The 72,089-nt window shown below is 39.5% G+C and overlaps 1 protein-coding gene and 1 long non-coding RNA gene across 5 annotated transcripts; one reads left to right on the top strand and one right to left on the bottom strand.

Moving 5' to 3' along the window:
- Positions 1–13,224: 13,224 nt before the first annotated feature.
- LOC109199464 (uncharacterized) lies at positions 13,225–48,667 on the top strand. The gene is made up of 3 exons (XR_003221786.1): positions 13,225–13,313; positions 45,404–45,508; positions 48,182–48,667. It is a non-coding gene; the product is annotated as an uncharacterized LOC109199464 (long non-coding RNA).
- On the bottom strand, positions 29,135–34,635 carry LOC112847940 (uncharacterized). Of its 4 annotated transcripts, none has more exons than XM_025910579.1 (5): positions 34,610–34,635; positions 32,621–32,854; positions 31,637–31,706; positions 29,492–29,666; positions 29,135–29,370 (listed from the first exon to the last, which is right to left on the bottom strand). In XM_025910579.1, exons 2-5 carry the CDS (start codon positions 32,828–32,830, stop codon positions 29,283–29,285), a joined length of 543 nt encoding a protein of 180 aa, XP_025766364.1. In that variant the 5' UTR covers positions 32,831–32,854; positions 34,610–34,635; the 3' UTR covers positions 29,135–29,282. The 4 variants fall into 4 exon arrangements, with proteins under 4 accessions (XP_025766364.1, XP_025766363.1, XP_025766362.1 ...); XM_025910578.1 differs by lacking the exon at positions 34,610–34,635 and adding an exon at positions 33,355–33,402; XM_025910577.1 differs by lacking the exon at positions 34,610–34,635 and adding an exon at positions 33,352–33,401.
- Positions 48,668–72,089: the final 23,422 nt, after the last annotated feature.

Raw genomic sequence — 72,089 nt, 5'->3', positions numbered from 1 at the left:
TTTGATGATTATTGTTGAGATTGTTCTAGCCAAGACTAGTGCTTCATAGTTTTGCTTACATTCACAGCATCTCATAGTGTTACTTTTGTATAGTATCTAGTGATTTTGTAGTTCTTGCCAGTCACAGTGTGTGTTACAGGTTCTTAGTCCCCTAGTGTGAAGCTTTACGTTAGTATTGTAGTTTGAGCAAACTCAGAGGTTAGTGTTCTCCCTCTCGTTCATGTTTAGTATTTTTGTTTGCATTCACCTCTTTCCCTGTGTGCCATTTTCACATGCCAAAATAAATCTGTTTTTTTTTTTCACTATACCTCTAAGCCTCTGCATTTGAGTCCTCCTCCCTGTGTTTGACCCCCCCGGTTGTGACACACCTCCACTTCCTGGCAGCTTGTTGCTTTTATTCCACAGTAAAGGATGCCAAAGTGTCTCATGTAGAAACACAAATGTACATGAACACAACTACAAACAGGATTATATGACACTTTCTTTTATTTATTAGAATTCGATTGATGACTATAATGTCTCACTGGTTATATGACACCCAGGCTGAAGTCCAAATGTTCAACTTTTATAGTGGATTCCTAAAATCAGAGAGACAACCACTCACAGAGAAGTGTTGCATCAGTGAGGGGCAGATTTGATGGCTGATGTGCCGGGTGGCACCCCCAGGTTTGTGTGTGCAGTCTGGGGTAAGACAGAGCCATGTTTGGACTCAGTGTGAGAGATATCACAGACAAACATTGAACTATCAGCAGGTCCTGACTGAGTCTTTGTGTTGCTGTTTATGTGCACAGCAAAGCTTCTTGGTGTGTGTCTTTGGTGTGAGCAGAGAAGTTGAAGGTGTCAGTCCACACTGATCCACAGATGTTAATGTGATGTTGTTGCTGTCATCAGGAACAGCCTCCACAGACACTGAGTGCTCTGACTGCAGCAGTGGGACATTTCCATCCTGTCAGCACAGTAAGTGAAGCTTCACGGACACGTGCAACATCTGTCCTCTAACAGTGTCCCTCTGTCCTTCCAGATGCCACTCACTGAAGCTTCAGCTGATAATAGCAAGAAAATCTGCAGCTGACACAGCTCAGTGTGGAGAACACAGTGATCATGTGACCCTGACTGTTCTCCTGTTAATGCTTCTCATTATTGCAGCAGTATCAGGATTATTGGACTTCAAAAAGAGGGATTTATGTTTCAAATCAGGTAAGGACGATGCAGTGATGAAGATATTTAGTGGAAAACATTTTCTGCCAAGTCCTGACTCTGATTTGATTTCATGGTTTTAGGTTTTCTAGAGTGGCATTTCCAGAGCGAAGCCCCTCCCACAGAGACTTCACCTCCAGAGTAGGAAACAGCCTGTTTACCTTCAGCCTGGCCGAGCCTCCAGACAGAGCACCTCCTTCTGTTGAAGCTTTCTGTGCTGAGTCAGATGAAGCCAACGCTCCGTAGTATTCAGATCACTCCTCCATACTTCAACTTGTGATGAAGCTCCTTTAAGATGAGGACAGGCTGTAATAAAGGAGTCCAGTCCTGATGCTGTTTAGTCTCTGATAGAGGAGGAGGACTGTGGCTGAATATTCAGATGATGTTAGTGGAGGAAATTGTCTGAACAGACAGGAAACGATGGCCTCTCTGCGGATTACAGCTGTCCTAGAATGAGGACCCTGACACGTTGTGTTTGCAGTGGACACAAATAAAGAAGCTGAGTTTCCTGCTTCACTCCAGTCTGGATTACGATGATTTATAGTTCAGTTCAGTTCCCTCTGAAAATCATCAAGTACAAGGACTGCAGTGAAAACAAGTGAGAAGGCAGCCTGTGAGAAACTGCGAGAAACTGTGACAGACTGTCAGAAGGCCTGGAGAACTGCTGCTGATTAAAGCGTTACAGGAAACTCAGGATCAGGATGCAGTTTGTGACAGGGGAGACTGCCAAGTGCTGCTTACATCATCTTTATATCTCGGCTTTCAAATATTTTGGATCATTTTTGAACAAAAACAGGTAAATGATCCACTAGCACCGACACTATGAAGGAAACATGGGTGCATCCTTTCACATCCCGGTAAAGGAAGCATTTGGCACTCTTCACTTTGATTTAGCGGCTGTAATTACCTTTGGCTGCTCGTTACATTTTTCTAAAGCGAAGTAATGATGAAGACTTGTCTGGGACAAGTTCAACCAGCTCCTAAACCTTCAACCCCTCAACCCCCCCCCCCATCTTGTGCCGTCCCCCACGCTGTTGTTTTTTGTAGCCGTTTCCTTCGTTCCCCAGTTTCTAAAATGGTGGTTTTGATTATGGCGAAGGAGAGGCTCTCGGCATGCAGTCTGCTGATGTCACAATTTTGGATCTCCTTGGATCGCTAAGCCGGGTCGAGTAGGTACCAAAACAGTAGCTGGTACCAGAAACTAGCACCTAAAAAGTAAAAAAAGTGCTTGGGGAAAAGGTCATGGAAAAGAAGAAAGAAGAAAAACGCTTCCGCTTCTTCTGGAGGAGGGACACTCCTGTTTTTTCTACTTTTTCTACTTTTTCTCCTGCTGATGTCACCTCGTCTTCCTCCACCTCTGTTCCATCTTAATTTTCACTGAACAGCAGAAATTAGGCTTTCTTGTCCGAGGTCATTTAAGTGAAAAAAGAAAAAGACAGCGCTGTAAACAGCGGTAGACTGGTGGGTAATAAGCGAATGAATAATGTAGAAAACAGAGATTTGAGACGGAAAACTGTTCTTGAAGTACACACAGAGAGCTGTGCATAAAGTGTGATTTTTATCGTGGTGGAAGCAAAACAGCAAAACTCAGAGGGAATTCATGACGACATTGATCAAATGTGAAGCGTAGTTTGCTGCTTCTTTTGCTGCTGGCTCGGCGAATTTTGGTTGGAGAGACAAAACCTGCAGCTCAGAATCAGCGCAAAAAAGACAGAAACACAGCGCGGACCCGACGCACCAGAATCGTCAAGCTCCGACAGCGTGTCCGTATTCGGGCCGTGGGGTGAGAAAGCTGAGAAAGACAAAGCTGATTCTGATGCGTCGGGTCGCTCTGTGTTTACGTCTTTGCGTGAAATCCGTTAATGTATCGATATCGCTTTATTCAAGCTACTCACCTCTCTCTTCCACCTGCACTTTCAACTGGACCACTGCCAATCAGAGAGGTCCCGCCCCTGACTATCTTTGATTGTTTAGTCCACGATAGGGGCATAATGTGTGTCTGTTGTTGACCACACGGAGAGTTGCAGAGATTTTTTTTTTTGTTACCCGAAAATATTTGGACCAAATATTTTTTTTTAGTCGCACCACTGAAAAATTTGGTCACACTCTAGAGCCCTGACATCCATTTAAAAATACTACTTAACTAAAACAAGAGAACAATCAGGTGTCACAATAAGGTGCCCCACAAATTATTTGTGATAGTAAGGAAAAAAAAAACTGTCTACCACAAGACAGAGAAGAACATCACAGGGAGAAACCCTGCAGGCCTGACAGCAGGAGGTGTATCACTCCTGTTTTCCACCCGGAGACAGTGTTCACACTGCATTCTGCCTGTGTGACATTCATTAGCGCCCTCACTGACACACAAAACAAAACAACGACTACACAACACAGCACACTAACTACACAAGTTAACACAACACACCAACTCTCACTCGATCGCTCGCTCTGTCTCACTGCCGTTTACATCAGCCGGGCTGAGGCAGTCCAAAAAACCCACTTTGTTCAATCAAGTGTTTGTTGGATGTTCTGCCATCCCAACCTTTTGATATAAAGGAAACTCTCCCTAGTGTGACACCATTTGAATGTTTCATTGTATAACAATATTTGTAATCGCAGTATGTTTCTGACCTCGCTTTCTGGTCTTTAGGTTTTCAATGAAAAATTCAAAGCAGTCAATAATACAGGCACATCTACAAAGAACATCTCAATAATTTGATCATTTTTTCCAAATAATTTGAATAGAACAAAAATATGACCTGACTAATACATTATGTTAAATAAAAAAGTTAGAAATCTTTACAGTAAGGAAGCATAAATGAAAACATTTGTTTAGGAAAGACAAGCACTTGTGACAATGCCAGTGCTCATGCACTTGTATGTGAGGGGAGAAACCATTGTTTACACACGTTATTAATAAGGATGACACATTTTGTTGGATGTGGGGGCCGACGCCATTTCCTCTCTTTGAGATTAGCCCTGTGTCACAGGGTACTGATGAAGCAGAAGTATATAAACATTTTAAAGGAACTTTGTGGAGATATGGATATGTGATGTTGAAGACCCATGTTCACCCACCACAGTTCAGATTATTCTATTTGTACTGTTTTCTACAATAATGGTAATACAACAAATCACATTTTATGTAAACATTAAAATTAACTACTGATCTCACATCAGATTAGTTTCCTTATGTCACGTGTATAATCTGATACATATTTGGATTTTCAGCCTTCAGCAAATCCTTAATTTGTCAAAGTGAATTTTAACAATCAAATCTTATGAATGTGGCCACAACTTGTATATTTAACACAGACATAATACTTCTCACAAGAAGACAACAAAAAACGATGTTTGGGCCAAAAGCAGAGAGGTGAGGATCCACCAGTGAGTTTTCCCCCACAGAGAATGATTGTTTCCTTTGGCAAAAACAACAACAACAAAACCTCACAGTGGTGCTGCAGTTCATATGAAGTAATAACAGAAATTCAGTATGATAATTACAATTATGTACTTACAAAGAAGATTTATTTATATAAAAGGTGAATTAAAACTGGTAATAGCAGGTGGTTAGTTTGTGATATTACTCATTAGTCTGACCTCATTTCACTGCTTATTTATTCAGTTTCTGTCCCAGTGGCAGGTGGGTAACATTGGCCTTAACCCTTTGCATATGAGTGGGGAGCATTAGCATTTTCTAGCAATTAGCCAGTTTCGTATAGCTGTTGAATTAAAATTTAGTTGCATTGCAAGCTCAAAGTCACAGAAAAAAATAGTGAAGGCTTGTGAGTCATGTTGGATGAAGCGATCGCACGAAATACACAAATGGTGCAAAAAAAGGAGCAGCAGGACGCAATGCACCAACAGTTGGAGTGCAAGCTTGAAGATATGGAGAAAACCCATGAAGGGCTGTGATAGGTCTGTCTAGGCACAAACCTATTGCTGGAACAATCAGAGACAACCTACTGCAGCTAGCAAAGCATGGGACACCAGGCAGAACTCATTGCGTGATCTCGTGCACGAGGGAAATGACTGAGACGAGCGCTGTTCCTGCCGCTCGAACCCCAGTCACTCTCAGTCAGTACCTTGTCTGTGTGTGTGTGAATGTGGGTCAAGACGTGACCCTGTGAACGCCTCCTTAAAGAGCTTAACCAGACACAGAGTAGGTGTCCTCCTATACTTTAAATCAGAAAGAGAAGGTACGACCTCTCTCATGACCTTAGGATGTGTGTGTATGCCAGAGCACTCTGGAATGCACACAGAGTCTTTGCAGACTACTAAGGATCAGACATTCTACCATTATACAATCGATTATATACCTCTAAGCATATATGATTATATGTTTCTAAGCATAAATAACAGTCCACCAATATAACTCTGACAGGCTGAAAGTAATGTTTGATGAAGCACTCAGGAGAAACACACAAATGTTGGAAGAGAAGGAACAACTGGAAGAGACACAAAGAGAGATGCAGGATGTTCTCCACGACTTCAAGAAGAAAAATGCAAACCTGCAAGTGTTTTATAGCAAAGTAAAGGACAAAAATATTGAACTCAAGGAAGAGAAACAACAGCTGGAGAAAAAATGCACAGAAATGCAGCTCAGAAAGCAAGAAATGGTGAACAAAAATACACATTTGCAAGGAATGTATAACAAAGTCCAATACACAAATGGTGAAATGCAAGAAGAGAAGAAGAAAAGAAGAACAAACACAAAAAGACGTATTTGAAGAAATGCAGAGGAGACATCAGGAATTAGAAGCCATGCAAGACAACTTACAACTAAGAAATGAGACCATGCTTAGACACAGAAAGTGCAGAGAGAGAAATATAAACACCTGAAAGAAAAGGACCAAGAGAAGCAAGAAGCATTAGAAGAACTGGAGAAAGGCTGCCAGAAAATGGAGATGCAGCATGAAGAACGTTTCATTGAGATGACAAACCTCATAATACAAAACAAACAGCTGCAGAACTGAGCCTGAAAAAGAAGAGAAAGTATTTTGGCTTTTCTGGAAGGATTCTGGTGCTTCTTCAGTTCAGCCTGGACAAGATTAGCCTCATCTTTCACCTACAGGGGCAAATGATTCAATAAATGATTCAATAAATGATGCAAATAAATCCAGCATGTTTCAGGTTCTTATTCAGCTTTAGTGTTGTTTAGAAAGATTACTGATGGAAATGAGCATTTAGCAATACTTCAGAAAAGTTGAATTTAATAACTCAAAGTAACTTTTACTTTACATTTTTCAAGTGTTAAGATGAGTTGACAGGTTTGAGTTAGATAACAGGAACCAGTTCAAGAATAATTCACCTTAACTGAATAATTGATTGAAAATAAATGTTAAGTACAGTCTCGCTTTAATAACTTCCCTTAATTTCATGGAGAAATATATGTATATGTATGAGTATTAGTATATTAGTGTATGCATTAGTGTACGGGGAACAACCAACAAACTCTGAGTCTGTGAGCGGAGACAACGAGCAGCAGTGTAATTTGTAAAAAACTTGGATAAATAATCTGGGGCCTGGCCATTTAATGCTAGAAAACAAGAATTTTAAAATGAGTTCGAAAATCTATTGGGAGCCAATTTAAACAATACAAAACTAAAGTAATGTGAACTCACTAGAACGTGTTAGTAGTCTGGCCGCTGCATTTTGTATAGCTTGGAGGCAAAAAAGAGATGGTTTGTCCAAGTATGTAAAATCAGTATTCATGCAGAAAAACAGAAATGAAAAACATCCTGGATGTTGTGCACTAAGTTGGCCTTGTCTCCTCTTTGGTGATCCAATGGAGACCTATGCAAATTTACCGATTTTGCACTGCACTAAAACTCAACTGCTTGCAGGTTTTCTCCATCGCTTTGGTTCATTTCTCTTTGGGCGATATATCAAATATACTCAGTGTATCACGAGTTTTTCCACATACAATGGTTAAAATAGCTTTATCGTAACCATCGAGTATAAATTGTCATGGAAATATTAAGCTGCCTGCATAAATTCACTGTGAGCTTTTTTTTTCTCTCACACACTGCGAATGCATCATTATTTCAGTTCAGTTCAATTTTATTTATACAGCACCAAATCACAACAACAGTCGCCTCAAGGCACTTTACATTGTAAGGCAGACCCTACAATTATACATACAGAGAAGAACTCAACAATTATATGACCCCCTATGAGCAAGCACTTTGGCGACAGTGAGAAGGAAAAACTCCCTTTTAACAGAAAGAAACCTCCAGCAGAACCAGGGTCAGAGAGGGGCGGGGCCATCTGGCGCGATCGGTTGGGTGAGAGAAGGAAGAGAGGACAAAAGACATGCTGTGGAAGAGAGCTTTATTAAGTATTCAGGTGTGTATCAAAAAGTAAATAAGTAATAAGTAGCTAATTACTTTTGAAATTAAGTAATCAGTAATGTAACGGTATAACTTTTTTTGAGACATAATCAATAATAAGTAACTAATTACTTTTTTCCAAGTAACTTGAACAACACTGATCCACACACAAACAGAGAACAATCAGCCACTGCTTCTATCTATTCTTACAAACGTCACAATTTGCAAAAACACACAAAAATAACAGTTTGAATGTCTTTATTCACATGAAAGTGTTTCTACATATGAATCATTAACAACTGTCAGATTTAATGTGATTTCTAAACAGAGAAAATCTCAGTTTAGTGTTTTGTGTTCGCATTAGACCTGATATATCAAAGAAAAGAAAGAAAGAAAGAAAGAAAGAAAGAAAGAAAGAAAGAAAGAAAGAAAATATGACAACATTTTTTCTCATCAAAGTTTAAAAATCAAGTGTACAGTTAGCTTTGATTTAGAAGCAGCACAGTATGAAAGAGATGTTTTACAAACATTTACCAGAGACAGACGCTGACTAATATGCTACAGTTCATCTTCATCTTATTCTTTTCTAGTTGTGTTAGTGTTGCCATAACTCTGCGTAGTTTCTCTTCATTGTCATTGATTTCTGCAGCTGTTGTCTCAAAGTACTTATTCATGTACTCCTTGCCGGCTCCCACGAAAGTCTTTAGGTCATCCATTAAATCCAGCACTGGTGTAAGCAGTGATGTAAAAAGTTTCACTGACTTCAAAAGTTTGGACAAATGATCCATGAGACATTTAACATCATCAAGGATAGTTGGAACATAGGCTTTGTCTAAATTATTTTCAGCCTGGAGGACAAAAATAAACCAAATTAATGTAACAAAATATACAAAAGTATGTAGTGTTAACAGTGCAAACAGACTTTTGTATGATGGGAAATAGTGTTTTGTTTTAGTTGTCATAGCAAAGCATGTTTTTCTGTTTAGAGTCTGTCAACATCCATGTCCACAACATGGTCATTGACAGACTCACCTTCCTTCTTGCTGTTTTCTTGGGTAATTTTTCAACGTTTCCCTTCAGCTCCTCCTGCAAAACCAGAAAGAACATCAACAAATATGCGTGTGAAACATGTAACTGGGACAAAATGAGCATTTTAAAAGTAAAGAGAAAAGCTCAACCATTAAGCGGTCAATCGGACTGTCAGCAGCAACAAAAAGAAAGTTAACAGTCAGTTTACCAGTTCGCCCTTGTATATCAGTGAACTCGAAAGATGGAGCAGACACAGCAGAGTCAAAATCATAACTAAGCCTTTGGTAGTTGTGACACCACTCATGGTCAACTGTGCTGCTGCCATCAAAGATTTTGAAACACATGAGAAAGTATCAATAAGGATTTAAGGAAATAAAGATTTGTAAAGAAATGTACAAAGAGAACTTTCTAAGATGTTGCATGAAAATCTGCCTGCAATATTTTTTCATGGTACAACGTTGCTGTTCTTACCTGCCAGTGACAAAAGTACTGATAAATGCTCACATGAAGGACTGACACACTCACACGCAGAGTGGCCCCCCCTCTATGACACAGCCCTACGGTGACCTTGAAAGACCTTCCACAGTGAACAAAACGAAACAGAGACTATGTTCAGAATATGGATGTGGGTTCATGGATTTATACTAGCTGTCTGTGTATCCTAAATACACAGACACTGTGGGTACATCAGGGAGTGCATCAGAGAGTATCAGACATAAGGATAAGAATAACTCATTATTGTCATTGCACATTCATAATTAGTACAACAGTACAACAAAATTGGAAATTGTCCCACATCGGCACTAAGCACAACTAAACACAACAGAGTAGAGTATGTAATGGATTTTTTAAAAGTGAAAATCAGGCATAAGCAAAAAAATATGACTTGCCCCCCCCCCAGCAGCCGGTGTCCTGGGTGTGTGCAATCCTGTAGGATGCTGCGGGTCCTCTTCTTCTCTTGCTTTCGGCGAAGGCGGTCGCACTTTTTTTCCTCCTCCTCTCCTCTCCCTTAGCTTCCCTGCTTAGCCTCTTGTGTCCTTGTCTAGTCTCGTGTTTTTTGTATTACTTTTGGACTGAATGGTAAATGGACTGATTCTTATATAGCGCTTTTCTACTCTCCCGGAGTACTCAAAGCGCTCTATACAACATATCGCATTCACCCAATCACACCCATTCATACAAGCACTTTATCTGTACTTAGTGCTTTTTTCTAACTACATTCACACACATTCATACTCCGATGGATGCATCGGAGAGCAACTTGGGGTTAGTATCTTGCCCAAGGATACTTGACATGCAGACTGGAGGAGCCAAGGATCGAACCACCAACCTTCCGATTAATAGGTGACCTGCTCTACCTCCTGAGCTACAGCCACCCCTGGAACACTCTCTCACAGTCTGTTCTCTAAAACCTAAAAGAGGAATTATGGATTTGATCAACTGGTCCCTGAATGCAGTTGACACCCCTTTCTCAATGAGAAGAAGCTTGAAAAAAAAGAAAAGCTTTTGTTGAATTCTAAGCTACCATTTGCTTTCTTTCCGCTAGATCTCCAGCGTCTGACGTCACCTACAGCATGAGTCACTTACCTTCCCTCATTCTCTCACGTTTTTTTAGTGTACCCTCTGAACACCTAGATTGCACACTTGTTCTTGGGGGCGACCTCAACTTGGGACTAAATGGAGAAATGGATATTCTCAGCACAGCAGGAACTCAGCGCAATTGCCAGTCCACAAATATAATCAACCAGTATATGAGCGACTTTGGGCTTTGCGATGCATGCTGCTCCCTTCACCCCAACCGTAAGGACGATACTTTCTTCTCACATGTCCATCACTCCCACTCTCCTCTGGATTAATTCCTAATCAGCAGCTCACTGTTGAGTGACATTTCAGACACTGAGATTCACCCTATAACTGTCAGCGATCATGCTCCTGTATCTCTGATACTAATACATAAGAAGAACACTCTGCCAAATAAAAACTGGAGATTTAATACATCACTACTCAAAGATAAAGACTTTATTAAATATTTTTAAAAAGAGTGGACTTTATATTTGGACTATAATGACCCTCCTGGAACATCAGCATCTGTTCTCTGGGAAGCAGGGAAAGCTGTGATGAGAGGTAGAATCATTTCTTTCTCATCACATAAAAAGAAAGAAGAAAATAAAAATATTCAGGAACTAGAAAAAACCATCAAATCCTTAGAAGAAGCCTACGTGTCCCACCAATATCAGGAAATACTGAACAAAATACGCAAAACAAAACTAGAATCAAATGCTATCATTAATAAAAAACACAGTTTTTAGTACAAAAACTTTGCTTGCAAAATTTTGAACACGGTAACAAATCTGGTCGATTCTTAGCTGACCAGTTAAAAATAAAAAAAGAAAAAACAACTATATGTGCTGTTGAAGATTTATCTGGGAACATAATATATGACCCTGAAAGAATAAACAACATCTTTTGGGATTTCTATGAAACTTTATACTCACCACAAATAAACCCATTTAAAAATGAAATTGATCTGTTTTTGGACTACGTAACTCTTCCAAAATTACTAGACAGTCAAGCAATGGCACTGGATTTGCCACTGACACCAGGTGAACTCCAGGAAGCCCTGATAAGAATGCCCAATAATAAGGCTCCAGGTCCAGACAGATTTCCAGCAGAATTCTACAGAGTGAACTTTGACAGAGTGAACTGGAAATTTTTATTTGCAACCAAATTTGGTTTTAGAAACTCTTTCATAAACTGGTTAAAAATATTATATAATTCCCCAACAGCTTGAGTCAGAATAAATGACCAAACATCCTCCAGCTTTTGTCTCTTGAGGGGCACCAGGCAGGGATGCCCACTCTCCCCTTCACTGTTTGCAATTTTTATCGAACCACTAGCAGCAGCAATTACAGTAATTAGGGGCATAAAATGCAAGAATGTAGAACATAAGTTCAGTCTTTATGCAGACGATGTGTTGCTTTTTCTCCAAAACTCACAAACCAATCTCTCTGGGGTAATTACATTGATAAACTCTTTTTCAAGAGTTTCAGATTATTCAATAAACTGGTCAAAATCTACAGTCCTTCCATTTAATTGCTCTCTGCGTAATTCCGTTATCTCTTCTGTTTTTTCTTTTCTCAACAGGTGATCCAGGTGATTGTTTTTAGGTGCCCTTTCTCACTGTCCCTCTTCCCCTCTGTTTTTCTTTCTCTCCCTCTCTTTCTTTCTATGTTTCTTTCTTTCTCCCTTTAATGTCCCCCAGTCATGTCTGTCCCATCTGTAACAACTGAAAATAAAATAAAATAAATACATAATAATAATAAAGGTCAGTCAAATGGACCAATATGGCAAGGCCATAATGATCCACTTGGTAAAGTAAATCCGTTGGGCATCTTTCTTGGCCTTTAAACGAAAAAAAAAAAAGAGAGAGAAATCTGTCTCAAAAGTGTTACAAATGCATACAGTATGATACTCAATTGTATATAGCATTTGTATTCTATTTTATTGTACTGTATATAGTATTTTATTTTATTCTATTCTATTGTGTACAGTTGCATACAGTATCTTATTCTTATCTTATTCCAGTGTTTTTCTAATTTTTCTATGTAACTTTGCACTGTCCACTTCTGCTGTAACAAAACTAATTTCCCACGTGTGGGACTAATAAAAGTTATCTTATCTTATCTTAAACTAAAATTTTAAAAAAGTGTTCAGTGATTGATGAGTAACTTTTGAGGACTCACAAGTGTGTGCTTCAATCCACAAACAAAAACAAAACAATGTGACCACACATAAAACTGTTTGACAAATTCTATGAAACATTCACACTCCAGTGGATGCATCAGAAAGCAACTTGGAATTACTATCTTAGTGAAGGATATTTGACTTGCAGACTGGAACAGCCAGGGATCAAACCACAAACCTGATCAGAAGGTGACATGTGCTAAGTCTTGTGCAGCAGCCACACTAGGTTGAGCTATTTTTACAGTTTGGGATTGTTACATGGAAGACAAAAGAAATGTTCTTGTTTCATGTTTGTTTGTTATTCAGAGATTTCATGGCTTCATGGTGTAGGTAAATGACTTTTTGCACCAACCAGGCCGAGTTTATCTGCAAAGCAACACAAGTTATTGTGAGGTTCATCAATCAACCAGTAAAAGATCTAACCTTATTCAGTGGGACCAAGTATCTATCTATACTTTTCCTATGAAAAAACCTTCTAAAGCTGTCTATAGTTTTACTTCCAAAGTTCATCAGCAAACAGTTTGAATGCCTGTAATTATCAGGCTGTACTGAAGCCCATTAATTAAGTCTGAAAACTGTGCTGTGACTCCAAACCCAAATACCCTCCTGGGAAATTATGGATAATGTCACACTTGGATCTGCTGATAGAGAAGTGAGTCAGTGTAACCTTTATTAAATCAGGCAAAACAACACATACTTATTTACTGTGGCGACCTGCAGAAAGCAAAGCAATAAATAAATGGGGGTTAGGGTAAGCTGAAGCCATCTGATGTTTATGTTAATGAATATAAGACACTGACACATTTTGTCTTTGTTTTTATTGTTTATTAAAATACTTTTAAATCTCTAGTTTTAGTTTAAGAACCATCTAGTCCAGCAGGTGGCGGTAATGCACCTTAAAGCTCTAACCGCCAAAGAAAAACCCAAAAGAAGAAGAAGCCGCAGAGTTCCCGCTTCATTGCGTTTGTGTTTAAGTTTATTTTTCTTCCTCATCTAAAGTGAAGCACTAAGGTAACTTTGATCTGAGTTTAGTCAATCTTGAGTTTAGCTCCTGAGTGAAGTTTTCTGTTGCTCTCCTCGGTCTCTGTTGTCAGTTATTTGTTAACCTGTTGAAAGAAAAAGCCTCTACATCAAGTCAAGCTGCTATAAACTAATTTACAAGAAGATATCAACAAATGCTAATGAAACACTGAGAAGAAAACAGTGTTATTATTAGAAGAAAGCTTTTATATTAACTAAGTGTAATCAGAGTTTCTATTATTTTATTAGTCTGTTACTAAGCGCTAGTTAGCATCTCTGTGTCACTGTGTGGCACCTGCACAGTTTTTGAATTCAGCATGTTATCCAAGCTAGCTAGCTAGCGCCACCCTTCATCCATATAAGGTCACTTCCGGCTACAAAAACATCCCAACATGTTGGCGGTAAAAGTGCTATAATGAAATCCATTTATGAGAAAGGTAAAAATAAATGTATTCCAGGCTAAAACACAGCTGCCTTCATCAGTGCAAAGTTGTGTCGGCCCACAGGGCATGTGATTGTAAAAACTGGCTTCACTCTGAGAGGCCCATCATTAGAATCATTTCAAAGATGATTTGATAAATTCTGATCAGTATTCAGTAAATGAGCCTGATTAACTGTTAGCAAAATAATAATGATAGGCCAGAGATACCAGAGATGCATTTTTAAAACAAATACAGCCTCGAACCCTAAGAGGGGATCTGTGTTCTAATTTTATCAGATTTAAATGTACTGCAGATTTTTTAAAGCTCCAAACAAAACTGAAATGGAGGAACAAAGACATATAGAATAGAATAGAATAGTCTTTTATTGTCTTTGTACGTATTCAACTAAATTGTGGTCGCGCCACACCAACTGTGCATGGAAAACAATATAAATAGTAAGACAGTAAGAATAAATAACATATAAGAGGAGTATCTACAAAGAGGAGGAAGGCACACATTAGAGGACAGGTGGACAGAATGCTTGAAAGTAGTGCAATGGACTTGATACAAACAAATACAGCCTCGAACCCTAAGAGGGGATCTGTGTTCTAGTTTTATCAGATTTAAATGAGAGGACAGGTTGCAGAATGCTTGAAAGTAGTGCAATGGACTTGATGCAAGTATAGAATCGGAGTGTGACTGAGTGATGAGGGTTACTCAGATCATGGCTCAGATTTCTACACCCACTCAGATAGGATAATCTTCCACGGCACACCTCATCATTTCTCACGGCACACGTATGTGCCGCAGCACAGTGGTTGGGAAACACTGTACTTGTTTATGCAGCTCCATCGATTGTTCTGTTTTCATTCTTGGCCAGGGCCTTTTTTAAGGATGAATTGCTCTCCTGGTACTGGTGTGCCATACTGCTGAATTTGGTATCAGTGCTCAAACCTTTTGTGTTTGTTTTAAACAAGTTGCCCACCCAAGGAAGCTAAAATTTGTTTTTGTGCTCTCAGATGAACATATGAGACACTTTTATTCTTCGGTGCAGTGTGGAGCCTAACAAAGTTCTGTTTTGTGTCCCAGCTGATCAGCAGGAGGAGAAGAGTCTGACGGAGCAGCAGAGGAACATTTAAGCTACTTGGACTCAGCTCAGCCACTGCAGAGAAAACAATGAGTTCGACACAGAAGGTGACAGATACTATTGTTAAGAAGTACTCCTATGGGCAGAAATCTGTGCCATCAGAAACTGAATTTGAATAAGTTAAATTTGAATTTGAATTACTCGGATTGAATCTGAATTGTAACTTGAATGAAAGCTTTTGAAAACTGAATTTGAATTAGTCTAATTTGAAATTGAATTTATGGTTTGAAAATGAATTGATTTGCTTTGAAACTGCATTTTATCCTTTAAAAATTCAGCTCTCGAATAATTTCAGGTTCACTTCTCACCATTCAGTTTCAGTTCTACAATTCAATTTCAGTTCCAAAATTCAGTTTTTTGGGACTTACATCCGGTTCCGGTTCAAGCGCAGATTAATAGAACTACAGACTGATAGCGTTACTGACGGGAATCTACAGCGTCTTGAGCTGAATTAAGACTTCAGAAGTCATTCGTCATGTCGAATGACCAGCGGATAAACTCTCAGGTTGGTAATAAATGTATTACATGTATAAGAACAAGCGTCATGTTAACAAATGATAGCCGTACAGTAACCTTTATGCTTATTGTAGCTGCTAGCTAAAAACGCTAATTTAGCGTAGTTTGCCCTGGATTCAGCTTTGACAAACAAATATGATCGACTGTTTCTAGTAGAATTCCAAAGTTGTCATCTTGTACCCTGTCAGAGCCCTGTATGCTTGCAGAGACCCCTACAGTAGGGAAACATGCAAAACGCTGTCCAAACCTTTGTATTTGAGCTTTATTTATGTCTTACACAGCATCCCAACTCTTTAGCTAACTTAATAACTTTAGCTAAAGTGAATAGTTAGTCTAATTCATTAGTGCAGCGTTACTGGATCACCTCTGTTTGAAGTGATATAATATGATATACAACTATCACTGTGTTTAACTATCATAATAATTCTTAGGGTACTGAGTGCATGCTTATTAGTTGTTTTTTTTAAACATACTGCTCCATTGCTATGTTTGACAGGCTGAAGTTGTCGGGTCTCCTCCTAAATCGACCATCTTTTACAGGTGTTTTGTGCCAGAAATGGAGTGTCCACTGAAGACTGAAGATACTGAATCTCTACGCCATGCCATTGATCCCTCCTGTGCCTTCATCTAGACAAAAGACATTAACTTAACCACTCTCACATGCTCTGTACCTACATCACCTTCCCTGACAGTCGTAGCTTGGCTCATCTGAGGGTGAAATTATAAGAATGTGTTATTTTGCAAAGTGCTCTCTAGGGTTCCTAAATAAAATATGGCATTGAGGTCATTTTTTTTTTTTTATTAATCCCTTCTTCTGAAATATAAGAACCTCTCCTGGTTTAAATGGCACTTTCTGTTCCTTACTTCCTGTTCCACTCCCAACCCCAAATAGATACTGACACAGTAACATGGAAGAGGGAAAGAAGTTGGAAAGGACTACTACAAATAAACCCAATGCCTAACAATGAAAAATGTAAAATAAGAACAATAATAATAATAAAGATAAAAGATGAAGTAACAAGTTTTTAGTTTTTTCGTTTATTCCAAATGATCATCCAGATGTCTGTGACATGTGATGACAAACACCGTAATGGAAGGCCTTAGTCATCACATGCTTAAACTCATCATATATTTTTGCATATGCTGAACAGGCAGTCAGACATGCTGTAACTGTGGGGTAGAAAACTGCATGAACACCATACAGCAGGGGTCTCAAACTCCAGTCCTCGAGGGCATGGAAAAGTTGCAGGACACCGGCCCTCGAGGACTGGAGTTTGAGACCCCCTGTCATATTCCATATGACAGGTTTTGGTTGAACTTCATGAAGACTCTGAAGTTTCTCTTCTCTTCTGGCAGGACAGGAATGTGGCCTTGTCCTGTGAGCCACCGTAAGGATGTACTTAGAGTAGAACTGGAGTGTCACCGGCCTCAGGCTCTTCGCCTTTTCAAAGACAAAGCAGTCATTTAGATAAAATATTAGATATTGTTTACCTGTAAATGCACAAAGAGAATTTAGAAATGTAATTATTGTCAAGAGTGAACAAGCACTGATAGTGTAATCTACAGCTGTGGCCAAACGTTTAGAGAATGAGAAGTGTTGTTTGTTTATTTATAAAGTTTGCTGTTTCAGTGATAGTTGTATATCATATTATATCACTTCAAACAGAGGTGATCCAGTAACGCTGCACTAATGAATAAGACTAACTATTCACTTTAGCTAAAGTTATTAAGTTAGCTAAAGAGTTGGGATGCTGTGTAAGACATAAATAAAGCTCAAATACAAAGGTTTGGACAGCGTTTTGCATGTTTCCTTACTGTAGGGGTCTCTGCAAGCATACAGGGCTCTGACAGGGTACAAGATGACAACTTTGGAATTCTACTAGAAACAGTCGATCATATTTGTTTGTCAAAGCTGAATTTAGGGCAAACTAGGCTAAATTAGCGTTTTTAGCTAGCAGCTACAATAAGCATAAAGGTTACTGTACGGCTATCAATTGTTAACATGACGCTTGTTCTTCTACATGTAATACATTTATTACCAACCTGAGAGTTTATCCGCTGGTCATTCGACATGACGAATGACTTCTGAAGTCTTAATTCAGCTCAAGACGCTATAGATTCCCGTCAGTAACGCTATCAGTCTGTAGTTCTATTAATCTGCGCTTGAACCGGAACCGGATGTAAGTCCCAAAAAACTGAATTTTGGAACTGAAATTGAATTGTAGAACTGAAACTGAATGGTGAGAAGTGAATCTGAAATTATTCGAGAGCTGAATTTTTAAAGGATAAAATGCAGTTTCAAAGCAAATCAATTCATTTTCAAACCATAAATTCAATTTCAAATTAGACTAATTCAAATTCAGTTTTCAAAAGCTTTCATTCAAGTTACAATTCAGATTCAATCCAAGTAATTCAAATTCAAATTTAACTTATTCAAATTCAGTTTCTGATGGCACAGATTTCTGCCCATATACTCCATTAACCCTTTAAGGCCTATTGGAGCAGGAACGCTCTGTTTTGCGTAACAATTTTAAAATCCCGGTAGAACTGCACTTAAGCTAGCGCAATTATTTTATTTAGGAGGAGTTGTACTTACTTCTTATGCCATCAGCTTGCCCTAGGTCACAGTTTCCTTCCACATATGTATTTGCAAAAATTGCATAAAAAGCACTTGCAGCAAAAAAAACATAACATTCCAGAAACACGCTTTGCCGATCCGATCAGCTGTTCATAACACTTACTACGTTGGAATAGATGTCAGCGTGAACTATCGCATGTCCAACTTTACCTGCCAAAACCTGCCTTCAGGGATACCTATACTGGTGTTTTTAAAAGTCATGTTTGACTTTATTCTTTTCTGTATTGTTTCTGGGATGCTTAGAACTTAAATTGCACTGTTGGTAATAGTTTATGTTGATGCACATGCTGTTTGTTTTGCAAATTTGCATTATAATATTTATTTATTTTTTTCCTGCAGTATATAAAAATCTCAAAAATACTCAAAACAAATTTCCTGTGGTTGGAAACAAGGTGCAACTTTTTTCCATTTACAGTTTTGAGGGATAAACCTCTGAAATTTCTCTAACTAGAAATATGTGTAAAAACAAAACAAACAAAAACGATTTAAATTTTTTTGTATTTTATTGCAATTTTTTTGCACTTTATGTCGTTACTATGGACTTAATGCATAGATATTATTAAAATTTGGGATATAATGGTCATATTGATGTATAGCAACTTGAAATGCTCCCAAAAATGGCATTAAGGGCAGGTAAAAATATAAAGATAAGCTTTGGCAAACTTGGTTCTATGGTAGGTCTTAAAGGGTTAAAAGCTGAAGTAATGATATATATTTTATGCAAAACTAACTGAACCTTGTGCTATATTAATGTAATGTAATAATCATGTAATAATACAATGCCTACATTGTAGAGGGTGACTTTGCCTCTAAAGAGGAAAATGGGCAGGGAAGAGGTTAAAGTGGGATTCAGCAGGTGGGGAACCCTAAAATCAGCTGTAGTCGCTCAGTGTGGGGAAAAGAGTCACAGCTCACAATCATTTCTATTGAGAGCTCCAGTCGATTTTCTTAATGTACAGGCTGTGATCAGCTGACCTGCTGCTCTCTGTGGATGTACACAAATGAATTCAACCAGATGTCTGCAGATGTTTGATGAGTTGTCCTGGCTGATTTCCATCCTCTACACCAGGGGTGTCAAACTCAATTGCACAGGGGGCCAAAACTCAAGGCACACTTTAGGTCGTGGGCCAAACAAGATAAACATTTATTGAACACACTAAAACCATGTTTTAAAACATAAATATGAATAAAAACAGACAGGAATATTATTCCAGAATAAATAAACTTAGAAAAATCAACTTTAACTTTAAATATTTTGCTCTTCATAAAAATATATCCTGTCAAAATTATGCAAGTTAGAAATATGAACATGCTGCCAAAAACCCCAGAAAAAATAAATGAAAACATACACAAGGTTCGAGCTGCATGTAGACGGAGCTGGGGCATTGCTGCAGGAATGGAACTAATAAACTGTGCGGGCCATTCAGTGTCGTACTTTGCCTTGAGTGTACCATTAAACTGCAGCTCCATCTGAATCTGCACAGGTGCAGTTTTCACGTAAATGGGTTGAGAAGCAGCTGGAAATTCTCTTTTTGTGCTTCCCAGTCACCAAAGCGCCGTGCGAACTCAGTGCGCTCAGTTTATCAGCAAAGTGCACCGAATTGGTTCAACATTACTTTAAATCACATTGTGAGACAAACTGCACACAAACAGTTTGTGTGTTTGGTGATGTTTGTTGGGCTGATAGAATCGCTGCATGTGAAATTAACTGCCACATAAAAAATATTACTCCATCTATTCTCGCTCTTCTTCTGTATTGCTAGCTAGATGTTGAAATACCGTAACCGTAACTTATCAGCACCTGCAGTCGTTCAGGTGCTAACCTCCCCCCCCCCCTCAAAAAAAAGAACAAAACAAGACAAAGGCCCACTTTAACCCCTGACTAAGGTGATGAAATAACTCCCCTCAAATGCCTTAAACCAGAAGTAACAAGCCTGTTTTGAAAATGTAAGGAGTAGAAAATACAGATATATTTTTTTAATGTAACAAGTAAAAGTAAAAACAACCCTCAGGGTACAGTCAGACTCTGACATCATCCTTCACTGAACCAAGCTAGTAACTGTTACATTTGATTTATTATTATTGAATATATTAGAAAGTTATAGAAATATATAATAGGAAACAGCAACAGGAAATATTTAAAAAAAATACACACCTGGTAAACATTCATTACTATTCTGAGTGTGTTAGCATTAATATTTGTGTACAAGCAGGAGGGATGGGCATGATTTTAGAGTGTTTGAACAATGATTAATTATTTTTAACACCAGGTTGGATGTAATGTGTTACTACTACCAGTAGGTGGGGATAAGAGACCTTTAAGGTGTTTCGTGCCACACTCCAACTTCAGGTTTAAAACTAGTGTTAATGGAGGGAGTTTGAAGCTTCAGTTTGTTTAATGAATGCATTTCACTCACTGCCTCTGTTTGTATCTCTGTCACTGCAGGACCAACATGGACCGAGAAGTCAGCGCTCTCAGGAGGCCCACAAACCTCACAGAAGAAAGAGAGAGAAAAAATACACCTGTGACGAGTGTGGGAAGGATTTTACTTTGAAGTCTAAACTAAAACAACATCAGCTCATCCACACTGGAGAGAGACCGTTCAGCTGTGACTTGTGTGGAAAGTCGTTTTCCTGGAAGAATGTCCTAAAAACACACCAAGTCGTCCACAGTGGAGTTAAAGCTTACAGCTGTGATCAGTGTGGCAGAGCTTTTACTCACAGTAGCCACTTACAGAGACATTTAGTTACCCACTCTGGAATTAAGGCATACAGCTGTGACATCTGTGGAAAATCTTTCAGCCGGCTATGGAGCCGAAATACACACCTACGCATTCACTCCGGAGAAGATGTGTACTGGTGTGATCAGTGTGGCAAATACTTTACAACAGACGCACAGTTACAAAGCCACATGTTTACCCACACTGAGGAGAGACCTTATCAATGTGACCTGTGTGAGAAGACTTTTAAAACTCCGAGTCACCTGAGACAACACCAACAGATCCACACCAGAAAGAGACTCTACAAGTGCAGTTACTGTGAGGTATGTATTTATATTTTTTTCTTGTAAGTTCAGGCTGACTGTTTGGAACAAGTCTGCTCATTAAATTGTGTTAGCATGTTAGCACTTCTACTGCTCCGAAGAGTAGCTCTGAGCCATTATTCAGAGTTTCATTTCATTTAAGTGTAAGTCAGATGTTACTGTAATATTAAATAAGTATTACTGTAGTATTATGGTGGTAGTATTGTAGTTATTGTTGCCCAGTAAACTGAGTGTGTTAATCAAAACAGTAAAATATAATTGGATGTCTGCAGAGATGCTCTTTATTTCAGGCGATGTTCAGGATAAAAGTGTTGAAGGACTGACTTACACTGTCTTTGTGTCTTTGTTTAGAAGCAGAGCGACACAGATGGATCCACTTCTCAACCCTGTCATCGCTGTGGTGGTGGGAAAGACTTTCGTTGTGACATCTGTGGAAAAACTTTCAGTCAGCAAGCCGGCCTAAAAGTACATCAACGTAAACACACTGGAGACAAACTGAAATACTGCAAAGAATGTGGGAGAAGCTTCCCCACGTCAAGTGAGTTAAAACGACATGAACTCTCTCACAGTGGGGTCAAAAAGCACCTCTGTGATCAGTGTGGGTCATCGTTCACCACTGCAGGTCACCTTAAAAGACACAAACGAGTCCACACAGGAGAGAAACCATACAAGTGCAGACACTGTGACAAAAGCTTCTCATGTTCAAGTAGTCGTAACAAGCATGAACGTACACACATGGAAGGAAACTACAGCTGTGAGCAGTGTGACAAGAGCTTCAGTAATCTCAGTTCATACTCCGCACACAAACGATCCCACGTTACTAATAAACTGTTTCACTGTTACCAATGTGCCAAAACATTCACTTCATTATCTGCTCTGTGCAAACATCAGCGCGATCACGCAGGGCTGAAATCGTTCCCATCACAGGACGACAGCGATTCTGAAGAGAGAGAAACATTTTCTTCTGGTTTCAGAGTCCAACTTAAAACCCTGGAGATCAGGCTCCACAGAGTTCAGATCGGGTCTCCTTAAAGATCTAATGAGGCTATGAATCAAAATGTTCCTGTAGTTCCATTTTAATCTTTATAAATTGTTCTTCTATAGTGTTTGTGTTCAGTGGTTACCTTTTTTTTTCCAGTGGTTGGATGAAAAATCAGTTTCCTGTTCTCAAGTTTTTATTGAATGTATTTTATAAAAGTTCTTTTTGAGTTCTTTTTGTTTAAGTTCTTAAATAAAGTTAAAAAAAAATGTTAAATAAAGAATTGGTTGAACGACAAAGATTTTGAGCCATGATGTCATTTCCTGTATTTCAGAGTAAAGACGGAAGTGACAAATGGAAACATGTTTACAGTCATGGAATAAACACCGATGGGTCACATGTAGGAAGTACTATTGCTGACCTGATAGACTCGACCTTGTTTACAAAGAAAGAAAGGAACTGATTACATGTGTCAGCAGAGGCTTCAGGGTTGTTTAGAGTAGAGCTGATAGTCTTAAAGAGAACACGGGGATTATGACAATTTAACACAATGATCTGAGAAAAATATCTGTTTCTTTCATTTTCACTGTATTCTGATCAAATTTCCAACATTCTTTTAACATTTCAAAAGAAACCTGCAATTTGTCTTTCTTCCGCTTTCACTCTGCTCTCCTGCACTGACACCTGACTGCTCGGGTGGATTTATTTAACCAGGGCTGTGGAATACGTTTTGGGCGCCTGGTTTTTAATGGGTTCACAGTGTTTAGGGTCTGAGTACAGGTTTCCTGGAACTGCAAAAGCAGCTCATCTGGGTGGGCCCAATAAGTAATCTCAGAGTCGGTAAAGATTTTCTTTATAAAAGTGGAGGAGAAGAGAGCAGCGGCGGGGTGGAGCGCGAGCTTTAAACTCATGCACAAGAGAAACAGGTTTGTGATGAGAGAACACTGAATCCCCAATTTCCAAATTAAAAACAGATAAACCATATGATAACACCAGGTCAAGAGTGTGCTCCTGCTGGTGTGTAGGGCCTTCTACAGACTGTACAAGGTCAAAACACTGAATAAGATTTAAAAAGTTGAGCAAGCAGTCCATCAGGGCAACAAACATGAATATTAAAATCACCAACTATTATAATCTGATCCTGTTTAGGCACAATTTCAGCCAAAAAACATGAAAAGTCATTTAAAAAATCTTTGTTAAACTTAGGCGCCGATAGATTACTGCACACACAGCCGGTTGAGAGCGTCCCAGTTCAAATATGAGAAGTTCAAAGCCGGAGGGGAAACCAGTACATGGAGTTGTTTGTAGTGAAAGTTTTTTCTTAAAAACAGTCAGTATTCCTCCTCTTCTACCTGATCTCCTTGGAGCATTAAGAAATGAGCAGTCACAGGGTAACAGTTCAGAAATAATGCTAGGCTCACCAACTCTCATCTGTGTCTCAGTCACAAACAGGAGATCCAATCCACTGGAAGAAAAAAAACTTGTTTATAATGAACGTTTTATTTGGTAAGGACCACACATTTATCAGAGTCATCCTTGTTGGAGGTGGAGCCTGGGTAGAAGTTGTCTGTGTAGCTCACCTTAATGGGCGCAAATTCAAAAAGTTTATTCCACGACACCCAAGATGCAAAATACAGTGGCTAGCAGGGTTATAGACACCTCAGCCCACAACAGGAACCAGACAGGAGAAAACAGGATCCAGGAGACGCCTTGGGATGCGACAGAACGGACCATAACCATCTGGAGCGGCCATTGAAGAAAAGGTAAGACAGCTTTAAGCTTCATGTTTGTGTTTATGCCTGTGTCTTTCAGAGGAGGCTGGAGGCACTGAAAGGCTTTTCTAACAGTTCCTGTTGAATCAAAGAAGAACCATAAAGGTTGCTGGACTGCTTGACGGCCTTACCCCCGAGAAGCCTTCCTGTTAAAGGAGGAACCAGTTAGGCTACGTTCACACTGCAGGCGAAAGCGCATCAAATCCGATTTTTTGACCCTATGCGACCCATATCCAATCATGGTATGACAGTGTGAACGGCACAAATCCGATATTTTCAAATCCGATCTGGGTCACTTTCGTATGTGGTCCTGAATCCGATACATATCCAATGTTTTAGAAAGCGACTGCTGTTTGAACGGTCATGTCGCATTAAATCCGTCTTTTACGTCAGTGACACAAGACAGACGCCAATTATCAGCGCCGGAGAAGCGCCCGAGAAGACATTGCGAACGCTTCCTGGGCATCCAGTGTAGATGTCAGTGAAACTGTTGGGAAGACAACGTGAACATTTTATTTGTACTGTATAATCTGCAGATTCTGACAGAAATCTGAAACTATCCTTTGAAGCACCGCTCCTCTCTAAAACTGCAATAAGGATCATTATTAGGTTATTTACATTATTATGTAAATAACAAAATAACTTAAAGCAAAAAATGGGAAACGTAAAGTCCGAAGTCTTTATATTAAGGGCCATCAGTCAAACAATATTGTTTGCTCTGGGTCTAAACAGAGCGCGTTGTTTGTGACATCTTCTTTTGCGCATGCGGGCCGCTTTGAGCGTTCACACTAGAGCGCGTTTGCTGTCACATTTTATTTGTAGTGTGAACAAGCAGACAAAAAATATTGGATAGGACCAATTCTGTTTACATTTTACATGCTTCCCTTAGGCAGTATCATTAGAAGACATAGCATACATTTTCACTGCTATGCAGATGACACCCAGCTCTATCTATCCATGAAGCCAGATAACACACACCAATTAGTTAAACTGCAGGAATGTCTTAAAGACATAAAGACCTGGATGGCCACTAACTTTCTGCTTCTTAATTCAGATAAAACTGAGGTTATTTTACTCGGCCCTGAAAATCTTAGAAATATGGTATCTAACCAGATTCTTACTCTGGATGGCATTACCTTGGCCTCCAGTAACACTGTGAGGAACCTTGGAGGGATTTTTGACCAAGACATGTCCTTCAATGCACATATTAAACAAATATGTAAGACTGCTTTCTTCCATTTGCGCAACATCTCTAAAATTAGAAATATCCTGTCTCAGAGTTATGCTGATAAACTAGTTCATGCATTTTTTACTTCCAGGCTGGACTACTGTAATTCTTTATTATCAGGATGTCCTAAAAACACCCTGAAAAGCCTTCAGTTAATCCAAAATGCTGCAGCAAGGGTACTGACAGGGACTAGAAAGAGAGAGCATATTTCTCCTGTATTGGCTTCCCTTCATTGGCTTCCTGTTAAATCCGGAATTAATTTCAAAATCCTGCCCCTCACATACAAGGTCTTAAATAATCAGGCCCCATGTCAAAGGAGTTAGCAAAGAAAAGCGTCTGGACTTCTTTAAGTTGCTTAAAGATGTTTCACCTCTCATCCGAGAAGCTTCTTCAGTTCTAAGGTCAAATGGCCGAGAGTCCCAGATTTAAACCCAGTGGGAGTATCCCCCCAAGGAGGGACAAAGGACCCCCTGGTGATCCTCTAATCACATGCGCCAAGGTGTGAAAGCGGGTGTGGGACCTAATCAGCCAGGGTTTCGGGTGAGCTCATTGTGAAACCTGGCCCCACTTTGTCATGTGAATTCACAAGCAGCTACAAAAAGAAAGTTATAGCTTGCCTTCAAGACCTTGAAAAGGACAAAATCATTGACCGCCTCACATATCACCGCCTTTATCCAGGGGATGCCATACCCTGCATTTATGGACTTCCTAAAATCCACAAGGAAGGGGTCCCACTCAGACCCATAGTCAGTAGCATAAACTCAGCCACTTATAACATTGCGAAACACCTTGCTACCATCCTGGCACCTCTCGTGGGGAACACCCCACACCACATCAAGAACTCCACCGACTTCACCAACAAGGTCCAGAAACTTACCCTGGATCCAGATGAAACCATGGTGTCCTTTGATGTAGTCTCTCTCTTCACTTGCATACCCACCACGGAAGCAGTGGAGACTGTCAGAAAACGACTACAAGAAGACAGCTCCTTGGAAGACAGGACCAACTTCACACCCGATCAGATTTGCACACTGTTAGACCTCTGCCTTACCACAACATACTTCAAATACAATGAAGGCTTCTACAGACAAAAACATGGCTGTGCCATGGGCTCCCCTGTGTCACCTATTGTAGCCAACCTTTACATGGAGGAAGTGGAAAGAAAGGCTCTTGGCTCTTTTAAAGGGAGAGTACCCAGCCACTGGTACAGATATGTAGACGACACCTGGGTCAAAATCAAGACACAAGAAGTGGAATCCTTCACTGCGCACATTAACGCTGTGGATAAAAACATCAAGTTCACGAGGGAAGACACAAAGGATAACTGTTTGCCTTTCCTGGACTGCGCTGTGCACATTGAAGAGAATGGCAACCTCAACATTGAAGTTTACCGGAAGCCCACACACACGGACCAGTACCTCCTCTTTGACTCCCATCACCCTCTGGAACACAAACTTGGAGTAATTAGGACCCTACACCACCGGGCAGAACATGTTCCCTCTAAGCCTGAAGGGAGAAAGAAGGAACACATGTAAAGGAAGCACTGAAAACATGCGGTTATCCTAACTGGGCATTCATAAAGTCAGCAAAGAGCCACAGAAAAGAAGATCAGACACCAGCGAGGGAGGATAAGAAAGACAGAGGCAACAACATTGTCATCCCCTATGTAGCCGGTGTATCAGAGAAACTCAGGAGAGTTTTCTCCAAGCACGACATCCCGGTGCATTTCAGACCCAGCAACACACTCAGACAGAAACTGGTTCACCCGAAAGACAAAACTCCAAAACACAGACTTAACAACGTGGTGTATGCTGTACAGTGCCGCGAGGAATGCCCAGACCTCTACATTGGCGAGACCAAACAGCCACTTCATAAGCGCATGGCACAACATAGAAGAGCCACCTCCACAGGACAAGACTCAGCAGTCCATCTGCATCTTAAGGATAAAGGTCACTCTTTCGAGGATGCCAATGTTCACATATTGGACAGAGAGGACAGATGGTTTGAAAGAGGAGTGAAAGAGGCCATCTATGTCCACTGTGAGCGACCATCTTTGAACAGAGGCGGTGGTTTACGACACCAACTGTCTGCCATCTATAATCCAGTTTTGAGTTCCCTCCCCAGACGCCTTAACGCCCACTCACATCCTGGGCCATCTGACCTCAGGAATTCACATGACAAGGTGGGGCCAGGTTTCACAATGAGCTCACCCGAAACCCTGGCTGATTAGGTCCCACACCCGCTTTCACACCTTGGCTCATATGATTAGAGGATCACCAGGGGGTCCTTTGTCCCTCCATGGGGGGATACTCCCACTGGGTTTAAATCTGGGACTCTCGGCCATTTGACCTTAGAACTGAAGAAGCTTCTCGGATGAGAGGTGAAACGTCTTCAAGCAACTTAAAGAAGTCCAGACGCTTTTCTTTGCAAACTCCTTTGGCTACGATGACCTGGATGACTGAGAACCTTCACAGACAATCAGGCCCCACCTTGTAGTACCATATCACCCTATTAGAGCACTTCGCTCTCGCACTGCAGGCTTACTTGTTGTTCCTAGAGTATTTAAAAGTAGAATGGGAGGGAGAGCCTTCAGTTTTCAGGCCCCTCTTCTGTGGAACCAGCTTCCAGTGTGGATTCGGGAGACAGACACTATCTCTACTTTCAAGATTAGGCTTAAAACTTTCCTTTTTGCTAAAGCATATAGTTAGGGCTTAGTTATCCTCCCTTAGTTATGCTGCAATAGACGTACACTGTTAGACTTTTCATCTCCACCTTACGGTAACATACTGGCGTCACTGTTGCCAGCGTCATACCGTGACGCTGTATTACTGTAGCTTACCGTTCTGCAGGATGATACCCGTTTTTGCTGTTGTGGTATAATACTCTTGGACAAATTATGGTAACGCACTGTAGCTTTTTTTTTACGGTATCTCACTGGCATCACTGTCACCAGTGAGATACCATTATGTCGTTATGTCGTAAATTACGTCAACAAAGTAACATTATACTGTGATCAAGAAATTGGTATACTACCGTTTATTCACGGTATGTCACTGTAAGCCCGCTGCAAGGTAATAAACTGCAATATATTTACCAGTAACTTACAGTTATCACGCATCATCAGTACCAAAAATATTAATCTCTGCTAGAGGATACCGTGTCCCAACAGGCGGTCATTTACTGTTTGACACGTCGTAATTTACCGTAATTTAAGGAAACAGTAACATACTGTAAGAGACTGTAAGAAAATTGTATTGTATTAAAAAGGTACCATTTATTTATTTATATAAAAACATATATATACCCACTAAAGATCGATTGATCGAGATAGATACACACACACAATAATTCATGTGCTTTACATCACTTTTTATTTCTGTTCTGATTTTTCCCTGCTGAAATACACATTTCCAAAATCAAGAACTGAAAAGAACTGAAAACATATTTTCATTGAGGAAGCACTTGTTTTTACTAAACCATGTAATCCATTATTTTCTCAGATGGTTGTACAAACAATAACGATATTATGTCATATCCATATCATGGCAGACAACATATGCTCAAGTGTTGGGTTTTCTCAGTTATATTTTGTAGGGTCTTAAACCTACAATGTGAAGTGCCTTGGCATTCATTTCGTTGGCACCATACAAATAAACTGAATTGTAATGAATATAATATCAAGCCCCACACTTCTGCCTTTATATACACTTTGTCCAAAATACTGGCTCACACCACTAAATCAATGCACAAAGCAGGGTCCACAAGGACATGGATGAGTGTGTGTGGTGTGAAGGAACTTGACTGACCTGCACTGAACCCTGACCTTGCTTTGTGGACTGAGTTCATTGATTTGTAGGGTGAGCCAATACATGTGACAATTAAAGTGTAAGTAGCTGAAATAATTTTTAACAAACGGGTAAAAGAAGGAAAAAGAAAATCAAAACTGTTGCACTCAAAAAACCTATTGGACAGAAACAACGTCTTGCAAGATGGCGAGAGAGCTTGTCTTCATTGTTGTTCGTCTTGTGTAAATGTCCAGAAAGCATGGGCCACGGATCATCTGTGGAGACACAGGTAACAACACATTGGTCACTTAAATTATACAAGAAATTCACTAAAAATGGCAAAAACAGTTACCTAATTTGAAGTTTTCCACTCAAATTCAGTAAGCCACTGGAGGAAAGTTGTGACATGAGGGTTAATGTGAGCAACCTTTCACTTCACAGCGGTCCCAGTCTTTCTGCTTGTCCCAACCTTGGAGGTACATTTTGTTCCCTCTTCAGGGTTTATCCTTACAAAAAACCTTAAAACATGCCACAATAAATAGTAACATACAGTAACATTGAGTTGTGATTTGAAATAATGAGTTACTTAGGGATAATTTATTCATCATCTATCACTATTAGCTGACTGTTCAAACATACCTCTGAATTAGTTCCAATGTTGCACACGCTGACTCCTGGTATTCCAGGTTCAATACATAGAATGAACCAAAGAAGACTGACATCGCATCAGCAAAGGTGTTCTCTTTGTCCAGCTCAACAATTACACGCCCCTCTGCACTCACCATCCAGCAGGTGGCGGTCATTGAACTTTGTCCTGTATGTATAGGGCAGGGGTCTGCAACCTTTTACACCCAAAGAGCCACTTTGACCCGGTTTCCACGCAAAAGAAAACACTGGGAGCCGCAAATACTTTTTGACATCTAAAATGAAGATAACACTGTATATATTGTTTTTTGTGCTTTGTGCGGACAACTAAAGTAAGTAAAGTTTATTTATTAAGCGCTTTTCACAGACAGGCAGTCACAAAGCGCTGTACACAAATATTAAAATAAACAATACAATCAATAGACATTATCCACAATGTAAAAGATCAAATGTAAATAATGTAAAGAATATAAAATATGTAGATCAACAAGAGGCTTGTTTGAACAGAAAAGTTTTTAACTGCTTTTTAAAAGAATCTGTAGATTCTTTTGCTCTGTAGAGCAACTAAGGTGTGTTGCTTATGAAATCCATGAAGTGCTACAGAGAAAATTAAATTTTATTTATGTAATCAACACATTTTGAACTCTTAAAGAAATATAACAAAAGCAAAGACACCCAGCTGAACTAAAATGATCCATGTAGCAAACAAAAACTATTGTGAGCCGCCTCCCTTATATCTCCTTTGGGCTTTTGGAGCCTTGACCTGACTTTTAAAAAATAATTGGTAAAAAAGCTCTATGCTGCTGAAAAATGAAAAATAGATATTTGCAAAATTCTGCCTAAATATGTATTTTACCTGGTTAATGCGTGCGGCGGGGGAGTGGTCTGCAGCGCCGCTGCAGGGGAGGCGGACGCACCTGAGCGGCACCCGCACCTGAGCGGCACCCGCAATCACGCCTCGCCGCCTTAAAGTCTGTGCTCTCTCTGCTGTTGTTGTTGGTGGTGTGTGTCGGGCTGTGAGCTGCGAAGCTACAGCCGGCTGTATGCGTACAGCAACCGTGTGTGAAAAGTGGTCAATAAAGAGATGCTGAAAAGCGCGTTCATGCAAACATCGTCGGGTCTGCCGTGATGTGTTTACAATGGGACTTCTGCTCCTGAACCTCTGCTCAGCTCTGCTAATCGGTGCTGTGCGAAGTCAGTTTACGCAGGACTGTAAGCTGTCATCTGTCGTCTGTGAGGCGTGAGCTGTGTTTGTCTTTAACATAGTTCACGGTGGAGCTCCTGACATAATGTGGATCCGAAGATCCATAATTGGTCTACCTGGGGTTGAAAGTCTCGATAAATGCACGGTGTTTCGGCGGGAATACCGGCTTCCGCTAATGTGACGCTTATATTGAGCGAGGAAAAAATAATAGAATATAATTTTATATTTATATTTCAATATCACAATAATCTTCCAATTTAGAACTACAAGTTTAAAAGAACTAAAATAAAATACACTTCAGCGAAATACTTCTAATTTATTTTCCCAAACCACGCGGAGCCGCACTATAAGGACTAAAGAGCCGCATGCAGCTCCGGAGCCGCGGGTTGCCGACCCCTGGTATAGGGGCAACATCTTGTCATTATGCAACATAAAATAATTTCAATACTTCACTTCTTCACACTGTCTAGATAGTCATAAAGCAAATAGCTACGTACAGTTAATTATTAATGACCTTATGTACATAAGTCCGTTTTAACATATTAGAATTGTACATAATTGGGAATTATTCTGCACATTAAACACACCTAACAAAGAGTCAGCCCAATTAAATTACCGGAGATGAATCAACTGTATGGTTATTTTGGAGTTTATAGTGTGTGCTGCTGTTAAACTTTACAGTATTGACTTCAGTATTTCTGCTGTTGGTGTAGCTAGACTACTATGTTGATCAGTAATATGTAATGTGAAATGTGATATTGTTACCTTGCTGGGTTCACTGAGACACATGTCCAACAACCTTGGTTTATAAAGGAAATTACAGAAATTTGAGCTACGAAAAAAGAGACTGGATACCTGCGTCCACGAAAAGCTCCTGTGTCAAACAGACATTTTAATATGGTCTAATCAGCTCTATTTCATAAATGACTTCTTACCAAGCATAATCAGCCTTGGAGCGATTGGCAGGTTGCTCTCTGCTTCAAGGGACATCCTGGTAGATGTTTCCTGCCAGAAAAAGGACTAAGACATTGTATGTAACAAAAAACAAAACAAAAACAGGACAGCAAGCAACAGCATTAAACATAGAGCTGTATGTAAGAAGCTTACATCTGCTAAGACAAAGAGGGAGTCTTCATCTTCCTTGTAATACTTCATCATGAGAAGTATGGTTGCTGTGCCAACCTTGTTGTTGGTCAAAACTCCCTCACTTTCTATCTGTTGGATGAGTGTCCTTATACCAAGGTTCCATTTGAGCTTCTGGCTGGAGAAATAGTTAATAATCCTTCTGCCTTTGGTTATGAGGGCCTGACCTAAGCGCTCACTGCTATCAATGCCTGTGAGTTTGTAAAAGTGGTTCGAAAGACCTTTCCGAGTAAACAAGAATGGCCACTGCTCCTGAATTTCAGCTACTGAAAGTGAGGGACAACTGTTGATAACCTGCCACTGAGAAATATATGTGAGGGACATGAAGTCATCCACATCAGGTCTCTCCACAGCTCCAGGTCCTTCTGAATTAAAAATTGTTAACAAGATGTGCTTCTTTTCCTCTAAAGAAGCTGGCGTTTCCCCCTCAGGAAGTTCAACTGGTTGCCAATTTATACAACCATAGCGATCAACAAGGCATCTAACTTTTTCAGGTGAGGTTGCATTACTGTTGGGACTTCAGTCTTCCTCATTCCTGGTTCTCTTTGTTTGACGAAGTCTATGTGTTGTATTATCTCGATTAACATGTTCAACTCTAGATTTGATGCTTCTTAGTAGTGAATAATGTCCACAACCCAGTCTTTCTCCCTTTTCAGTAAAATCTGCAAATGTTTGAGGGTATCTGTTTACAATGATTTTAGCAACTTCTTCACAAGATGCACGTTTAGGGTTCCTGCAGTGAACTTGCATGGCCTCCACAACAATTCTAACCATACTTCTCCTGTCCTCTGGATGAGCTCTGTCCCCTCTTGTGATAGCATGCGACAGTCGGAGTGGAAATCTTTCCCAAGGAATCTGTAAGTGTGAGACCCAAGAGCTGGAGTAATGGTTGTACATAGTGGTGGACGTGGAGGAGGAGGGGTGAGGTGGATGGCTTGATGTTTCAGCTGATGCAGCAGGGCAAGGCTCCAGAGTAATGGTGTCATTCAGGTTCTCTGGTCTGTTGCCATCTAAACAAATAAATAAATAAAGATCATTGGAAAAGTTACCTTAAAAAGCTACTATGTCAACAAATGTGTCCTCACTAATAGATGAACCCTTCGATTGAGTGGTAACGGCAAGGCAGTTTTTGGGGACCTTGTCTGAAGATGAAAAGAAGCACTCCCAGGACTGCAAAAGAACTACAAACTCAAGGTCTTGCATTGAAAAGACCTTGAGTCAATATATTTTACAGTATGTCACAATTTCAAACCCTTAGTTGTACCACTACCAATGAAAGGTTAATGGTGTTAGATTTAGTGTCTACTTTTGTTTATGTTTTCCGTGTTAAGTATCTACCAGACAATGTGAGCCCCAAAACGCTCTTCAATATTATACTGTCAAAGTACATGTGTAGTATGGTTAAGAGAAAAAAAAAGCTAATCAAGCTAATCAGTGACATATGAGTCTATGAGTGACCTTCAAATCATAGACTCAAGTCTATGATTTGTACAGAACCTGCACAAACCTCCTTTAAATGCAAGAAGTAGTTTACGTATTTGAATTGGTGTGAGAAAGGTTGTTTCCACAAACAAAAGATCACTTTTTTGTTGTACACCAATAACGTCCGTCAGATGTTCTACAATGCAGATTATTTTCTCTCTGTCTAGTGCCGGCAGGAGGCTTGTGAGTTCCTCTTCAGTTTCCATCCCTGAAAGAGAATTAAGAGGAAACTGAATGGTGTGAGACAACAAAAAGGCCTGCCATGTTATAAAGTGGTGGTGGGTAATAATCCATCAGACTGTCAGCATTTACACAAACACTTCTTTCTGTAGGGCAGCGCAAGCAGTGAAGTCCAAGGTCAATGAGGAGTACTGAGTGATGCAACTCGAGCACAAAGTACAATTCAGAATCGTTAACAAGTATAACAGCTATCTTCCCAAAAACCAAGCCACCATCAGTGTCATCTACAATGGAAACATACTTGGTACCTTTGTAGACAACTGCTGACACATCTAAAGTTTGCCACAGCTTCTTGAATGAGAGCGTTGTAAAGATGAGGATTCTAATCTCTTGTTTCTCCAATCATTTGAACTATAGGTGGAAACATTTGGCCCACTGAGAGGTAGGACTGCAGTAACTGATGCCGTTCAGTCTTGCATAAGTTGACAAAGTTATGCAAGACTGAACTTGTACATGCTTTGAAATACGAGTGCTTGCTCTCAAACCTAAGGGTGCACAAACGAATGAGTGGTCCAAAGTGAAGGATAAGCTCTGCATAATGTAACAAATAGTGATGTTTTGCTTTTAAAGCTTTGTCAGGAAACCTGCTGTGTCTCAGATATATATATATAGTCCTCTATGAAAAAAGTTCTTGATTGATTTTGTCCACTTCTGCTTATGGAATATTAAATGAAGACAGTTTGTCAGACAGTATTGCAAGAACATTGTGCATTGCACAGCTGAGAAGATCCTGAAATTCCTCTATGATGCTCTGTATAGTGCTGGTTGGTAAGAGCATTTTAGGCTGCATTTTTAAATTACACAAAGCCAACTGTCTTCTAATAGATTAACTGTGTCCTGTCCTTGTATTATGGCAAATTCCCCAATTTCTTGTTGCCTTGACTGCTGAACTGTCTACTTATGTTTTCGAGAAATATGGCTGGAAAATGATGTTCGGACACTGAAGTATTTAGAGCAATCTTCAAATGGACATAATACTTTTCTCCCGTCTTTGATGTGAAATCTGAGATGGGCACAGAGTTGTAAAGTTTTGTGCAGCATACCCACATCCAGGAACTTGACAGCTGAGGCCACCCGTGAACTCATAGAACTTCTCCTCAGTGGTCTCCGTTCTTGTTCGGTGATTCCTAGTCATATGTGAATGAAAGGCAGAAAATGTTCTGAAAGTAGCAGGACAGTTCTCAGTTCCACAAGAAAGCCTATAGTTAGCTACATGTTTGTGGCTTTTAACATGCAAACTGAACAATATAAATTTGTGTGCACGGAAACCACAAAATTTACAAATACACATAGTTGCAAAAAGTTCAATGACCAATTACCTTTCCTAAATGACATATGCAATGCAAAAAAAATAAATAAATAATAAGAGTATTGTCAATAGGGACCAATTCCCAGTTTTTACATGATCAAAATTATTAACAAAAGGCTTCAATAAACAGAAAATGTGTGCTGACAAAAGACAAGAGAGCAGTGCACAAAAATGAAAAGTTATTTGAGCTCGACGCTTTAATGGGTTTAGCCTGACTAAGTCAGCACTCCGCACCGTACAGGTAGTACAAGCACACCTGAAAACACTGACCAGCTAACAGCTTTAAGCATTTGGGCGCAACCTCGGTAGTTCACCGATTCACCTGTTGCAAACGTCCAACTTTCTATCAAGTCTCATAAATCCATCGGCAACTATTACCTAACTAGTCTTTTGAGTCTCCACATTCATAGATACTGATATTTTGTCTTAGCATTTGAATGAAAATAACCTGGCTGGGTAGCTTAAAAGTCAAAACAAACAGTAATAAGAACACATTTCTGACTTCTCTCGAATAAGTGAAAAAACACTTACCTTCAGACTGATTAGCTGGTGTCAGTCCAACTTTAATGTTTCCCATGTCAGTCCGTTTTAGGGAAAAAGTGTTAAGTTTAGTTGTTTCATTTACTTTTGAGATACTCCCTCATGGACGAGAAATTTGGAGTCTAGCAGAGTTGTCACGAATAGCATATGATCTTCAGATATAATCCAATCAACCGTGCATTTAACCTGACTGAACTCCATCCAGTTACCTCTGACTACTTCTAAGTTGTACATGTTAACGGTCCGTAAATTGTCTCTGTTGTTCTTCCACCATCTCATCATCACTCTGTGCTGCAGCGAACTGGATCTGTGGCACAGAATAGTTGATGGCCATGTTGTTCTCCTGCTTTGCAGCTTTGTTTGAGTTTGAATTGCGTCTTAAACGTGCAAAACTAAGAAAAGCAGATAAATATTTTCTTCTTGTTGTTATTTAATGGTGGTTGGCAACCAGCGAAAGGAGCATTAACCGCCTCGATCAATATCTTCTATCCGCCATTGTTGTTTTGAAAGTGTGCGCCATACAGTTGTACTTCAGGTAAAGGTGTGGTCTCGACTAATGCTCTCCCATTGAGATGTGTAACCAGTGCTACACACACCTGTCGCATAACACGCTTTAAAAACGTAACATTCGCTTTAAAAACACAACCCAACGCGCTAAACATGAACAAACAAAAACACCCGTGTATATCCAGGACATCTCTTCTGAACCGCTAAAAATACAGTTTCTGCTTGTCCCAGAATTTATTAAATTTGAGAGTGAAGTTGTAGGACTGATGCTGGTTAGTGGTGTAGGTTTCATGGATGTGACACCTGAACTTGTGTAAAATGACCACCAGAGCATATTCCGAGACTTCTGGTTAGTTCACTGTAGTTAGGCAGAGGTGTCTTAAAAGTACCACCTTATACAGAAAAAATGAAGTTCCAGTATAAAAAAGAATAAGAAGAGAAAAAAGCTACACCCTGCTAAATGAAGTAACTTTTAAACATTACTCATATAAACATATAGAAGTATACTTGAAATGAACTTTTAGATCTACTTTTTGTTCACTATAACTGTACTAACATAATGTCCTTTCCAGTCTATAAGAGTATACTTAAAATATACTCTACTCTAACACAATACTAAACTTACAAGTATACTATTGATTTACTTCTTAGTTTATATTCGGCTTACTTCTGGTTGAAACATAGTAATTAAAATCCAGTTGAAACATATTTTTCACATGTAACAAATCACTCCATTCCACAGACAGTCAGATAATAGTTCCAACTATCAGAAGGCTTCCTTTGCAGAGAACTACACTCATAGTTCACGTACCAGAATTATATTGCAAACAGGTGAGAAAATGATTTGAGAGTTGAGGTTTATTAACTATTAACCCTTTTCACTCACGGTTTAAACATTTTTTTTATCCCACTTACTCTGTTCAGAAGGTAAAAGACATTACACAAGATTTTGTGACGAATTCTTGTTTAAAACATCAATTATTTGTTTCATAGTTGTTTAATTTTACAGTTAAAGCACTGCAATGCTTGCTGGGTATTTCGTTGTACTTCTTAGTATACTTCAGTTATACTTCAAATACTTCAAATAGTGTAGCTGCAACTTACTCCTTAAGTTAAAAATGATGCTGTATATTGTAGTTTACTCTCACAATGAATTGCATTTTATGGTAATACACTCTGAATGATTTAGGTAATTACTCTTAGATCTACAGTAGAAAACAACAGAAATCCCGATGGTGTAATAGTATAATCTCAGTAACATCACCAATTGTTACATTTGCTGTATTTTACAGCTGTTTCCATGAGTACGGTGAGTTACCGTAAAAATAATGTAATCTCATGGAATTTTCCCACAATTACTTGCAAATTACAGTACTAAACTGCAAACATCCTTTAGAGTTTTTTACTGTTGATTTTGCAGTACTAAGCTATGGAAATTACTGCAAAGGCTAACAGTGTGGGTGTGTGCAATCCTGTAGGATTCTGCGGGTCCTCTCAAGACAGCAAGCGCTGCACAGGCCCTTCTGTAAAGTTGGGGAGGGGGTGGGTTACATAAACGCGAGTCTGAAAGGCAGAATAACATAGAGAGATTTTTAAGCTCCCAGGATGGAGGCTGGTTGCCTCGGAGAAGTTGAGCAAGAAGATGATTAGAATAAAGCAATAATGTCAGCAATGAGTTTGAGAACTATGATATAACATGTGGACACCAACAGAAACAATGTAATATTGCATCAAATCTCATCCAAGAAGGGTGTCTACTTTTATATTTAAGTTTACCTATAATGTTTAGACAGAACTGTAAATAGGTTTTAAAATTACTGAAATGCAAAAGAAAGTTATTTTATACATTAGACACAGAAAGCAGCCTCAGCACATCCATCAGTGGTTGGGAATCAGGCAATAATCTCTTCACCATTTCCAGCTGACGAGTGAACTTCTCCAACATTTCCTCAAAACCTGATGTTGCTATTCTGTACATGTATTGTGCCTGAATGAGAAAAATAAAAGTTTTAGCAGAATCACTAAATAAGATCACTAACTATCAGATCACTAAAGGTATGCTGATGTTATTGGTGTTTTTTTTTTTAAATAATGTGATGAATTAAATACTTTCTCAGTCAACCTGTGAGTAACTTGTAGACTGACTAACCCACCTTTACCCTTTGTTCTCCTTTCATTGCTTTGTGCAGGGTTTTCTTGAATAATTTCTGAAAATTTCCCAGAAAGAAGCAGAGCATAGTGAGTGTGACAGCCGCTTGAAGAACACATTGAAAACCACAAAGTTTAAGAAAACATTAGCATTTACCAGTTGCTCCTTGTTATCCAGAGAACTTGAGAGATCAAACTGTTTTCTTATTGTTTCCTTTCTAATAACTAGAATAATAACTAGATTATTCTGCATCATGTACACTGCAGTTACTATACTTTCAGTATATTGCTATAGAAAGTCCAATGTAAAATGCACTCATTAAGTAAATACACACAGCAGATTTTAAAAGCCAACTTGGAGCCTGAGTGACCCACCTTCCATTTGTCCGCTTCTTTTATCGCTATCTTCATATAGTCAAGCATCTGTAGCCCATTGCAAATAAAGAAAAAAATAACAGCAGTTAATGAGCTTGTGACCATGCATCTACACAGAAACGTGTAATTATTGTATCATAAAAGGGAATTCAGCAAGAATGAATTCATGAATCCTCGGTATACAGGGAAGTTGAGACTGAAACGAGACACAGCAGAGAGAAGATGAGAAATAAGCCTCTGGCACTAGCTGGTCCCCTGGTTCTGGAAAAGGCTGCTGCTGCCATCGCTTGTAACAGTGGACCAAGTGCTCAGTTTGAGAAAAAGTTGAGAGAACAGAGAAATTTGGAACAATAGATTTTTAAAAATGCTGCAAATGCTTTATATACAATGTGACTTAACTCAACCCACAGGGAACACAGTAAGATGTGAGTCGCCCTTTCAATTTTGTTTTCAACAAAGTGTTTCTGTCCAGGGTGTACCCTGCCTCTCGCCCTATGACAGGTGGGATAGGCTCCAGCGCCCCCCGCAACCCTGAAAAGGATAAACGGAAGCGAATGGATGGATGGTTTCTGTTTGTCTAGTCTGCTTTATAGGAATAGAAACCCATCAGTTATTGTTATGACATACCATGACAAAACACGCTTTTCTTTTGAGCTTTTAGGTTGACACTTCATAATACGTGTCAGAAGTGGATTGTGAATTATTTTATATATTTTTATTAGTGTTTAAGAAGTTCTAGCAAAGTTAGGATTATATTTACTTATTTGAGCTGTTTCCTTTAATTAAAAATTAAAATTAAGTCCAAGCTGATAAAAAGCTATGATGAATATATTCCGATCGCACTGGCCCAGACACAATATTACCTAGTTTTTAATGACTAACAAATATCAATCTTGTTTTTGTAATAGAGGTGTCAGTACTGATAACTGAGTCTGTTATCTGGTGAAATGATAACTAGTTCAGTCAGGTTAAAATTGTGAATTAATGTATTTCAGTAACTACACAGGGGAGTGCAGATCTGCAAAACTTTCTTTATCAACAGCTGGTCATTTTCCACAGTTACTTTTAGAGCAATGAGTTTGATGTGCATAACAGACCTTTATCAAATCAGCATTTGAAACAAACATCTTTGTATGTAGGAATATATCGGTTAATGGGTACTACATTACAAATACTGTCTGTGATACACATAAAAGCAGTTGCACAATTATAGCAATAATACATAGAAAAAAGCAGATCTGACAAGTTTTGGAATGTTTCAATGATTACTATCTTGTTAGTATCATGTTTCTGTGAGCAGATAGGGAGAACTGTGTGGTGCCTACTCAAGTTTGTTTTCTTTTGGTACAGTATGACTCAGTAACTCTCAACTTGCTATACTAGTTACATACTTATAATTCTTTCAGTTTAAGGGAAGAAAGAAAATAATATACTATGCTTTTATAAAGCATGTCTGCTATATGCATTCAAATGATAGAAGATGTAGAAAGATTCTTTAAAAAAGTACACACAGAGCAGTTAGCATGATATAATTTATTTTAACTAGGACAGTTATTTAGGGCTAGCCCTCATTGTTGTTGTTGAGAATTCAAGTTAAATAGAAGGATGCAAACAACTGAAGATCTATATTAACCAACAGAAGACACAAATAAAGGGGAACACAGTAAGATAACAATATGTGAATACAAGTTTCTGTTTTGTTTTTAAACACAAATTAGTAAAAAGTGCTTTTTTCTAAGTTTGACTTTAATACTGGATTACCAGTTTAATATGCAAACTGCAAAAATAGCTGCTTGCCAATGAGAACAGCATGGATAACACATGGCTGTCATTTCTCTTACAGAAAACCACTCAGTCCTTTCATATTTAATCATTCATATTCTTATTATTTGTTTCATATTATTATTTATTTTAAATACATTATACAAAAACTTTTAAAGTTTATTCTGTTGAGTTTTAGGAGGATTTTTATGTTTTCCACTTTTGTTTCCCCACTTTCACCAGGTCTTCTTCTTTTCTGTCTAATGGGATGCTGGTTCTCTCAAAGCGTTTCAAACTATTTACTATGTCCATCATTGCAGGAAAATCCTCAAAAAATGATTATGTGTCACAAAGCGGCCGGAGGCCGAGTACCAAAAATCAAACCCCACGAGCAGAGAACCCAAAGTGGAGGCTGAGGAAAGGGTTTAACAAAGTTTTATTAACTAGCACAAGAATGATGATAGAGACTTGACTGACTCCCGTAGCGTGGCGTTTTCAGCAGCAAGTGTTTCCACCTGCTGCTGGCTGAACCCCAGGGACTCTTTCAGGGATTTAAATTCTCCGTGTAAAATCTCCACCAGGGACAACCTCGCATCAAGGCTGGACAGTTTTGTGTCGATTCACTCCAGGATGTCTGCAATGTCTTTGCCGGCAGATGATGCTGTGCGCGGGAAGTCTGCTGGGTGACTTCTTTTCGATGACGGGGTCTCACTTTTTGCCGGGGAAGATGCGCTCTGGGCCTTCTTCATAACTATATCCTCGAAGCACCAGACGATGTAATCTTGGAGAGCGTCTAAACTGTCCCCGCTGTCCTCCAGGGTGTTGGAGAGGATTAAGCAGATATGGTTAATTATATGACAATTGATTGATATATTTGGAATAATGGGAGCTTGAAAAAAAAGAAAAGCTTTTGTTGAATTCTAAGCTACCATTTGCTTTCTTTCCGCTAGATCTCCGGCGTCTGACATCACCTACAGCATGAGTCACTTACCTTCCCTCATTCTCTCACGTTTTTTTAGTGCACCCTCTGAACACCTAGATTGCACACTTGTTCTTGGGGGCGACCTCAACTTGGGACTAAATGCAAAAATGGATATGCTCAGCACAGCAGGAACTCAGCGCAATTGCCAGTCCACAAATATAATCAACCAGTATATGAGTGACTCACTCCCACTCTCCTCTGGATTAATTCCTAATCAGCAGCTCACTGTTGAGTGACATTTCAGACACTGAGATTCACCCTATAACTGTCAGCGATCATGCTCCTGTATCTCTGATACTAATACATAAGAAGAACACTCTGCCACATAAAAACTGGAGATTTAATACATCACTACTCAAAGATAAAGACTTTATCAAATATTTTTAAAAAGAGTGGACTTTATATTTGGACTATAATGACCCTCCTGGAATATCAGCATCTGTTCTCTGGGAAGCAGGGAAAGCTGTGATGAGAGGTAGAATCATTTCTTTCTCATCACATAAAAAAAAGAAGAAAATAAAAATATTCAGGAACTAGAAAAAACCATCAAATCCTTAGAAGAAGCCTACGTGTCCCACCAATATCAGGAAATACTGAACAAAATACGCAAAACAAAACTAGAATCAAATGCTATCATTAATAAAAAAACACAGTTTTTAGTACAAAAACTTTGCTTGCAAAATTTTGAACACGGTAACAAATCTGGTCGATTCTTAGCTAACCAGTTAAAAAGAAAAAAAGAAAAAACAACTATATGTGCTGTTGAAGATTTATCTGGGAACATAATATATGACCCTGAAAGAATAAACAACATCTTTTGGGATTTCTATGAAACTTTATACTCACCACAAATAAACCCATTTAAAAAATGAAATTTCCATTTGGTAAAGTAAATCCGTTGGGCATCTTTCTTGGCCTTTAGAAAATAATTCTGATGGAACCAAACGAAAAAAAAAAAAAGAGAGAGAAATCTGTCTCAAAAGTGTTACAAATGCATACAGTATGATACTCAATTGTATATAGCATTTGTATTCTATTTTATTGTACTGTATATAGTATTTTGTTTTATTCTATTCTATTGTGTACAGTTGCGTACAGTATCTTATTCTTATCTTATTCCAGTGTTTTTCTAATTTTTCTATGTAACTTTGCACTGTCCACTTCTGCTGTAACAAAACTAATTTCCCACGTGTGGGACTAATAAAAGTTATCTTATCTTATCTTAAACTAAAATTTTAAAAAAGTGTTCAGTGATTGATGAGTAACTTTTGAGGACTCACAATTGTGTGCTTCAATCCACAAACAAAAACAAAACAATGTGACCACACATAAAACTGTTTGACAAATTCTATGAAACATTCACACTCCAGTGGATGCATCAGAAAGCAACTTGGAATTAGTATCTTAGTGAAGGATATTTGACTTGCAGACTGGAACAGCCAGGGATCAAACCACAAACCTGATCAGAAGGTGACATGTGCTAAGTCTTAGGCAGCAGCCACACTAGGTTGAGCTATTTTTACAGTTTGAGATTGTTACATGGAAGACAAAAGAAATGTTCTTGTTTCATGTTTGTTTGTTATTCAAAGATTTCATGGCTTCATGGTGCAGATGATTGACTTTTTGCACCAACCAGGCCGAGTTTATCTGCAAGCAACACAAGTTATTGTGAGGTTCATCAATCAACCAGTAAAAGATCTAACCTTATTCAGTGGGACCAAGTATCTATCTATACTTTTCCTATGAAAAAACCTTCTAAAGCTGTCTATAGTTTTACTTCCAAAGTTCATCAGCAAACAGTTTGAATGCCTGTAATTATCAGGCTGTACTGACGCCCATTAATTAAGTCTGAAAACTGTGCTGTGACTCCAAACCCAAGTACCCTCCTGGGAAATTATGGCTAATGTCACACTTGGATCTGCTGATAGAGAAGTGAGTCAGTGTAACCTTTATTAAATCAGGCAAAACAACACAAACTTATTTACTGTGGCGACCTGCAGACAGCAAAGCAATAAATAAATGGGGGTTAGGGTAAGCTGAAGCCATCTGATGTTTATGTTAATGAATATAACACACTGACACATTTTGTCTTTGTTTTTATTGTTAATTAAATTACTTTTAAATCTCTAGTTTTAGTTTAAGAACCATCTAGTCCAGCAGGTGGCGGTAATGCACCTTAAAGCTCTAACCGCCAAAGAAAAACCCAAAAGAAGAAGAAGCCGCAGAGTTCCCGCTTCATTGCGTTTGTGTTTTAGTTTATTTTTCTTCCTCATCTAAAGTGAAACACTAAGGTAACTTTGATCTGAGTTCAGTCAATCTTGAGTTTAGCTCCTGAGTGAAGTTTTCTGTTGCTCTCCTCGGTCTCTGTTGTCAGTTATTTGTTAACCTGTTGAATGAAAAAGCCTCTACATCAAGTCAAGCTGCTATAAACTAATTTACAAGAAGATATCAACAAATGCTAATGAAACACTGAGAAGAAAACAGTGTTATTATTAGAAGAAAGCTTTTAAATTAGCTAAGTGTAATCAGAGTTTCTATTATTTTATTAGTCTGTTACTAAGCGCTTGTTAGCATCTCTGTGTCACTGTGTGGCACCTGCACAGTTTTTGAATGCAGCATGTTATCCAAGCTAGCTAGCTAGCGCCACCCTTCATCTATATAAGGTCACTTCCGGCTACAAAAAAATCCCAACATGTTGGCGGTAAAAGTGCTATAATGAAATCCATTTATGAGAAAGGTAAAAATAAATGTATTCCAGGCTAAAACACAGCTGCCTTCATCAGTGCAAAGTTGTGTCGGCCCACAGGGCATGTGATTGTAAAAACTGGCCTCACTCTGAGAGGCCCATCATTAGAATCATTTCAAAGATGATTTGATATATTCTGTTCAGTATTCAGTAAATGAGCCTGATTAACTGTGAGGAAAATAATAATGATAGGCCAGAGATACCAGAGATGCATTTTTAAAACAAATACAGCCTCGAACCCTAAGAGGGGATCTGTGTTCTAGTTTTATGACATTTAAATGTACTGCAGATTTTTTAAAGCTCCAAACAAAACTGAAATGGAGGAACAAAGATAAATAGAATAGAATAGAATAGAATAGTCTTTTATTGTCTTTGTACATATTCAACTAAATTGTGGTCGCGCCACACCAACTGTGCATGGAAAACAATATAAATAGTAAGACAGTAAGAATAAATAACATATAAGAGGAGTATATACAAAGAGGAGGAAGGCACACATTAGAGGACAGGTGGACAGAATGCTTGAAAGTAGTGCAATGGACTTGATACAAGTATAGAATCGGAGTGTGACTGAGTGATGACGGTTACTCAGATCATGGCTCAGATTTCTACACCCACTCAGATAGGATAATCTTCCACGGCACACCTGATCATTTCTCACAGCACACGTATATGCCGCGGCACAGTGGTTGGGAAACACTGTACTCGTTTATGCAGCTCATTGATTGTTCTGTTTTCGTTCTTGGCCAGGGCCATTTTTAAAGAGGAATTGCTCTCCTGGTACTGGTGTGCCATACTGTTGAATTTGGTATCAGTGCTCAAACCTTTTGTGTTTGTTTCAAACAAGTTGCCCACCCAAGGAAGCTAAAATTTGTTGTTTGTGCTCTCAGATGAACATATGACAGGGCTCTAGACTAACTTTTTGACATGGGCGCACCGGTACGCCTAACTTAAAAAATTTACACAGCACGGACCCGACGCATCAGAATCGCTAAGCTCCGACAGCGTGTCCGTCTGCGGGCCGTCCGGTGAGAAAGCCGAGAAAGACAAAGCCGATTCTGATGCGTCGGGTCGCTCTGTGTTTACGTCTTTGTGTGGAATCCGTTAATGAATTGATATCGCCTTATTAAAGCTACTCACCTCCCTCTTCTACCTGCACTTTCCACTGGACCACGGCCAATCAGAGAGGTCCCGCCCCTGACTATCTCTGATTGGTTTAGTCCACGATAGGGGCATAATGTGTGTCTGTTGTTGACCACATGGAGAGTTGCAGAGATTTTTTTTTTGTTACCCAAACAGGTGCGACCAACTGTTGGTAACATTTGGTCGAAATGTTTTTTTTTTAGTCGCACCACGGAAAAATTTGGTCGCATTTGCGACCAAATTGGTCGCACTCTAGTGCCCTGTATGAGACACTTTTATTCTTCGGTGCAGTGTGGAGCCTAACAAAGTTCTGTTTTGTGTCCCAGCTGATCAGCAGGAGGAGAAGAGTCTGACGGAGCAGCAGAGGAACATTTAAGCTACTTGGACTCAGCTCAGCCACTGCAGAGAAATCAATGAGTTCGACACAGAAGGTGACAGATACTAGTGTTAAGAAATACTCCATTAACCCTTTAAGGCCTATTGGAGCAGGAACGCTCCGTTTTGCATAACAATTTTAAAATCCCGGTAGAACTGCACTTAAGCTAGCACAATTATTTTATTTAGGAGGAGTTGTACTTACATCTTATGCCATCAGCTTGCCCTAGGTCACAGTTTCCTTCCACATATGTATTTGCAAAAATTGCATAAAAAGCACTTGCAGCAAAAAAACATAACATTCCAGAAACACGCTTTGCCGATCCGATCAGCTGTTCATAACACTTACTACGTTGGAATAGATGTCAGCGTGAACTATCGCATGTCCGACTTTCCCTGCCAAAACCTGCCTTCAGGGATACCTATACTGGTGTTTTTAAAAGTCATGTTTGACTTTATTCTTTTCTGTATTGTTTCTGGGATGCTTAGAACTTAAATTGCACTGTTGGCAATAATTTATTTTGATGCACATGCTGTTTGTTTTTCAAATTTGCATATATTATGTATATATTTATGTATATTTATTATTATTATGCATAATATTTATTTTTATTTTTCCTGCAGGATATAAAAATCTCAAAAATTCTCAAAACAAATTTCCTGTGGTTGGAAACAATGTGCAACTTTTTTGCATTTGCAGTTTTGAGGGATAAACCTCTGAAATTTCTCTAACTAGAAATATGTGTAAAAACAAAACAAACAAAAACGATTTAAATTTTTTTGTATTTTATTGCAGTTTTCTTGCGCTTTACGTCGTTACTATGGACTTAATGCATAGATATTATTAAAATTTGGGATATAATGGTCATATTGATGTATAGCAACTTGAAATGCTCCCAAAAATGGCATTAAGGGCAGGTAAAAATATAAAGATAAGCTCTGGCAAACTTGGTTCTATGGTAGGTCTTAAAGGGTTAAAAGCTGAAGTACTGATATATATTTTATGCAAAACTAACTGAACCTTGTGCTATATTAATGTAATGTAATAATCATCTATTAATACAATGCCTACAATGTAGAGGGTGACTTTGCCTCTAAAGAGGAAAATGGGCAGGGAAGAGGTTAAAGTGGGATTCAGCAGGTGGGGAACCCTAAAATCAGCTGTAGTGGCTCAGTGTGGGGAAAAGAGTCACAGCTCACAATCATTTCTATTGAGAGCTCCAGTCGATTTTCTTAATGTACAGGCTGTGATCAGCTGACCCGCTGCTCTCTGTGGATGTACACAAATGAATTCAACCAGATGTCTGCAGATGTTTGATGATTTGTCCTGGCTGATTTCCATCCTGTACACCAGGGGTGTCAAACTCAATTGCACAGGGGGCCAAAACTCAAGGCACACTTTAGGTCGCGGGCCAAACAAGGTAAACATTTATTGAACACACTAAAACCATGTTTTTTTAAACATAAATATGAATAAAAACAGACAGGAATATTATTCCAGAATAAATAAACTTTAAAAAAAAATCAGCTTTATATTTTTTTTCTCTTCATAAAAATATATCCTGTCAAAATTATGCAAGTTAGAAATATGAACATGCTGCCAAAAACCCAGAAAAAATAAATGAAAACATACACAAGGTTCGAGCTGCATGTAGACGGAGCTGGGGCATTGCTGCAGGAATGGAACTAATAAACTGTGCGGGCCATTCAGTGTCGTACTTTGCCTTGAGTGTACCATTACACTGCAGCTCCATCTGAATCTGCACAGGTGCAGTTTCCATGTAAATGGGTTGAGAAGCAGCTCGAAATTCTTTTTTTGTGCTTCCCAGTCACCAAAGCGCCGTGCGAACTCAGTGCGCTCAGTTTATCAGCAAAGTGCACCGAATTGGTTCAACATTACTTTAAATCACATTGTGAGACAAACTGCACACAAACAGTTTGTGTGTTTGCTGATGTTTGTTGGGCTGATAGAATCGCTGCATGTGAAATTAACTGCCACATAAAAAATATTACTCCATTTATTCTCGCTCGTGTTCTGTATTGCTAGCTAGATGTTGAAATACTGCGACCGTAACTTATCAGCACCTGCAGTCGTTCAGATGCTGCCCCCCCCCCAAAAAAAAACAAAAAAAAAAAACAAGACAAAGGCCCACTTTAACCCCTGACTAAGGTGATGAAATAACTCCCCTCAAATGCCTTAAACCAGAAGTAACAAGCCTGTTTTGAAAATGTAAGGAGTAGAAAATACAGATATATTTTTTTAATGTAGCGAGTAAAAGTAAAAACAACCCTCAGGTTACAGTCAGACTCTGACATCATCCTTCACTGAACCAAGGTAGTAACTGTTACATTTGATTCATTATCATTGAATAAATTAGACAATTATAGAAATATATAATAGGAAACAGCAACAGGAAATATAAAAAAAAATACAGACCTGGTAAACAGTCATTACTATTCTGAGTGTGTTAGCATTAATATTTGTGTACAAGCAGGAGGGATGGGCATGATTTTAGAGTGTTTTGAATGGTCATTAATCATTTTTAACACCAGGTTGGATGTAATGTGTTACTACTACCAGTAGGTGGGGATAAGAGACCTTTAAGGTGTTTAGTGCCACACTCCACCTTCAGGTTTAAAACTAGTGTTAATGGAGGGAGTTTAAAGCTTCAGTTTGTTCAATGAATGCATTTCACTCACTGCCTCTGTTTGTATCTCTGTCACTGCAGGACCAACATGGACCGAGAAGTCAGCGCTCTCAGGAGGCCGACAAACCTCACAGAAGAAAGAGAGAGAAAAAAAACACCTGTGACGAGTGTGGGAAGGATTTTACTAGGAAGTCTAAACTAAAACAACATCAGCTCATCCACACTGGAGAGAGACCGTTCAGCTGTGACTTGTGTGGAAAGTCGTTTTCCTGGAAGAAAACCCTAAAAAGACACCAAGTTGTCCACAGTGGAGTTAAAGCTTACAGCTGTGATCAGTGTGGTAAAGCTTTTACTCAAAAGATCAGCTTACAGAGACATCTAGTTACCCACTCTGGAATGAAGGCATACAGCTGTGACATCTGTGGAAAAACTTTCAGCCGGCTATGGAGCCGAAATATACACCTACGCATTCACTCCGGAGAAAATGTGTACTGGTGTGATCAGTGTGGCAAATACTTTACAACAGACACACACTTACAACAGCACATGTTTACCCACACTGAGGAGAGACCTTATCAATGTGACCTGTGTGAGAAGACTTTTAAAGCTCCGAGTCACCTGAGACAACACCAACAGATCCACACCAGAAAGAGACTCTACAAGTGCAGTTACTGTGAGGTATGTATTTTTATTTTTATCTTGTAAGTTCAGTCTGACTGTTTGGAACAAGTCTGCTCATTAAATTGTGTTAGCATGTTAGCACTTCTACTGCACCGAAGAGTAGCTCTGAGCCATTATTCAGATTTTCATTTCATTTAAGTGTAAGTCAGATGTTACTGTAATATTAAATAAGTATTACTGTAGTATTATGGTGGTAGTATTGTAGTTATTGTAGCCCAGTAAACTGAGTGTGTTAATTGAAACAGTAAAATGTAATTGGACGTCTGCAGAGATGTTCTTTATTTCAGGCGATGTTCAAGATAAAAGTGTTGAAGGACTGACTTACACTGTCTTTGTGTCTTTGTTTAGAAGCAGAGCGACACAGATGGATCCACTTCTCAACCCTGTCATCGCTGTGGTGGTGGGAAAGACTTTCGTTGTGACATCTGTGGAAAAACTTTCAGTCAGCAAGCTGGCCTAAAAATACATCAACGTAAACACACTGGAGACAAACTGAAATACTGCAAAGAATGTGGGAGAAGCTTCCCCACATCAGGTGAATTAAAACAACATGAACTCTCTCACAGTGGGGTCAAAAAACACCTCTGTGATCAGTGTGGGTCATCGTTCACCACTGCATTTCACCTTAAAACACACAAACGAGTCCACACAGGAGAGAAACCATACAAGTGCAGACACTGTGACAAAAGCTTCTCACAGTCAGGTAATCGTAACGAGCATGAACGTACACACATGGAAGGAAACTACAGCTGTGAGCAGTGTGACAAGAGCTTCAGTAATCTCAGTTCATACTCCGCACACAAACGATCCCACGTTACTAATAAACTGTTTCACTGTTACCAATGTGCCAAAACATTCACTTCATTATCTGCTCTGTGCAAACATCAGCGTGATCACGCAGGGCTGAAATCGTTCCCATCACAGGATGACAGCGAATCTGAAGAGAGAGAAACATCCTCTTCTGGTTTCAGAGTCCAGCTTAAAACCCTGGAGATCAGGCTCCACAGAGTTCAGATCGGCTCTCCTTAAAGATCTAATGAGGCTATAAATCAAAATGTTCCTGTAGTTCCATTTTAATCTTTATAAACTGTTCTTCTATAGTGTTTGTGTTCAGTGGTTACCTTTTTGTTTTTTCAGTGGTTGGATGAAAAATCAGTTTCCTGTTGTTCAAGTTTTTATTGAATGTATTTTATTAAAGTTCTTAAAGTTCTTTTTGAGTTCTTTTTGTTTAAGTTCCTAAATAAAGTTAAAAAAATGTTAAATAAAGAATTGGTTTAACGAGAAAGATTTTGAGCCATGATGTCATTTCCTGTATTTCAGAGTAAAGACTGAAGTGACAAATGGAAACATGTTTACAGTCATGGAATAAACACCGATGGGTCACATGTAGGAAGTACTATTGCTGACCTGATAGACTCGACCTTGTTTACAAAGAAAGAAAGGAACTGATTACATGTGTCAGCAGAGGCTTTCAGGGTTGTTTAGAGTAGAGCTGATAGTCTTAAAGAGAACACGGGGATTATGACAATTTAACACAATGATCTGAGAAAAATATCTGTTTCTCTCATTTTCACTGTATTCTGATCAAATTTCCAACATTCTTTTAATTCTTTTAAAGAAACCTGCAATTTGTCTTTCTTCCACTTTCACTCTGCTCTCCTACACTGACACTTGACTGCTCGGGTGGATTCATTTAACCAGGGCTGAGGAATACGTTTTGGGCGCCTGGTTTTTAATGTGTTCACAGTGTTTAGGGTCTGAGTACAGGTTTCCTAGAACTGCAGAAGCAGCTCATCTGGGGTGGACTCAATAAGTAATGTCAGGGTCGGTAAAGATTTTCTTTGTAAAAGTGGAGGAGAAGAGTGGTGGAGCGCGAGCTTTAAACTCATGCACAAGAGAAACAGGTTTGTGATGAGAGAACACTGAATCCCCAATTTCCAAATTAAAAACAGATAAACCATATGATAACACCAGGACAAGAGTGTGCTCCTGCTGATGTGTAGGGCCTTCTACAGACTGTACAAGGTCAAAACACTGAATAAGATTTAAAAACTCCTGATCAAGCAGTCCATCAGGGCAACAGACATGAATATTAAAATCACCAACTATTATAATCTGATCCTGTTTCGGCACAATTTCAGCCAAAAAACATGAAAAGTCATTTAAAACATCTTTGTTAAACTTAGGCGCCGATAGATTACTGCACACACAACCGGTTGAGAGCGTCCCAGTTCAAATATGAGAAGTTCAAAGCTGGAGGGGAAACTAGTACATGGAGTTGTTTGTAGTGAAAGTTTTTTTCTTAAAAACAGTCAGTATTCCTCCTCCTCTACCTGATCTCCTTGGAGCATTAAGAAATGAGCAGTCAGAGGGTAACAGTTCAGAAATAATGCTAGGCTCACCAACTCTCATCTGTGTCTCAGTCACAAACAGGAGATCCAATCCACTGGAAGAAAGAAAGTCATTTATAAAACCACACATTTATCAGAGCCATTCTTGTTGGAGCTGGAGCCTGGGTAGACGTTGTCTGTGTAGCCCACGTTAATGCGTACAAATTCAAAAAATTTATTCCACGATCCCCAAGATGCAAAAAACAGTGACGAGCAGGGTTATGGACACCTCAGCCCACAACAGGAACCAGACAGGAGAAAACAGGATCCAGTTGACGCCTTGGGATGCGACAGAACGGACCATAACCATCTGGAGCGGCCATTGAAGAAAAGGTAAGGCAGCTTTCAGCTTCATGTTTGTGTTTATGCCTGTGTCTTTCAGAGGAGGCTGGAGGCACTGAAAGGCTTTTCTAACAGTTCCTGTTGAATCAAAGAAGAACCATAAAGGTTGCTGGACTGCATGACGACCTTACCCCCGAGAAGCCTTCCTGTTAAAGGAGGAACCAGTTAGAAGCTATTTTCAAAGTAGCTGAGCTGATTTACAACATGCTGTAGGCATCACAGGTATTGCGCTGCAGTGGTTTGTATCATATCTATCTAATAGACTCCAATTTGTTCATGTAAATGGAGAGTCGTCTTCACACACTAAGGTCAACTATGGTGTTCCACAGGCTTCAGTGCTAGGACCAATTCTGTTTACATTATACATGCTTCCCTTAGGCCAGGGGTGTCCAAACTTTTTGCAAAGAGGGCCAAATTTTATAAAGTGAAGATGCCCGGGGGCCAATGGTTCCTTTTGACATTTTTTTCCATAACAAAGTTACATGAAAATATAATGAAGAACCATTTTAATAGTCACAATTACCTTTATTTTTAAAATGGAAATGTGCCTAAATAAAAGACACTCAGGCAAGCATTTACAACTCTAAAGACACAATTCTGCCTTTCATTTATATCTGAAGAGTCAGACAACATTGAACAAACTGTATAGAATACCCTAAATTTCCATGAGTTTACAATATCTTTGCCTAATGAACATTTTAAACAGGAGTTATAAGTAATGAAAAGTGTTCTGTTTTCAATAAAGTTTTTTTTATTTTTTTTTTGCAAAAAGTGAATTTTGCCCTTGACATTTACAAGATCTTTCAGGAAGCCAAAGTTTTTCACATCTACAGGAAGATTGCACAACTGGAAGTTCACTTGCCACAAGAAATAAACACATTTGTAAATATACACAATATGTACACAACACACTCAACTATGAATTAAGAGCATAACATCAACAGTTAAAACCAAATCATAAGAGTTTAACAAAATACGCATCCTTTTGTGGATTGCATTAGTGTGCTTTAAGCTTTTTACTGTTCAGGAACACATGACTAATGGAGGGATGTCACTCCTGGAGGGCTGCTCTTCATTTGATTCAACTGTGCTAAACCAGAAAGAACTAAAACATGCATAGCAGCTCTCCAGTACAGAATTTGGACATCCCTGGACTAATGAGAGGGGTGATACTGAGATCTAGATTTTAGTAAACCAATCAGGTCTGGTTTGAGGCCAGTGGTTGAGATGCGTAAAATATCACGCAAGTGGGAGTCACTCATCCTTGATCTCAATCGGTTCTTGTTTAAGTTCATGACAGAGAACGTTTGCTCACACAAATATGTGGAACCAAATAAGCTCAGCATTTTCTTAGCAAGTGACCGCACTTTAGGAAACCTGTCTTTGTCTAGCTGCCGATAAAAGTCAACAACAGAACACTGCCGGTGTTTTCCGCGGCACTCATCGTCACACTGCAGCTCTATGAGCTCCAGCTGAAGCTGCGGAGGAGCATCATCAGGGTCCGCGGAGAAGGGAGATGAGAAAAGCAACATGTCTTTTTCAATAGCTGCAAAGTCCTGAAAGCGTTTGTTAAATTCCCCAGAAAGAGACGCGATAGCTGTTGCGTAACTCTTCATTTGGACATTAATGTCCACTGGGAAACTGTCAATAACCTCTTTCAAAGCTGGGAAGTGTGCGGTACAGGGCTCTGTTAGGGACAAGTGTCTTTGGAAAAATTGCAGTTTGGCTCCAAAGGCCTTGATGTGAGCGTATAGTTGGCTCACCACTGTGTCTTTTCCTTGAAGATTAACATTCAGCGCATTCTGATGCTTCGTAATGTCAACCAAAAAAGCCAGATTTGCCAGCCATACAGGATCAGACAGTTCTTCCATTGGTTGTCCCCAACTGTCTGATTTCCTCTCTCAGAGAGAAAAATCGCTGTAGTGCAGACCCCCGACTTAGCCACCTCACATCATTGTAATAAATTACGTCCCCATATTCAGCCTGGATGTCATGCAGAAACTGCTGAAACTGTCGGTGGTACAGAGCTTTAGAGCGAATACAGTTGATTGTCTTTGCTACTGGTTTCATAACATCATCAAATTTGAGATGTTTGGCACAGAGAGCCTGCTGATGAATGATACAGTGAAGTTTAACAGCGTTACCTGTTTCTTCGCTGACTTTATTTCAGATCAGTGTGGACAATCCGCTTCGCTCACCAGCCATGGCAGGTGCACCATCAGTAATGATCCCAGAAACTTTACTCCATGGTAGCTTCATATCATCAACAGCTTCACAAACAGAAATGAATAAATCCATTCCTCTGGTTTGACCCTTAAGGCTTTTGAGATCCAGCAGCTCTTCTGTCACGTTCATCTTGTTGTCGACTCCTCGTAAAAAAAATCAGCAGTTGCGCGGTGTCAGATGCATCGGTGCTTTCATCACAGGCTAATGAGAAATAATCAAAATCCACTCCTCTGTCCCCAGCTGTCTGTGAATGTCTGACGATATATCCTCAACTCTTCGTGCCACAGTGTTGCGTGCCAAGCAAACATTCAGAAATTCTTGCTTCCTCTCGGGGCAAATGTTCTCCACCATTTTCATGACACATGTCTTTGACAAACGTACCTTCAGTGAAAGGTTTGCCATGTTTAGCAATTAACATAGCCACTTCGTAGCTGGCTTTCGTGATATTTTCATGTGTCTCACAGGCCCGCGTGAAAAATCGCTGTTTCAAAGCCAGAGCAGCTTGGAGTTGCTTCACTTTTTCAGCGCACTGTGGTGGCAGATTTCTTTTCTCATGTATTAATCACATATTTAATCATATCACATTAGTTATAGTAATATCACTTCATTATAGTAAGAGCACTCCTGTCACCAGTTGCATGTGGAATGTTAACACAGTGAGGCCATAGTAATGGGAGACGTTAATCAGATAGTTGGACTCCTTCTGCTTATCAGGGATGTAAATCCTTAGGTGACGGCCAAGCAGAAAACAAGGTCATAATTCTCTCTGTGAGGGAGGAGGTATAGCGCCCCCGTGAGAGGGGCCAGCGTGTAAGAGTTTGAGGAATGTTCTTTGTCTGTTTCTCTGTATATAAGATGTAAGGGGGTGGCCACAATTCAGAGATGGTCCTGGTGGGGTTTTTTTTGTACAGTCGCCATTTCAGAAATGAGCAGAGAAAGGCGGGCTCGCAGCACAGGTGCAGGTAGCAGAGAAAAATGTGCTGCCACGATGTGGTGAAAAAAGGAATTACACTTTTAAAGTCAAGATTTATTTATTCAGACTTAGAAAGTGAGCCATAAATAATACATAATTAGACTGAAGCTGCGGGCAACGTGAAATCTGACGGCCCGCGGGCCGGACTTTGGACATGCCTGCCTTATAGGCAGTATCATTAGAAGACATAGTATACATTTTCACTGCTATGCAGATGACACCCAGCTCTATCTATCCATGAAGCCAGGTATCACACACCAATTAGTTAAACTGCAGGAATGTCTTAAAGACATAAAGACCTGGATGGCCACTAACTTTCTGCTTCTTAATTCAGATAAAACTGAGGTTATTTTACTCGGCCCTGAAAATCTTAGAAATATGGTATCTAACCAGATTCTTACTCTGGATGGCATTACCTTGGCCTCCAGTAACACTGTGAGGAACCTTGGAGGGATTTTTGACCAAGACATGTCCTTCAATGCACATATTAAACAAATATGTAAGACTGCTTTCTTCCATTTGCGCAACATCTCTAAAATTAGAAATATCCTGTCTCAGAGTTATGCTGAAAAACTAGTTCATGTATTTATTACTTCCAGGCTGGACTACTGTAATTCTTTATTATCAGGATGTCCTAAAAACTCCCTGAAAAGCCTTCAGTTAATCCAAAATGCTGCAGCAAGAGTCCTGACAGGGACTAGAAAGAGAGAGCAGATTTCTCCTGTTTTGGCTTCCCTTCATTGGCTTCCTGTTAAATCCAGAATTAATTTCAAAATCCTGCTCCTCACATACAAGGTCTTAAATAATCAGGCCCGGTCTTTTCTTAATGACCTTGTAGTACCATATCACCCTATTAGAGCACTTCACTCTCGCACTGCAGGCCTACTTGTTGTTCCTAGAGTATTTAAAAGTAGAATGGGAGGGAGAGCCTTCAGTTTTCAGGCCCCTCTTCTGTGGAACCAGCTTCCAGTTTGGATTCGGGAGACAGACACTATCTCTACTTTTAAGATTAGGCTTAAAACTTTCCTTTTTGCTAAAGCATATAGTTAGGGCTGGACCAGGTGACCCTGAATTGAATTGAAATTGAAATTGAATGTGTCATTACAGCTGACCTTTGACAAACTTCCCCGCATTGTACAGTAACAAAGGCTGTCGCAGAGCGTGGTATCTTTAACATGTTTAATGATTTTATTCTGTGACACTTCCTTTCAACAGAGCTCCTGTTTGCTGGTCAGGTGACCGTACATCAAACTGAGCCCTACAGCAGCATCACCATAAGCTCTGCTAAGCTCACGATGGCTGCCTGAACACACCTGCAGCATCCAGCTAAAACCCAGTAGAGATTGAGCTAATCTGAACACAAATCCAGTTTTATGTGAATGACTTTTAATTAACATGAGCCTTATTTTATAAAACAAAACAAAACAATGTTTCATGTTTTTATGCTTGGAAATTCAGTATTTTTAAGGATATTTTTTAAAATGTTATCCTGCTCATGTGATTCACATTTATTGCTTATATGATTATATTTTCAGGTGTTTAGACAGAGAGTGTTGCAGTTTGGAATGAGTGGTGTTATTAGTAGTATATTTTTAACTCCACTTTTATACAATTTGTAACTGCTGTGTTAAATTTTAGCTCTTTAAACACTTAAATAAAATGTTACTTATTCTTTGCATCTCAAAGGATTGGACTTCTCTTCCTTGTCATACGATGACTGAGCCACTGAGAAAATAAGTAGCCCACAGATCAGTCTCTCTCTTTCAGATTCTGCATATCCTGTAGAAACATGCTGCATATAGAAATGACTGAAATGTCTGAAGGTCACTGTTATAACCCCAGGATAAAAATGCTCGGAAACTCAGGTGCCAATTTAAGGATGTTTACTGACCACTTTTCAAAACAACCACAGCTAGTAGCAACACATACAGGAAACTGTCCCACACAAAACATTCCGGCAGGGAGAACCCTGAAAAACCTCTGAAGGTTCCGGGGTGCAACGCCCCCAAACGTACATTAACAACAACACTGTCTATAACAGTCACAAATGACTGAACCAGATGGTGCCTCGCTGGCAGAAAAACTCCTCTGTGACCTCATGGCTCAATAACAATATAAGTGCTTGCTTGTCAAATACCTCGATGTGGCCAAGATGATAAGTGTACAGGACAGCGCACACAGTGTGCCCGGTGTGATGCTACACGTCCTGTGTTTGTGTCCTACAGCAGCAGGATTGAAACTTGCAGTTGGAATGTTTTTTCCTCTTTACAGCTGAAAACGCTGTGATGTGAAAGACTGCTGCTCATCTCAGCTGTCAGAGGGCACACGGGGAAGACTGACGATGATAAGTGGAGGACTAGATATGGTGGATGGATTATCTCATTAGGTAGTCATGAATGCAGTGGCGGTCCTAGCCTGTTTGGTGCCCCGGGCGAACACTCCCTCTGGCGCCCCTCTGGCACACACACACACATAAAACATATTAAGGATTGTACATTAACATAAAACTGTTGTTGGAACCATGCTGAATTTCACCAGAGAAACACACACAGACACACATGAAGAGAGAGAGAGTATGCATTGTATGCAAACGGCTACCAAACAGCCATCATAATTCGTCATACAATGAGAACAGGACAAATCAACAACTGAGAATGACTAATTAATATTAAAATCTGTAACATAATGTATTGTTTGGAGTTTAGTCTGTTACTGTTACTATTTTTACCATTTCTTTTTGGAGCAACTGTAACCCACATCATTTCCTTAGGGATTAATAAAGTATTCTGATTCTGATTGTTTCAGGATGACCTGCCATTATCCAATGACACATCTGCTTACCTGCATCTTTTGCTCATTTCTCCTCCTCTTCTTTTCTATTTTTTCTAAACTGAGCACCTGATGGCTTTGAACTTTTCTTGTCCATCTTCCATTGGTTTTAATTTTGCACTCCAGTATGAACACAAATCCCCCAACTCGAGGATCACCACGACATAACCTAACAGACCTACACCTTAGTTCACAGATTCACTTTGACTAAGGTGTATTTCTGGGATTTCACACAACCCAGGATTCAAATCATGAATACATAATGGGCTTGGATTTACAACATTATGAATGAAATGTGCTCTGTTTGGAAGCAGCCGGCCCTCCTCCCCTGTCAACAGGTTGTGTGTGAGACTTTAAATCATCAAACTGTAAATTATAAATTATAAATTGTCATTGATCCTTTTACCCCGAGTCCTAAAGTGTATATTTATTTTCTTACTCTTCTTATATATATTGTTTGTTTACTTGCACTGCTGTAACTGGAGCCTCGTCGTCTCATCTCTCTATATACTGGACTGTATGTAGCGGAGATGCCAATAAAGTTTACTTTGACTTCAGCAGCAAGCAGGCGCACCGAGGGCTCTCGCGCTCACTTTTCGCGTATAGAATTTCGAAAAAACATCGGTGCAAATTATAAATCTGTATCATAATGTCTGGTGTTTTCGTGTTTGTTGTTTTGTTTTTATTTTGTTTTATTTTGCGAGTTGGTTATTGGATGCCGCTCCAGCCAGCCAGAGAATCCCCCACCGCCCCGCCCTCTCCTCCCTGTGCCGCAAGCAGCAGGCGCACCTCGCAAACCCTTACTCCCAGCAAATGGGCGATAGAAAACCGATCGGTGCCTATGCCATTCCCAATATGCGCTGGCTGATGTTGGAGCAGCATGAGCACGAGCAATTTTTTTTTTTTTTTTTTTTTTGCCGATGCCCCTGATGCCGCCCCCCACCACGATGCCACCCCGGGCAACTGCCCGTGTCGCCCGTATCAAAAACCGCTACTGCATGGGTGCTGTGCTCAGTCGCCTAGTGCCTGAGCTCGGATCGTACCAAAATTAGGGGGAATTTACGACGGTGCGCTCTGTGCTTCGTGTGTTGTTTTTGTTTTATACAGTTGTCAGTCAGGCATCTAACTAGCAAATTACACTCCAAAAGACCCCATGCTTCTGAAAAAATGACCCAGGCTTAAGCCCAGTAAGCTAGTGATGGTAAATTCGATTATTTTTACTGAATCGAGTTTTAATGAGTCACTCACCAAAATGAATCGGGTTTCTTGAGTCATTTGAGTCACTGAGTCAGTTGACCAGAGTGCAAAAGTGTATATTTTCACTCAAACTTAATTTGTTTCTCTTTTAATGTAAATCATATTGCTAAGATGAATGATTGTAAAAGAAAACAACTATTTTCTTTAGAGCAAAAAAGAGCAAAAAAATTCTAAAGGGAACATTTATTTATTATTATTTCATTTTATTGGTATTTTCCTTAAATGTGTCAAATATATATTTTCTCATCTAAATGTCCACTGAGCTGTGAGCCAGGGGGCGGTAAAGCGCCTTAACATTGGTTGCCAACCAAGAAGAAGAAGAAGAAGCTGTGAGCCAGGAGGGAGGGGGAGTGATGTAACAGGGGGGGGTGAGTGAGTGAGTCAGTGATTCGTTCAACTCGTTTGAGCTGCGATCCAGGAGGGAGGGGGTGAGTGAGTGAGTGATTCGTTCAACTCGTTTGAGCTGTGAGCCAGGAGGGAGGGGGTGAGTGATTCGCCTTACGCTATGATTCAGCACAGCAAGGGAGGGGGTGAGTAACTCAAATGTGCTGTTAGCATGCTAGCTGAGCGATGCTACTGTGAACTGAGGAGCTATTGTCTTGATGTGAGCTTCTACTCAGGGTTTTTCTTCCAGTTCAGAGCAGAAATGTTTTTGTTAAGATACTGGCTGTTGTTTTTTTCCCCACAATTTTAATTATAAGCTAGATATATTTCTACTAATGGAATTAGTTTGCTAACAGCAACAGGGATGAGCCAGTGAGTCAGTTGCGCTTGTGAATCAGGATTCACGAGTCAGTAAAGTGATTCTTGAGTATTGTACGATTCGTTCACGAATCGAACATCACTACAGTAAGCCACCCCCCGCTCCGCTGATGGTTGACTCCAAATCTCCCGAACACTATGTCGATTTGAGAACGCAAGACCGAGACCAAAGTCAGTCGAGACCAAGACAAGACCAAGACAAAAGTCCGTCGAGACCAAGACGAGACCAAGACATAAAGTGGTCTCGAGACCTCAAGACCAAGACCGGTCTCGAGACATCCAACTCTACAGGCAGCAATACAAAAAGACATCACAGATTCAATAAAACTTCTATAAAACAAAGAACACATCTCAGATGAGACATTAAAGGATCTAATTTTTCTTAAAAATAACAGCCTTTGCTGAACTTTTTTAGTAGTCACATTAGGTTCAATGCACAGTTCATGGTCAAGCACCACATCTAAATACTTATAACTCTCCACAAACCCAACATCAGCAGTTTTAATAATAGTAGATGATGAGCTATAAGAGGACTTCCCAAAAACAACAATCTTGTCTTTAATTTTTGAAACATTCAGTGAAAGGAAGGACTCATTACACCAAGCCACAAAATCTTCTACAACCTGCCTATGGCCTAACACATTGCCCACAAGAGGTCTGACGATCACTGTGTCATCAGCAAATTTCAGGATGTGTCTGTTCGTGAAATTACTGCAACACTCATTTGTTTTCAGAAGGAACAGAAGGGGTGAGAGGCAGCAACCCTGGGGAGATCCAGTAGAAGAGGGGATGCACATCAGAAAGTACATGATTCACCCTCTTGCACTGTGACCTATTAGTCAAAAAGTCAAGCACCGAACTGATCCAACTAGTATCAAGTTTAATATGCTTATAAAGCCTTTCAGCAAGTAAGAAGGGTTGAATTGTGTTTAATGCTGACGAAAAGTCAGCAAATAATAATCTTGTATGGGTGTTCGGACCCTCAAGATGCTTATACAAGAAATGCAGGAGTGTGACACAGCATCCTCCAAGGCATCCCCCACCTCTTCCTGCTCTATAGGCAAACTGGAAGGGGTCAAAATGGTGTTCAACATGCATTAAAATCTCATTCTTAATTATCTTCTCGGATGACTAAAGAAGTCAGAGCCTAAAATCATTCAGTGTCTTAGGAGAACTACCCCTAGCAACTGGAACAATGATAGCATGTTTCCTTATCTTAGGTACTGTAGCTTTAAATAAAGTGAGAAAATGTGGTGAAAAATCCCACTCAATTGATCAGCACAAGTTTTCAGTACCTGTCCACATATGTTGTCAGGTCCAGGACTCTTACTCTTAATGTGTCTAAAGAGATTTGCAACCACCCTCTCATCAGTACAAAATGATGGGAGAGTGAATGCCTTTTCCCTTAGTGTACTGGTCTACCTAGAACAGTCAAGATTCTCAAAACAAAGGTAAAAGCTGTTAAGACTGTCTGCCAAGTGTTTGTCAGAGGTAAACCCATCTAAGGTAGTGTTGCTTTTACCCTTTGTTTGTAGCCCCGTCATAGTTTTCATAGCATACCAAGCTCTGCCTCAGTCTTATTTTTATACCTCAACTTAGCGTTCTTCATTGCAGCCCTCACCTTCTTCCTCAACGTTCTCACAGTGGAAACGTCTCCCTTGTTAAAAGCTGTTTTCCTTTTAAGAATCAGATCCTTGATGTCTTTAGAGAGTCACAGTTTGTTATTGGGGAAAGTCTTAAATTCTCCAGATGAAACACAGAGTCTCTACAAGATGAGATGTAGCTACACACCACATCAGTAAGTTCATCCAAATCAGAAGAGCTCACTTGGAACAAGGACCAGTCAGTGCAATCAAAACGCAGCTAGATTATGATTCTGTCATAATCCGGCTGTGTTTGAACACCCTTATAGAATATAATATAACACTATAGATGAACTTACCTTGAAATATATAAACATAAACATTTACAGCAATATGATGCAACAAACACAGCAGTACTATTAATCCAAAATACTCAAAGCTTCATAGAACTGAAAAAAATGGACATTTATTTTTAGGTCCATTCTGCTGCTGATAATTACCTTAATTTTCTAAATTTAAAACTTTTTACTGCCTCCCATAGTTTGTAACTTGAAGGCCCTGAGTACTTTCTCCCATACCGAAAACACGTGAATGATAAAATTATTTTAACATTACCTAATAAGACTGATTCAGGACAGACACTTAGTCATTTTAAACTTTTTTAGCAGTCCTTCACATAGAGGAAAGTCTGTCTATTCTCCCCATCTGTCAGCTGGTCCTGGCTTTTCCTCCTCCTCTTCCTCACACACTGCTGAGTTTGTCCTGGTGGATCATCAGGGGTGCGAAGCCTCACAGATGATGTGCAGCAGTGGGTCCCTCAGTCTGTCCTCACTCTGGACACTTGCAGTTCTCACACATGGAAATCAAATGTGTGATAAGCTGGAGGGTTAAGTGTAACTTATAAATACATGTTCATATTTTTATTAAACAATCAGAAAAAGTTCTGAGCTTCTTTTGTTTGTGGATATATTACTGACTTTAATTATCCATAAAATCATCACAATTGTTGGCGTATATTTTAAAGTAAAAGCTTTAAATCCAAGTAGAAGCTGAACCACAGCTTCTACACAAATGTCACTTAACTTTGCCAACATGTGGCCAACAGTAATGTTTTAATGTTCTTCATTATTACTTCCACGCCACCACCTGTTCCAGCTGGAGGCTCAGGAGAGCCAGTCCAGCTGCCCGTGCCTCTCACGCCACCGTGCAGCACTCCACAGTTCCCATGCCACTGCCTGTTTCTGCTGGGGGCTCACGTGAGCTGCTTCAGCACCTCCACGTGTCCGCTAGTGGTTCTGGTGAGTCCATTCAGCCACCACCTGCGGCTTCCACACTGTCCCCTGCAGGGCCACCACCTGCGCAAATGTCTGCAGCAGCCATGCTGCTGTCTGGTCCTCCGCCATCTGGTCCTGCCTCGTCTGGACCTCCGTGCTGGCCACCTGCCAAGCGCCCATGAGCCTCTGGTCACATCCATGCCTGCAGTGCCACCACTGCTTTCCATGCAGTTGGCTCCCGGAACTGCCATGTTTTGAACTGTTGTGCCATCAGCCTCTGGGTTTGCCCCCAGAAGTGTTCTGTTTTGGATCCTTGTGCTGTTGACCTTCCGGTTAGCCCTCTAAACTGCTTTTGGACTCTGTTTCTCTGGACTCATGATTGGCCCAACTCTTCTGTTTTGTTTTGGTTTCCTGCTACTGGGATTTTGGTTTTTGGATTCTGTTTTTGTGGACTCCAGCATTTTTTGTATTGAACTGTGTTTTTTGTTTCTGCGGATCATCACAGAATCATTATAAAAGCTTCACTGTGAGAGAACCGTCAAGGCTCGATTCATTTTCATGCTGAAAACCGTAAATCCAACAATCCAGAGAGGAAATTATCAAAACGAGCAAACTAACCACTTACCTATTTCCAATGAAGCACAGAAAGTTCATGAAAGCATGGCAGGAGGTGAGGGCAGAGCCAGAAGTGGATTTTGTGGATTCAGCAATGCCAGCTGTGAGCTCCATGAAAGCAGGATTGTCTGCAGGATTTGATGCTGCTGTGGAGGCCACAGAGAACACGACGAAGGAGATAAACAAGCGAATGAGCAATGCGGGCCCAACAACACGAGTCAGAAACTGAGGAGGAAAGGAGGAACCTGCAAACTAACCTGCACGCTGCTCTAGTAGATAAACTCCTGGAGCTAGAAGCCAGATCCCGACTGAAGAACCTGCCGAGCTCACAAGTTTCATGACAGTAAAAGTCTTTCAAAACCTTCTTTCTCCTCTGGAAGAAACACTAAACTCAGATGGTTTCAGTAAAAGTATCATCTCAAAGTTTACTCATCAGAACAGTCGAGGGACAAGACAACAGGAAGATTCTGAAAGTGAATCATCAGAAAGTGATTGCAAAAGTGCTCGTGCAGACACACAGGCATGGTTAGCAGATAGAGTTCTATAACTCTATTATAGGATGGACAAAAGTTTCTCTTCCGGTTTCATTTTTACCTCTGATGGTGGAGCTCTTCACCTCTTGTTTCTACAGATGTACAGATGATCAGGGGCGGATCTAGAAGGGTGGCATGGGGTGGCAAGTGCCACCCTAAAATCATCCCTTGCCACCCCAGTTTTGCATATGACAGTGTTGTTTATTAAAATAAGATAGCATTAACAGTTTGAGCGTAGTTACAGTCAACAGTGAATATAAATGCTAAAACTGAATATACTGCATAGTGTCCCCCCCCCCACCATTAACAAATGGTTCAGCCCATAGCAGGACCGGCTTTCTTCTTGTTTTCAGTAGCTAGCGATGTTTATGATTGTGCCAGAGCACATTTTGAACAACACCATGGGAATTTTGCTTTTTACACAGGTGGTTGGATGTTACACTCTAGAAATGGAAGGAAGGTGAGTGTTATTAACCCTCTGTGGTCCACAGACACGGTGCACCTCCAAATCACATGACTGATGTAAGGTGACATAGTAACAAGCTGCAGCCACGCTGAGTCTCTATTTCAGCCCACATTGAAAGTTCGGACTTCAAAGTTTTTAAATTTTAATTACAGGCCAGTAAATCCAGAGTTATGATAATATATATAAGCCACGCTTTTTTTAAATACTGTTGTCACATTTTTGTGTGTGTGTGTGTTTTAAGTGTTTTCTAAGTACATCGCGGAAACAGTAAAGAAAGGGGGAAAAAAACACCTCTTTCCTATCGGTGGAAAAATGCACCATGTCGACCAATTTAAAAAAAAAGTCAACACGTGGGATTTGGTTGTTTAGGAAGAGGGGAGAGTTTTGGGAGTGACGGTAACGGCAGCGAGACAGAGCGAGTGAGTGAGAGAGGGAGAGAGCGAGAGAGTTTTTAGATGTGGGAGATTTGTGACGTTTAGTGTGGAGTGTATACTTAGTGTGTTGTGTTGTCTTGTGTAGTTGTTCTGTTGTGTAGTCGTTTTGTTTTGTGTGTCAGTGAGGCCACTAATGAATGTCACAGAGGCACATTTGCAACGTAAACACTGTCACTAAGTAGAAAACCAGCGGAGTGATACACCTCCTGTTGTCAGGCCTGCAGGTTTGTCCCTGTGCTGTTCTCCTCTGTTTTTTGGTGGGCAAACTTTTTTTTTACTGGCACACATCATTTGTGGGGCATCTTATTGCAACACCTGATTGTTCTCTCATTTTAGTTTTAGTAATATTTTTAAATGGTTGTAGAAAATGAAAAAAATGGCAGGTGTATTGGCTGCATTTTTAGATAAAAGTTGTATATGTTTACAAAATGTACATTTTATATTTGCATTTCAAGTTATAAAAATTTACTCAACATGCCTGTGGGGGGTTTTTTTACAGTAAAAAAATACTACTAGGGTTTTAAGTTCTTTGTGTGATTTCAGATCAGTAATACTAATGCAGTATGTCAGTGAAAAAAATAACTAAATTCAGTTGAGCTGAAAAGAATGATACCAAACAAGGCAAGGGGGAAAAAATAAAATGAAACAATTTGAGGGTGAAATACAAACGTAAACTCAAAAGGAGTCAAAAATGGCCGGTTGTATTTCAGACCTCAGTGGGTTAATCCAACAAATCATGAAAAATTAGGTTTAAATTTTTGTTCATGACAGTGCAGATTTCTGACATTTTGTGTAATTTAAGCTGTAACAATGTGATTGTTTTCTAACAAAAAACAGTGTGAAACTTAAGTTAGACTTGTGTTTGTAAATGAACCGCCCCATGTTGTGTAGCTTTCTGGATTTTATACTTATTGGGCTACATATTTATTTATTATACAGGCTATACAGTACATAAAATCAAAACTCACATGTTTTATGTAACTACAGTGTGTAATTATGTAATTAAGTTATAGACTATATTTATATGAAAAACGTGTATACTTACTGCATTTGAATTATTTTAACCATATGTAACCACCTGCATATGTGTTTGAAAAAAAAAGGCTTTGATTTTGCCACCCCATTTGATTTCTTTGCCACCCTCATGCCACCCTAAGAAAATTTCTCTAGATCCGCCCCTGCAGATGATCAACAAAAATCAGAGCCAGTGAGAAAGGGATTTGTCTGTATTAGAGAATCTTTTCCTCACTGCTGTGCTGAAGAAATATCTGAAACAGTAAAGTCATTCAGAAGGAGTTTTGTGTACATTGTGCATAACCCTGGTCAGTTTCTGTGTTTGGTTATCAGTCTAGCTCACTAACTGCAGACCAGCCTCTCAGAACACTGATGAACTCAGTGGAGATACAGCAGAAGCACATGACTTTGAATCAGCACACGCCTCTGATGAGGCACAAAAGTAGCTACAGACACAGTTTAAACATCTGTCTGTCATGTGTGGAAATGAAGTCAAAGTAAAGTCACATTTTATTTAAAGAGCACCTTTCAAGACGACCATCAAAAAGTGTTTCACCACAAAAAAGCAGAGCATAAAAAAGAGGGAACTCAATGCAAGTGGACAAAGATGAGCATTACTCTGGTTCATCCCTCGAGTTAGGAGCCCTTTTATGGGGTTAAAACGATGCCAGCTTAAAACGAAACTGAAAAATAATATTGTAACTGAAATGAATGAACTGAAAAATTTTGTATTAAAAAAATATCATTGAAACTCTAAATATAGACATAAAAGCAAATAACTCACTTACAACCAAGTTCTCACAAATCTTTTTTTTTGCCTTCAATTTTTTTTTTTTCAGCTTCTTTTTGCTGGCATTGTTTTGGCATCTCGGGGCGTGCTTGTGGGGCGGGACTTCAGACTCACATACATTTGCATACATTTTAGTGGCTGACACTACTGCTGACCAATGACTGTAGAAAACATGGACAACTTAATACCTGTGGCAGCTGCAGTCACAGATAAAATGCATACATTTGTTCGAGAATGGCAGATAGAGCGGGGGCACTGAAAGGAGGTCCACCGTTTACGTTACCGACTGTTTCAAACTGACAGCCTGAGATATTCTTCAGTAAACTGGACGACCCAACAGAAGGACCTGAGGCCTACCAATATTTCTGGTAAATTAAATGAGCTTGTAAGCTAATATGTAACTAACATCCTTAGCCAGGTAGCTAGTTAGTTAGCTAAGATGAGTACTCTGCTGTCAGGGAAACTTGTTTTGTAATTACATTACTCGTTCTGATTACAGAAATAAGGAGAAAAGCACAGAGCTGTTCAGTCACTAACGAACTGCCATTACTGTACTTTTATTATTATTCTGTAAAAGCAACAGGCTGGACTCTCCTTCAGTTCCTGTGCAGAGCTGATTATTAAATATGTGCAAAGAGCAGCATGTTTTATGTCACATCTGCCACATCTGTAAAGACAGTAACACCAACTTAAGAAAAATTTGTACTTCAGTAACCCTTTATTAATCTGATTAAACTGATTAATTTTTTAGCACTGTGTTTTGTTTTGTTTGTTTCTTTTACTGAGTTTGTTTCAAATATTCAGGTTGCACTTAAAAAGAAAAAAAAATCACCTGGATCACCTGTTGGGACAAAAAAGAGAAAACAAGCAAAAAAACAGAGCAGCTTAATAAACACAACACCATCGCATTAATATAGCTAAGTGTAAATAACAGTAAATACTAAATTTTGAATGTTGTTGCGCAGTACGTAGGACCAACAGCGCACAATGTGCTTTGAGGTAGCAGCCAAGAAAGGTGCAGTTTGTGTCTATGAACAGTGAATACCTGTGTGGATGCTTGTATTCAAAAGGTTTCTCCGTGTAACGATCTGCTAGAGCTTTCAGCCAAGCCGCTCTAGGGCTCTGTCTCGACGCACCTGCCAAGCGACACCAACGCCGGCCATCTACCAAACCACCTGAATGTTTCCTCCTTAGTTTTCTCCCTCATCTGTCTACTTAAGGGTACCACCTTGACTGCCACACAGCTCAACCCTCACACCTTTTTGTTTGAGGCTATATAAGCATGTTTAGGTATTTCCCTTTTTAAATTTGTTCTTAACACAAAGGGAGAGAAAGAGACAGCTCTTGGGAGGCCAGAAGGTCCCTGAATGTAACTGTGCAATAAATTAATCAAGTGTTTGAAACCTAATGTGTTCCTTCTGTTTTCATTCTACACACAAGAAGTTGAGTCCTTTTCTCATTTGTTTGATTTTTTGATCTCATTTGAGTTTTTGAGTCTCATATTTGGAGTAGAGTCTCCTAGATGATCGAGGAAAAGAACAATAAATAGTATTTAATATTGAACTTGAACAAAGGTTTGGAGAAGCATAAAAGCTTTCCACAACTCTGCACGCAACATTGTTAACAAGGAACAATCTTTCATTGTTTTTAGAGTGAGCTCACATGTGCACAACTATGTTCATGTTTACATGGTGTGTTTGTGCCTCCACTCTGTGGAAAATGTCCATAAAACACAATGAAATGATGTGAAATCACTTCAATCTGATGTTTATTTAAAATAGTTCAAAGTCTACAGATCAAATGTTAAAACTGTAAATTTCTCTTATTTTGAAAAGTTCTTTTTGAATTTTGATGCTAGCTACACGTTTCAAATATTTGGCTTAGCGCTTAGGGCCACCATCCTCATTGGCTGACCTGCCCACGAAGCTTTAATTTAACCCTGACACTGCCAGATGCATGTTTGAATATTTACATCAATTCACTCATTTTATTCACACAACAACATCTTCAATAACAGAGTTTGATGAAGTTCAGGGGTTGATGCTGTTCATTGATTGGACGGTTGGTTTCAGCTTTGCTCTGCAGAGATGAAGGTAGAAGGTGTGACTGGATCTATAGACTGGAAACAGGGAAACATGCTGAACATTTAAAGCATTGCAGTAGAAATGTTCATATTCTAAATATAGCAGAGCTGATCAGTGATCAGCGTGTTCACACCTGCAATCTACAGCGTTTCATGTCTTCACACGTCAGCATGTGAACTTTACGCTGACTTAGACTCGGTTTGAGCCAGTCTGAGCAGTCAGACGGCATATTTTGAAATCAGCATATGAAGGTGTGGCTCTCTCACAGTCTTCAGGTGGAATCCCACTTCCTTGTAATAAGCAGCTCACCTGTGTGTCCATGTTTAGTGTCCAGGTGTGGAGTGGAGCTTGTTGTTTGTGTGTGTGTTTGAAGAAACTGTAAGTTTTCTTTTTTTTCCTCCTTTAACCATTTTACTGTTTGTTTCTGCTCTGTAATGTTTGGATCAGATGTTCAACTCTTACTTCAGGACAAACTTTTGATCACTCTTGTGTTTGAAGACAAATCCACATGATTAGAGATTGATCGACTGAATACACACTAGTTATCAGTCAGTAACTCTGCAGTGAAACATTTGTTTCTGTAATAAACAACTTAAATGGATGTCTGTGAAGGTTCTCAGTCATCCAGGTCATCGTAGTCAAAGGAGTTTGCAAAGAAAAGCGTCTGGACTTCTTTAAGTTGCTTGAAGACGTTTCACCTCTCTCACCTCTTGGCGCATGTGATTAGAGGATCACCAGGGGGTCCTTTGTCCCTCCTTGGGGGGATACTCCCACTGGGTTTAAATCTGGGACTCTCGGCCATTTGACCTTAGAACTGAAGAAGATTCTCGGATGAGAAGTGAAACGTCTTCAAGCAACTTAAAGAAGTCCAGATGCTTTTCTTCGCAAACTCCTTTGACAACTTAAATGGATCTGTATGAAACTTTAGACCCATCAGACACTGATCATCACTGATGGAACACTGTTTTTCCCTTTAACTGGAAACAATCAGATAAAATTGGTTTGTTCTTAAGAAGTCAACATTCAGTCACTAGTCAGTACTGAAAAGTTCATCTAAAAAATATAGAATTTACAAACACCATTAACATTTACAGCATTTTGAAAAATCCTGAACCTTAATATACCTTCATATGAAGGCTGTGACTTCAGTCATACATAATGTGCAGGAAAGTATTTGGACTTGTTTTGTGTTGTATTGCGGTCATGTTCACTTTAAACGTTGTGTTTTAATCAGTGGATTTGAGTTTGAGTTTTCTTCTTTTAGCGTTTGAAGGTTTTAATCTTTAAAAGTTGGTCTCTCGTGTTTGCCTGTGTGTTGCCCTCCTTTTTGATAAACATTTTGAATGTTGTTCCTTCTGAACAGTTTTCAGTCTGAATGAAGGTTTGCTTGATGTTATTTGAGTCAGTTGTCCTGGATTTGGCATTAACCTCTACCAGCTAATGTCAATAATCTTATATCAAATACATTTATATAGTCACTCAATGGTACATTTAGATGAAATAAATAGTTGAACTCATGAATGTTAAAATTCTGTAGGTTGTTTTAAATTAAACATAAATTAACTGTTCATAGATGGTCTTTGGTGGTTTTGTGTCCCTTTGTGAATTTTATTTCTTAGATAAGACCAGAGGCCCACTGAGTCTTTTCACTTTCAGTCTGTGCTCAGCAGCCAGTACATTATTCTGTGAAAAGGCTGTCTCTTTAGAGTAGGTATACTCATGTAATGGTTAAAGCCACCACACAAAATACAATCAGAACCTCAAGTAATCAAAAATAAACATTACTCAGTACTGATTATCTGATATCAGAGTCCTTCTGTATCATACACTCAGTGAATCTTAGTCTGTTGGAAATGTTCAGGAGTGAAGATCAGAACCATAGATCAGCTGGTTGTGTCCAAAAGATCAGGGTTTGCTACCAACGCCTGTTCATGCTTTTCTTTAACAAGAACTAAGATTTATTCATCATAACAGAATAATGGATTTAAAAACAGAAGAAACTCAGTGGAATAACATTTTTTTATACCTTGGTTAATATTCAGACACACACATTGTGACACACTCAGACATGAGGAAGTGTTCAATTAAACATTCCTCTTCTGATTAAGGCATCACAGAAACTGATGGAGCTGTAACGGCAGACATCATACAAAGTATTTTTTTGTTTCTCACAAAGACAGAGGAGCAAACTGATGCTGACTTAAATGAACAGCACAGGATCCACTACTACTCTTCTCACCTATATTGTAAATTTTATCTGGATCTCTATAATATACTTCTTTGTCTGTGTCCATCAGTTCATTTGATTATGTGATGTAAATAACTGATATCTGCACATGAATTATCTTTCTATCAGTAAAGTCTAGAGTATTAATTCTGATTGTATTATAGGTGCTCTTGGTCTGTCTGCTTTATATGTATCCTCACCCACAACCAGTTAATGTTGCTAAAGGTTGTATTTTAATCCAAACCATGATGAAACAGAAATCACAGCCAAAGCTCTGTCTCCTCCCTTCTAGTGTGGTCGATCATGTCTGATTTTCTGTGTCAGTATAAACAAAAACAAAAGAAAAACAACTTGATTTAACAAAAGAGAAAATCTTTTGTTTTGTCTGCTTCAAATATATTTTACTGACTCTCCACTGCAGTGGGTGGGGGAGATGTTGCCCTCAAGCAGCATATTCTGGACCAAAATCTAAGCAACAATGAGAAGAAAGTTGGATTAGAGAGAGGGAGGAGAACTGAAATGACTCTCAGGCAGAGGATGAACTGGATTAGACTAAAGAGAGGGTAGAATTTATTATTTTGAATTTCGAATCACATAAAGTTACTCAAATCACTAAATTCACTAAAATATAAACCTCTGTTATGAAGTGAACCTCCAACAATAATAGAAGTAAATAAGACTGTATTTACACAATTAAAGCAAACCTGTCCTGGTCAACTAGAGACGAAAGTCAGTGAGAATAAGAAAACTTATTGCAAGATTAGGCAGGTTTTATGTGAAAGGGCAGTCTAAATATTATAAATCACCAACAAAAAGAGTCTTTCACCTGTTTTTGAGCCCAGGTTTAAAAATCTACTTACCCCCGTAAGTAATTAAGTAACATTCTGCATTACTTTTAAGAAACCAATAATGTGTAATACTTTACTTTCTTTTTGAGTAACCATCCTAACACAGCATGTGAATTTTAATCTGACTGAGACTCAGTCTGAGCAGTCAGACGACATATTTCTGGAGTGAATACATGAAGGTGTGGCGTGCACACATGCACACACACACACCCCATTGAGTTCCTGATAAAGGCTCTTAGGGTCCTGTTTAACTTGTACAGTTCTAGACCTTCCACGATCCAGAATTGTGGAGAATTGAGTCATAAGCCTTCTTGTGGTGCATCCAGGCAGTGCAAAGGTTAGTGAGCCTGGTCCTGCAGTTTCAGACAACTGCTCGGTCTACCAGCAGCTGGTGTCTTGCTCCTCTGGTATTCCTACCAAAAAATACTGTTTTAATGGCTGCATGAATATAAGCTTATATCTCTGTGTTTTTATTACAGGGGGGTTCACTGTACATACCAGTGCTGTTGTCATTTAATATTATTTCTGCACAAGTTTCAACAGAGAGTTATTAGTAGTTCAGCAGCTCCTAGATCTTTTTCTATCAACAGTTTTCTGAATTCTCATCCTGATCACCATCTTTATGTAGTCCTGTTGGATTGTTCATGGGTCTCGACAAAGT

The sequence above is a fragment of the Oreochromis niloticus genome, linkage group LG9 (assembly GCF_001858045.2).
Source record: "Oreochromis niloticus isolate F11D_XX linkage group LG9, O_niloticus_UMD_NMBU, whole genome shotgun sequence".
NCBI lineage: Eukaryota > Metazoa > Chordata > Actinopteri > Cichliformes > Cichlidae > Oreochromis > Oreochromis niloticus.
The sequence above is the reverse complement of the archived record's forward strand: the minus strand, read 5'-3'. Positions and strand labels throughout refer to the sequence as shown.

Bases quoted from the DNA above. Each gene is read 5' to 3' on its own strand.
- LOC112847940 (XM_025910576.1), bottom strand. From the start codon at position 32,168: ATGTCCCTCACATATATTTCTCAGTGGCAGGTTATCAACAGTTGTCCC. The intron at 31,707-31,808 runs GTAAGCTTCTTA...TTTTTCTGGCAG, and splicing joins CCCTCTTTGTCTTAGCAGAT to GAAACATCTACCAGGATGTC. The intron at 29,371-29,491 runs GTATGTTTGAAC...GCATGTTTTAAG, and splicing joins ACATTGGAACTAATTCAGAG to GTTTTTTGTAAGGATAAACC.